The 72089-nt window shown below is 37.3% G+C and overlaps 1 protein-coding gene and 1 pseudogene across 1 annotated transcript; both read right to left on the reverse strand.

The window, feature by feature from the left end:
* Positions 1 to 26195: 26195 nt before the first annotated feature.
* Positions 26196 to 28533, reverse strand: LOC149266459 (heat shock cognate 70 kDa protein-like). Its single transcript, XM_089396525.1, has one exon. The coding sequence runs from the start codon at positions 28331 to 28333 to the stop codon at positions 26489 to 26491; it is 1845 nt and encodes a 614-aa protein (XP_089252651.1). The 5' UTR covers positions 28334 to 28533; the 3' UTR covers positions 26196 to 26488.
* Positions 28534 to 36379: 7846 nt separating this feature from the next.
* On the reverse strand, positions 36380 to 44334 carry LOC149266460 (heat shock cognate 70 kDa protein-like; annotated as a pseudogene).
* Between the last annotated feature and the right edge of the window lie 27755 nt (positions 44335 to 72089).

Below are 72089 nucleotides of genomic sequence, written 5' to 3' on the forward strand. Positions count from 1 at the left end.
TGATGATTCCTATTTGGACTTCATTAGATTTTATTGGAAGTACTTTGATCAAAGCGATGGTATATATGTGGTATCGTAGATTGCAGCCAATTTAATATTTGTAAAAAAGGATTCAATTACTTGGTTGGTGGAAAAAGGAATTTCGGATACTCAAGAGTTAAGGGCCATTGAAGGGGAACTCAATACTATTTTAGAGAAAGCGATAAAAGCTTTTGAAACTAAGGATGCTAAGGCCTAGTTAGTAAGGCTGAAAGGTTGTAAAAATAGTTTGTTAAATGCTAAAGAAGCTACCTAATGCCTCAAGGGTTTTTCTATCTAGCTAGAGGCTGGTGATGAAAATTCCAAGTTTTAAAAAAAAATTACAAAGGGAAGGAAAATGAGTAATACTATATGGTAATTAAAGGATTAGGATGGGAACAAAGTCACGTCCTTTGAAGATATGGAAAATCTAGGATGCTATCAGTTTTGGGGGCTATTCAAGGTCCCTCATGTGCCCCTATCACTGAGGTGGTTCAGTCTACATTGTTGTTTCCAAGATTTTCATATGAAGCAGAAAATTATCATCTGATGGTTGTGGTTATCAATGAGGAACTTATGGCGATTTTATCTAGCTTTCAAAACAAAAAGAATCCGGGATCAAACAGATGGTCAGATGAATTCTTCATTGGTATTTTTAATATCATTGGTGCTGACCTTCTCAAAGTAGTTGAGGAGTCACGAGCTACTGGTAGGAGTCACATGCCTTTCAATACTCAACCTCCATTGAACTTATACCAAATACAAACTCTCCTACTACCCTTGATGACTACAAACCCATTTCCCTGTGCAATTGCATTTATAAGATCATTACAAAGGCCATTTCCCACAAATTAAAGCTTATTCTATCCAACACAATCTATGGGGAGCAAGTTTATTTTTTCCAAGGGAGATAGATACATGATACCATATGTGTGGCTCAAGAGGGGCTTCATATTCTTAAACAATGTGGATTGAAAGGGGAATTTTTGAGAATTTATTTATCAAAGGCACTTGATAGGGAAAATTGGCTATACATCTGGTTACTCCTCACTCATTTGGGTTTTGACCTAGCCTTCATCAACTAGAACATGACTTGTATATCATCAAATACTTTCTTGGTGCTTATCAATGGGTCAGCCTCCCCAGTCTTCTTGGCTTAGTGTGGCCTCTATTAGGGGTGTCTATTGTCCCTTCTTCTCTTTCTATTGATTGTTGAAGGTCTCAATCGATCACTGGTTGAATATAAAAGAAGGGGTAATTTTTTTGTATCTATATGGCTCCAAACCTCAACATGACTCACTTATTGTTTGTGGATAACATTCTTATTTTCTATTATGGTTACCATAGACACATCTATGCAATAAAGGAATCCCTCTCTCTATCTGAAGTGGGTACATGCATGATTATAAACCATTTGAATTTTACTCTTACCTCTTTCAACCTAAATGAGGATGAGCTTGTTTTGATACAAAATCTATTCCCTTTTGAACTACCTATTGTGGATGAAGGCCTTAAGTACCTCGGGTTCGGACTCAAACCATATTCATATTTGAAGGTTGACTAATACTAGATACTTGTAAGGCTACATAAGAGTTTAAATGTATGGTGCCTTGAGTAGTTATCAAGAGTGGAAAAATTCGTTTTAATCAAATCATTCCTTGATGCCATACAAGTTTATTGGATGGCATTATATTGGATTCGTAGGTGCATTTTAAAAAATATGAAAAGAATGCTACAAATTACTTTGGGTTGGGTCTATGAAAAAATATGATTTTCCTTAGGCTAAATGGGTTTGCATTTTCCTCCCAAAGGAGTGGTGTGGCTAGGGGTTGAGGCATGTTCCCTTGTTTTCAAGTACATTAACAACAAACATGTGTTGGAGACTTATTTCATCTTCAAGCCTATTGTCGACAGTTGTCTATAGGAAATATGTCCATACACTTTCCATTGAGGATTGGATTAGATCCCCAAATAAAATTTCTCGCAATAGTTGTATCATATGGGAAGTTGTTATCTCTTCTTTCCCTATCATTGAGAATGGATTGGTGTGGAATATTGGCAATGCTCAAAGTTTTAGATTAGTAGTGATCCATAATATGGTTGCAATGGTCTTTATATATTACCAAAGGAGTTTTTTCAATATTTACATGAGAGGGGCATATATAAGCTAGCTCAAATTGTTGGGCAAGGTGTTAATCTGTTGTGCCCCCAAAGGTGGTTCTTGGGCCATCATATTTTTCTTCTAGCTATTTTCAAAGAATACCAAACTATTTACATAAGGACATTCGCTGAGAGCCATATCTACCTAATTGAGACAAAGGATGAATTAGTTTGGCGACATTCAATGGATGATAATTACACTCCAAAAAATGGATATGTGTACCTTATTATAGATCATACTAGTAGGAACCAAGTTGGCTGGTGAGAAGCTCTTTGGCGATTAAAATGCTTGGCTAAATCTAGGCTTTGTATGTGGTGTATATTAGATAACAAGCTTCCCACATGGGACTTCCTACAAAAGTGAAAAAAGTTGATTTGATTTGGTGTTATCTTTGCAAATCACATGTGGAGTTTTTCCTTCACATATTTCTCTCTTGTTCTTACACAAACAATTTGGTTGATTTTTACTACAAAATTGGGGTCGACATGTTGATGGTTTGGAAATTCAATCATAGAAACATGGGAGAAATGGCTTTATAATTAAGATGTGAAGGATTTCAAATTTCCTCCTTTATTAGTTTGCAGGGGCATTTGGCTGGCTAAGAATATATCCATCTTCAACCACTAGTGCACTCCTCCCCTAATCATTACTGGAAAGGCTTTGGCAATCATTGATGTTCTCCCCAAGCCAAAGACTTCACATCAGCGTAGAGATATTAGATGGGTTTCCATTAATAAATTTGTGCCTTGGGCATTTTTTACGGAGCCACTAAGGAACTCCCTGTGCATGTGGAGGCAAGGCCCTTCTTCGTTATAGTGAGTCTCATCATTGTAGACTAAAAATGGGTCTTCGTGCATGTACTAACAACTATGTAGAGTTGATGGCTCCAAAGTTGCTTCTTATATATGCCCTAGAGCACGAGGTCTTTGTTGTTCATGTCTACTGGGACTCTTTGTTGGTGATAAAATGGGTCAAAGGCTTCCATCATTATCACAACCTATGTCTTATCCCTGTTGTGACTGGAGTAATTAGACTCGTTTCTCTTTTTAACATTTTCTCCATCACCCATATATACATGGAATTAAATGTTGATGCAGATGTCATATTAAAAAAAGGGCATTACAATGGAGATAGGTTCCTTGTAGATTTTGACGGAGCAAAATGACACTTTCAATGCATACTACCATTGACCTTTTATGGACACATATATGGATGCCTAAATAGATTGCTCACACAACTTTCTATTCATGAGTTTATTTCATAAATAGCATGAGATTATATAATTGCTACTATATGCTACTTTTCATGGAATTACAACTCTGTCTTTAAACAACTTTTAACACCTTATGAACAATAATATAAATATAAGTTACATTTCAAAATTATCAAAATTTTTGTTTTTCACAAAGATAATTATATATAGCATATAATATAGCATATATTGTTTTGTAAAAGCTCAACCACATACAAGAAAATTCCAACTATTTTAGACTATTTTAAATACATGCGTTGTCATATCTCTATAACATGTAATTTTGTATATTATCTATATATATATGAATGTATCCATTATACATGTTGTATATTATATATATATATATATAAAAGAATGTATCCATTGATTATGAAAACGAAATGTTTGCAATGTTTATTTTGTACTAGGAAAAGTATTTAAGTGTTTACTTTAGGTTAATAATGACATTACAATAAATATAAAAGATGATATTAGGGACAAAGAATAAAGGGCATGCATAATCCCTAATAATAATGTTGTTGCTTTATATCGAGTATTTATTATTAAATATTTATATATTTAAATTTAAATAACAAATTTAATATAATAAATATTATATATAATAAAATAAACTAAATTAAATTAATTTTTGCCTTAGGTTGATATTAAATATTTATATATATATTTTTTAAGAATTAAAAGAATAAATTAAACTAACAATACTTTAAACTTTTCTTTTAGGAAAGGTAAGTAGAAAATAAGTGATGTTTGCTCGACATTGATAGGAGCATCATAATAAAGGTGTTTCTTGATTTATAAGCATGGGATCATGAGAGCAAAGGTGGAAAGAGTGATCATTACAATAAAGATGGAAGACATAATTATTAAAATAAGAATATGAGTTGATAGGAGCATCATAATAAAGGTGTTGCTTGATCTCTAAGCATGGGATCATGAGAGCAAAGGTGGAAAGAGTGATCATTTCAATAAAGATGGAAGACATAATTATTAAAATAAGAATCCGAGTTAGGTTAATGAAATAAAAGTGATACTTGCCTTATCTTAATAGCTTTGGGTACGTAAGAAAGAATATGGTGAAAAAGGACGAATTAGTGAAATCAAAGTTTTATTAGAACTTTAAAAGAAGGTTGTACACATGTATTTAAAATTATTAAAGTAAAAATGGGAAAAAAAGTGAATATGGAGTAATACAAGTTTAATGTATAATTTTAATAAATACAATTTTAAGTATTTAATTTTATTAAATATTAACATTATTTTTTATTAAATTAATATTGAATATAAAATTTAAAAGTTACGAAGATTTTATATATTATTATTGAATATAAAATTTATTCCTCATGGAGATTTTATATAATTATTTTACTTTATAAATTATTTTTATTAGAATTATAATAATGTAGAATTACAAAATTAATTATTTCATCTATTTTAAGTTTGATATTTAATATTATTATATTTTACATGATGTCGAAATTCGATATTGCAAAATTTTTGTAATGGTATCATTATATTTCGATTCAAATTTTTAGGTTTAAAAAGATTTCTGATTAAAGATATTTTTCCAGAATTTTAATATTTCAATTGCAAAATTTTTGGAATGGTATCATTATCTTTCAATTCAAATTTTTGGGTTTAAAAAGATTTCCTATTAAAAAGATTTTTCCAGAATTTTATATTTCAATTTTTTTTTATGTTTTTGTCGTATATGTTTTTTTCATATATAGTGAATTAAATCTCTGAATAATATTAAATAGATTTAATATAAATTGCAACAATTCTTTCTAGAGAGGTGTTATATAAGCATAATAATAAAATAACCAATTCTTAGTATGATAATGAGTAAAATTATCAGAAAAGTCAATACTGATTTTTTAATGAATCCTTAATACTAAATAATACAAATATCTAATTAAAAGGATGAAAATGGACCATATCAAAGGAAAGTGACAGAAGCATTAAACTCTTGATAGAGTGGGCTCTCTACCTTATAAGTTCCTTAATACTATGGACAACATTCCAAATGTTTTTGCAAAGGATGAAGTAAATTTTTGGGTTAAATGGCTTGTAAAAGGGAAAGGTAGGGACATTGACTACTACGAGATGAAATCTTAAAAATTGGAGGGGCTACACATATAGACATTGAAGTTTTGAGTCTGTGTTTAGGAAATCCCTTTTGGTATTAAACTTAAGAACTTTGTATACGAGGGATGAGTATAGGCCCTCCAATTTTTAAGATTTCATCTTGGTTAGTGTGTATATAAGTGTGGATAATTTAAGGCACATTCTTATTAATATATTTTTTACACACAGGCATGCATAAGTATAAACAAGCACACAGACTTTTACAATCTATTATTCCATTATTATATACAGTTTTTAGTTTGTTATCAAATCCAATTTATTCTTAATTTAATAAGAGAGATTGTCATAATATCTCAACCATCACTAACAACTCACAAACTAATTTTTCATAATTAAACGCAACATAATCTGCTCGAAACTTAGGAAGTCATTATAACTAGTACAACCACATTAAAAATATTAATGTGGTTGATATAGTAGAAAGCTTCATAAATATAACCAAAAAACTATTGCAACACAAAGAATGCCTTACTAATGCACACATTTACCTAATTAACCATGTATAAAAAGGTTATGGGTCAACTTTAAATTAAGAAAAAAAAAAGAATTATAAATGAATGTTATAAATAATAATGAAGAACTTATCATGGAGGAACGTATTAGAATTGGAATAATCTCAAATCTCTAAGAAATTGGTGGGCGTGGACCCACAAATCTAATTTTTTAAATTTATTAAAAGTAATGGACCATTTTTCTACATAAAATTTTCTTATATAAATGAATGTTATAAATAATACTGAGGAACTTATTAGAATTGGAATAATCTCAAATCCTTAGGAAATTGGTGGGCAAGAAGCCACTTGACATGAATCTAATTTTTTAAATTTATTAAAAGTCAATGAAACCTAACAAACTCTTTAATACACTACAGTAGTTGATAAGCATTAAGACTAAGCATATTCCCTTGAGAATCAATTTAGACCTTCAATTAAAAAAAGAAAGAAAGGGTGAACATATCCTCATCCACCTTAAGCTTTTGGCAAACATAAAATGTCATTATAAACACCTCAAGAATTTATGGAAACAAGATATTTGTCATAAACAACGACATCAAATAATGATAGAAACCTCTCACACACCTTAAGTTGAAATAAGAAAGTTTCGACCAACATAAAACGTCATTATAAACACTTCAAGAATTTATGAAAACAAGTTACTCATTATAGACACCGAAATCAAATAATGATAGAAACCTCTCACACACGAGTCAAAACTTTAAACGGCAAGCCTCGGAGAAAAAAAACAAGTTACTCATTATAGACCCCGAAATCAAATAATGATAGAAACCTCTCACACACCGAGTCAAAACTTTAAACGGCAAGCCTCGAAGAAAAAGCGTTAAGTAACAACTTAATAGTAATTTTTTTTTAACAATTTTGTAACCTATAAATTTATTTTATTTATTTATTTTTATAATTCTTATATTATATAAATAAAATGTGATATTTCAAAATGTTTTGTAAATTATACAACTAAAATTTAGAAAGAGAAAATCAGTGAAAATAAATAAATAAACATCATAAAAATTTTGGTCAAAGTTCAAAAAAAATTAATTTAAAAAAAATACAGAAAAAAACCAGCTAATATGTTGGAAGATTAATCGTTATATACGGATAATCCATTCATGAGCATTGAAACTTTTTTCTTTAACAAACAAGGGAGCTACGAAGTAGCAAGTCTCTGTTCATGTCAATTGGGAAAGTAAAGGCCACTCTCCTGAATGCAATATCGAAAAAAGTAAAAGCAATTAAAGAAAGTAAAAGCCACTCTTAGGAAATTGAGGACTAGGACAAGATTTATAATTCTCTCATCAAGAAGATGAGAGTAGTTGTAGTGCTCTAAATTTATTGAAAATTAGTTTTGCAGGTCTCATCGAGCAGGCTGGAGAATCAACCAATCACTGGTTTGGCGGAGCATGGGATGATATCAGAAGCTATCTATGGCTCATCTGTAAGCGTACAAATCTAGAAAGCATGTCCCAGTTGGGTACTTGACATGGAAATGTCAACGAATGTTCTCAAGTAGATGGTAGCAAGTTTATATGCCATGGACTTTTATGTTTTGGCCCTTGATGACAGTTCCCATCATGGTATAGACATGGTTGTCAAATATATTGGAGACAAACATGAAAACTCTTCTATTTTTTTGCTTCTAACTAGACTAGAGTTTGCACTATACTTGGAACATGGCATTGGCAGAAAATGAGGTGCCAAAAGAATCAATACAATCCATTATACAAAAAATTTCCAGAGAAAACAAGCAAACAATATTAATCCCCAGTCCCCTTTGTTTCGCAATGAAACCAATTGGAAATTAGTTATTTTATACTAAAATAAACCAGCCCTACAGACATCTTCCAGTGAAAATCCAAATGGAATAACTGCAAAACAAAACAAGCTAGGTTTCAATAGATTATGTACAAATAAAAATACAAAAATTTGGTCAATTTGGCCAAGTTTTCAAAGAGATTTATAAGCACTAGTAGTTGAATCTTTATATGATATTAGAACATCACCATAATGGGATTAGAGCTTAATGATCTTAGCTTAGATTAAAAATAAGAGCTATATGGAAACCTTAACCATGTTAGTATTAAGAGCTATATGCAAATCTTGACCATGTTAGTATTATCCCTTGAAACAAAGCTAGTGATATCACTTCTGCATTTATTAAAGTAATGGCGTTTTCTCTTCGGTTAATCATAATGAAATAATTGACCTTTTCTTACTATTACATGTATACTCATGTTCATACCATTTTCCTATAAGGAGATCTATAAGCTTAATACGAGCTGAATATAACTACAGAGTCTATCATGGGTATAGCTTATCTGTAATTAGTCATGTAACTTCCTACGTGAATAAGGTAACTAGTACCAATTGTATCACTTAAGTAGTAGCTCTTACATATTTTCAGTTGTCACAGATCAGGACTTGGTTGATGTTACGCCAGGTGGAAGGCATCTTTAGCAAATTTCTCGGGTGTAGTCTTCTAAGGAAAGAGGGAATTTGTGGCATTATGTTGTAAGGGCTCAAACTCTTTTTGCTTCGTCTGATAGGAAGACATTTGGTTTTGTGCAAGTAGAAATCTATCATTCAGCGAGTGCTCCAAGGAAAGTATGTCAAAGTTTATCTATCATGTTGGGTGTGATGGGTCTTATCCTTGGAACAAGGAAGGTTATAGAGATATATATCCTAGGGTCCTAGATATCCTTGATAAGACGCATGATGTCATTGTATGCTTTGAAGGGAGTTATAAAGAGATTGGAGAATAATCCCCGAAGGGTTTAGGTCTCGAAGATAAGGGTTTCTATAATAAGGGTATTTCAGTGGACAATAGTCTTGAAGGGCTTCTTCCCAATGAAGAAGCCCATGTTGAGAAGGAATTTCAGTCAAATATCCTTCTCAAGGAAGACTGAATAGAAGCCCTTAAGCATATTAGAAGGTCATAGTCTCAATTAAGTAAGGTCGAAAAAAGATTTTGTTGTTGAAACAGGGATTTTGGAAGGGAGCAAAGTATTAGACAAGGACTTACCATCCTCTGTCAGGATCAAATCCCATATATCCTTGGAAAAATACCAGGCAAAGAGGGAAGGAAAACAATGAACAATAAGTGGGGTCCTTAGAGCAGGAAAGACCCAAAAAAGAGTGCCCAAATGATCATATTATGCTTTAATTCTAGAGGGGTTGGTAGTGACTTATTGAATTGGAAACGTAAAGTCTATAATCAAGAACTATATAAAGTAAGGTTCATACCATGTTAAGGTTATACATTAGCAGGATACAACAATACTTATGATCCTATGCATAGGAATAGTGAAATACACTCTGTACTAATTAGGGAAACAAAGTCCATGTTAAATAAACTTGCAAACTTTAAGGGTGACCTTAAGAAAGTATGGTTTTACAGGTAGGAGAAACATGCATAAGCATGCAAAAAGTTAAGTAACCTTAAAATGCAGGCATAATATGTTGTGAGTTCCTATTTCAAACTCAAATTCTTGCCCGAGAATATTTCTTTCAATCCTCAGAGAAAATTACAGATGCATTTTATATAGCATAAGAACTAGTAAGCAACAAGAAAATAGTGCCAAAAATTACCACAAAAAATATGCATGTTGGATTCAATCTTGAAAAATGTCTCAGATGGTCTTTTCCCAACACCGCAAATCCTTTGAAAACAATGGTTCCTTGCAAATATTTCAACAACTGTGTAACAAATCAAGTACGAATGGAAAAATATCTAGAGAAATTCTTTTTTAAATGGAAGGCAACATCATTCCCTTTGGCATCTCATGCAATTAGGATTCTTAGAACAAGTGAAATACTTGTACTATCCCTACATAATCAGTGGTACTTGGAATATGATGATTATCACAACTTGAACCACAGGGTAAGGGTAATCAAGCTTACTTACCTGATCTCTCCATAACTAGAGCTTATTGATTATGTCTATACTTACTGGTCACTAAGCTTAAGTAAGCCACAAGTAAGATATTGTATATCTGTAATTAATGATCACCTATCAAGGTTGTACTCATCTTTTACAATGGTAACAACTCATATCCAGTAAAGGTAATGGTTCGTATAAGCTTACAAGATCATGTAGAGTAACTGCTTAGTTAGAGTCATAGTGTTCATTGGTCACTACTTAGTTACAGTCCAAGCAATACAACATGGAATCTCTTCTTTCTATCAAATTGAAACCTCTACTAGCCCGTAATGATAATGATTTGATTAGGTAAATTAAGTAACACTTGTTTCTCTATAACTGCTTACTATTGGTTCCATTGATATGGTTTATATTATACTCAATACTCTATCTATATTATTCCCATGGTTAATAAGTACTAACTATATTAGTGAACAGAGAAGCTTTGATTATGTGAATTCAACACATTGGACATTACATGATATGTTTAAATAAAGATTACAAGGAGCAACAACTTTGAATAGACCAGATTAATACTAAGCAGCTTAGATATGATGAAGTTGGTAATCAAGCCATTAGTATAATGATATCAATATAGGTGATACATACCTTACATAGGTAATCCTAGTCATATATGTTACAATGGTGAGACTAATTACTACTCTTCCGTATAAGTATACATAAGCTTATATCTGTAATAAAGTAGAATCAATCGTAATATAATAGAATCCATAACAAGTTGTAATAGTATTCATTACTGTCATAGTAGCAATCAATGAATCCATTAATGTGGTAATAATTGTAAAAATGAACCTGATCCAAGCATAATTGTAACCAATACTTCACCTTTATTGATAAGAGAACATGTAGTACTTATCTATATGGATACATTTAAGCTACATGTCTCTAAAGGTAGCAATACTTGGTAAATGGTTGTTATATCTTTATTTATAATATGGTGCTTAATAGTTATGATGAAATCCCATATGTGTAATCACTAATCACTAGTGTTAGCAACATGATATGGAGCTATACTTGTCATTCTCATTGATTTTTTGTTCCAGCGTCCAATTCTGTGGCACCCGGTTGAGAGCCTCTTAGTGGTTGCCTTTAAAATAAACTTCACCTTCCCTAGAAGGTGGGGTCACCTAAGCACGACACCATAGTAGGTAAAGATCTGTCTAAGTCAATGCATTAACATTTAGATGTTTTCCACTATTATGCTAGGATCCATCACTCATGATCCAGAATGCTAGTCCAAACACAATGCTATCTCATTTTTCTACCAAATCTCAAATGAATGTAACGCTTATTTTGAACCCTACAACATGGATGGACCAAGATCACAAAAGCATGAAACTGACTTGTAAAAATGAAGGATAATTTTGACACCAAAAAAATATGAGTTTACTCAGCAATCGATGAAGTAACATCCTAACTAGGATCCTAGCAAGCTTTGGACATTATTCTATAGGGAGCACAAAATTTGACACAAAAGGCTGAGATTTAAAAAGATTGGGAAAAAAATTACCTTTGTTGAAACTCTCTCCTCTCCAAGCCATGGTGAGAAGGAATTTTGCTATAATAAGAGTATCCTGGCTCCTTCCCTCTCTGAAAATTGAAGATGTGGGGATAGTAAATCAAATTACCTCCACTGGAACACTCTCCTCTACAAGCCATGTTGGGAAGGAATTCTATTGGAATAGGAGTATTCTCGTCCCTTCACTCTATGGCAATTGAAGATCTAGGGATAGTAAATCGCGAGGTTCTTATGGTGAAGTATGAGAAACCTACAAGTAGTGCATTGCAGATGATCCAACTGGCATCACACACCCAAACACAGTAGCAATAGTGGAGCATGATCCCTTGCATGGTCCCAAGCTCATTAGTGAGATATCACCATCTACTTTGATGGGTTGAAAATTGCAACAAGAAATTTTGAAAATGGCATCAAGAAATATTTTAATTTAATTTTTTACTTGAATTAATTTAGGAATGAAATTGCAATTCTACATCGCATGACAACTTGTGTTAGTTAACTAAGCTTATTTGACTTAGTTGGCTGAGTTAATTCGATTTGAGGTTCTAACTTCAGTCATGTAAAGTGTCTACTAGATTATAGGAGCCCTGGTTGAGTTGATTTTGAGTTGTAATTAACTAATTCAGTTTAGCTTAGTTAAAGTCAGTTAAACTAATTCCAACTCTTGGAGGAACTAGTGGGAGGTCTTTTAGTGTGGTGATGCGTGTAGTGATCAACTAGTTAAATTATGATTCACTCATAAATAACTCATGTATGTCAGATTTGAGAGTTACCTAGTTGAGATTGGAATTCAAGGACAATGTACTATCAATTGTATAATCATCTGAATTGTATAGGAGGTGCATGAAGGTAGAGGAAGGTCTATGATGGATTGCGCAATTCCTTTGAGGAGTTTCCCTAATTAATAGGGGGCTAATTCCCAAGGAAACAACGCAAGGAAATAAACAACTGGGAAAGCAGAAAATTTGTTAAGTATTTGCCTGGGCTTGTCTAGGAAGATGTGAGACAGATAGAGATAGTGCAGAGGTTGCTCGGGCTTGAGAAAAGCATTGTAATCTTCTCATATTTTCTCAGTAATGAAATATATATATATATATATATATATATATATATATATATATATATATATATATATATATATATATATATATATAGATATATAGCAGGGGTTTTTAGCTATGGATTTCCCTACGAAATCATTGTGTAATGTGTTGGTTGAATTATTTCTCTTGTATTCTTCTTGATTTTTTTATCGTTTAATTATTTTCACTAATTAGTAGAGTAGATTCAAGTCTATTTCTTTAGTAAATTACAATTAGCAGTTTGAACCTACAAGGAATTTCTACATGGTATCAAAGAAGAAATCACTCTAGAAGAGGAGAATACTAGTTTTTCTTTTGCAAGTGAAATCGAATTTGCATTATCAGACTCAAGAAAATCAAGCTTAAGAAAATCAAGATGGAGATGGGCGACACAATACCAAAGTACTTGACCAAGTTCAACCAATGTGGGGATGAGCTTGGAAGTTTTGGTGTTATAGTTTCTGAAGATGACCTGTTAATCCTAGCACTTCTAGGCCTTCCCAAGAGCTAGCCTAGATACCAAGACTTGGTAAATGGGATGGAGAAGATACCAGAGGGAGCCTTTGTGGTCTGACTTGGTGCAAGAAGAGATTCGGCGAAACACTTGAGATGGGACCTGATCCAAAGAAGTGGAAGAGGACTTTGCATTAGTCAGCAAAGAAAAGAAATCCAAGGGAAAGCAGACACAAGGTGAGGAGGGCAAGAAGAAATACTTGTCCAACATCAAGTGTTTTCACTCTCATGAGTTCTGGCACCATGCCACAAAATGTGCACAAAAGAAGGCAAGCAAGAAGGAGTCTAGAGTAGCAGCAATAAGTGAACCTCTAGCTTCACAATTCAAGCTTTATTTTACTCTCATTACATGCATGGAAAGCACCGTAATGGGAAGCATGTGGTATCTCTACAGTGGTGCCTCATTCCATATGACAAGGAATGGAGTTATCTTTAGTGACTTGGAGAAGAAAGACCTCAAGCAGAACATAGAGTTTGGAGATGATGGGAGGTATAGTGCGACTGGTATCAATACAATTATTCTTTAGAGGGAGTCTGGCTCCCCTCTCATACTCACAGATATGTTGTTTGTTCCAAGACTAAACAAAAATATTTTTTTCGTTGTGGTACTGGAAGACTGTGGCTACGATGTGGTATTTAGCAAAGAGAAGGTTTTCCTTAGACACATCATCATGGGAAAGGTGAAACGTATCAGCGTGTGATTCAAGAACCTATATGGACTTGAGGTACAAGATCCATGCAAATCCTTGAGCAAGGCAAAGGTTAGAGACTTGGTAGTTGACAGGGAGTATGAATTACCTCTCAACATGTAGCCTCAAAAGCAGCCTCCACAATTTGTGGAGCAAACACAACTGGAGAAGCAGAGAGGAGACCGAGTGGAGACATCCACTCAAGAAGAGACCTCTAGTAGGGGGAAATTTCAAGCCAAGTGAGTAGAGGGAGCACATGCAGCTTACCTCCAGTTGAGATGTGGGGTGATGTGAAGCAATAGTTCCAAGAGTGTAGAAATTTGGGTAGGGTCCATTGAGGTGTTTTTTGTCTCATGAATCATTACCTTGCTACAGGGGCCGAGAGTATTCAATAGCAGGAGGATCAGTGTCAGTCAGATACTGAGGAGTGTAGATCAGTGTTGACAGCAGATCAGGAGGCTCAGTAGCAAAGTCAACAACAACACAATTTTTCCTAGCAGACAGTTGGAGACACAGTTGATTTAGTTTATTTTGTTTGGATTCCTTTAGTTGCATATATTGCAGTAGAAGCAACAACAATGAAAAGAGTTACATGTAGTACATTCCAAAGGAGATGGATGTAACAACTCTGGGTTAAATTTCATGTAATAAAAGTTAAAAAAGGCCAAATAAGACCACGGGCAAGGGACACTTTTTACAAGCTGAATGTTGGGAAAAATATCCTAGTGGGCATCATGTGTTGTTTTTTATGGCTAAGGGGAAATTGGAAAAGGAATTGGCTAAGGCTTTGGAAAGGAAAAAAAGTATTTTTGGCATATTACTTATGAAAATAATGTAAATTAGGAGAGAGGGAAGGTAAAAGGTCACAGGGTGCATATGGGGAGGAAAATGAAGGAAAATAATGGAAAATTGAATAAAATAGAGGCATCAATGATAAAAAGGATTATGAGGATCAATTCATGGCCTTTTGTCAGTTTAGTGTTAGAATTTGTCTCAAAGAGGAGAAAGCACCAAGAGGAGAAAGAAAGTAAGAAAGCAAGGAAACAAAAGGAAAAGAAAGGAAAGGAAATGAAAAGCAAGGAAAGCAAAGGAGGCAAGGATCAAGAAACGCTAGTAGGAATACGTGCAGGTAACATATTGTATGTGTGATTTCCTAGTTGGTTTTGACATGCATGGTATGTGCATATTCGTATATGGTTTTTTTGTTGTCATTGGCATGGATTTTGTCGGGATTCGACAGTGGATTTTAGCCTAGCCTTGCCATTTCCAGATAGCCATGGTGCAATGGGATTGTTCTCGATTTTAGCTTTGGGTTGCGGGATGGTTTTTGAATCTGGGATGAGGTGGTCTCAGGAAAATTCCCAAAGGCCTAGGAATCCCTTGACCAATAATGGTAAGATACATAGTAAAGCCTGAGGGTGGAGAGAGGAAAATTCCTCAATGGTGGTGAAGAAATTCTTAGGCATCCAAGCATGGTTCAGTTTTGTGATCTCGACACTGGTTTAGGTGTGATCACGGTATGGAGAGCCTGGAGGTGGTTTAACCTCAGGATTCTCTTGTTTTTCTTTGGATTGGTTTATCCCATGAGATCCCACATTCATGCTTGGAATATGTACGAGGGTGATTCGATGAAGATAATTTTTTCTCAGCCAATCTATGGTCCAGTGGAATGTGGAAGTCTCGAACCCGGTCGATATTTTCCTATGTTTAATAAAAGATAAGTTTCTCTTTCTTTTGGTAGGTAAATGTACTAGTTACTATGTGGCTTTAATGGTTTTTCCTTTATTGTTATTTACCTAATTATATGTTGGTTATAAGCATGGTTATATGATAGTTCTCAGTCATGGATCTATTCATGTTTTCACTTGTAACTAAATAAATAATGAATGCAAGACCTAATTAATTATATGACAGTTAATGTGAGAAGGTAGAGACCCTTCTTGTTAAACCTCAATTAATTTTTTCAGTCCCTTATGTTCAGACTTGCATTCATGACCTGTAGGTTGCATATCTACCAAGTGTTTGACAAAATGTCAGTTGTAGTTAGAGATGGTTTGGTCAAGTCCTGGTACCAGTTTTGGTTTGTAAGCATTGTCCTCATGTATTTTATGAGTCCTAGAAGTTTCATGGATTTTTGGGCAGGGGCTTAGCCCTAGCCCTGGAAAGTAGCCTTAATTCTCGCAGTCGCTAGCACAACAATGAAAACAAAAAGGCCATACTCACACTAATGCAGGACTATGGGAATATTTGGTAATCCATAGTCACATGGAGGCCTTGGAAAGAGAGCGACTGGGGCTCAAGGTCAGGCAAAAAGGAAGTTGTCTTAGGGGTTGGACACCTGAAGGTGTTGGGTTACTCCCAGAGGTCCTGTGGCACCTAAGGGAGGTCTACAAAATCTTGCTTTGTCGACTCTATTTCCTTAAGGTCATATAGAAGTTTTATTCATATCATAGTAACCCCTCATCTCATGTTTACCCTGGGTAAGCTGATGAAAGTGGGTAGATGTGAGAGAAAGAGGTTACAGGGTGGTATCAGAGCATGGTTCAAATACTTGGACCGAATGGGCTGAATGCATGTTGTTATGTATGCATTTTCATGGTTAAGGTTATCATGGATGAGGTTATGGTATGAATGATATGTCATTGTGATGCTATTGGTATGTTATGAGGCTAGCATTTTTCTGAGATAGAGCATGAGATGCAGATCATAAGAGTGAGGTTGCAACACTAGAATTTGGGGTAAGAGAAGACATAGATACATGTATTGTATGTTTGACATGTAGGTATGTTGGTTAATAGTTTTTATAAGAATTAGGCTTATTTACATGTTTTTCATTCTATCGTTGCTATGGTTACCTACATGATGGATGCTAGTTGATCAGTGTGGTCATATGCATATGCATCAGATAGTCATGAAGGATAGTAACTTCTTGTTATATGTCTTGTGGTAGTATGCAAGATGATTATGATCATTGTACTTAGGATCTTGATGTTGTATCATGTTAATTTCAATTGGCGTATGTGGATGGTTAGGGTTATGACGTTAAGGTATGATTCGATACACTTGTGATATTGTGTCATAATAATCTATACCCACTGTGCATATGTGATGTTATGCATGAATGATAATTTTTATGATTTTATGATGTTAACATGTTAGCTAGTTACTGTTATGGATATCATGACCTTAATTATGTTTGGGTTGATATGTTGTGAACTTATATCATGCTAATCTAGATTGATTGTGCAGACAAGATAGCCTCTCTTGAGATACATTGAGGTATGAGTTTGATTAAGTCATCTATTTGGTGTTTGAGTGTTTGATTATGTTTTCTATTTGATATGAATTTGTATCTATAAGATTGCATGAAGGAATGTTTTTGTTTGAGATGTTTTCACTAACACATGTGTTGAGAACAACTAATATCTACTTGAGTGTAAGTAGGTGATAGTTGTAGCATTATTATGATTGATGAATGTGAGTTGATTGTTGATTATGACATGGTTGTTAGACTTGGTAAAGGTTGATTTCAAATTAATAGATATGATATCTTGATCTTTGGAACATGTGGCTGACATGTGTCTTCAATTATCAGGCAGTGTGCTTGGCACAACAATGTAAGATAATTGATATATTGTTATATTTATTTATATACTAACAATTATGTGTTTATGGAAGTATGATACATGGAATTACATGGCAAAGAGACTGCCATGAAATATTAGAGAAGAATCAGGTTGAGATTTCCCTTGGAAGCATTGGGAACCCATGGGGATTGAGTCGTGGTGTTTGTTGCTAGTTTTGTGCTTTTGGTCATTGTGATTTGTTTGTGTTTGACTTGCAGTTTTTATTATGTCTGGTGCATGGACATGCCACTTTGTTTATGGTGTCAATATTGATATTGGTTTTCGTGGTCTTCTTCTTCTTTGTTTCTTGTTCTTGCGTTTTATGTTTGAGGGTCTTGGGAATTAGTTGGGAAAGGAAGTTGATGGAGCTCGGGGAGAGCTGTGTGGTATCTAATGGGTAATATAAGACCTAGATGAAATTGGTGTATGTTTAACGGAATTTGAAGGCAAGAGTATGACAATCAGTTGGAATGGTGGGGTCCATTGAGGTAAATGGAAAGTGGCAGGACAGTTGTGAGAAAGGTAACATGAAATGTAAGGTAAATGGATTTGAGGTGTCAAATGCCTTGACTATGTTGGGAACTATTGTTCTCAATGTTGTGAATGTGTTGCACGAATAAAGGGAGTTCTCTTAACCTAGACCTTATGATATCAGGTAATTATGTGGTGATTATGATTATGCTAATGTCTATGTATGTATGTTGTTGTCTGATAGGATCGTCATGAATCATGATTGATTTATGCTAATGAATAAATATATGTATGTATGTATGCGATTTTTCTGACAGGGTCATCAAAGATCATGATTTTTTTATGTTGATGTTTATGTGTGTATATAAATGTATGTATGTTGTTGTCTGAAAAGGTCGTCAAGGATCATTCTTGTGGATGAATGATTGTTTATGCAAGTGAATGACATGAAGAGGTTCCTTGTTTATAAGGAATCAAGTGGGAAGAGTAGCCTTGACATATATATGAGGTTAGTATCATGTGGATATGATTTGGTATTATGTGCTTGTACTATGTCTATGTTTATGTTATGGACAGATAATGCTGAGAGATACATCAACATAATGAAAGCAGTGTGATCTGTGGCATGCTGGGACAAACATGGATAATACACTAGAAGCAAGGTTGATTGGTGAGGACAATGTAGTCTTAAGATGTGTAGTATTGGTGTTGTGTACATATAGCATATGTAATAATGTACATATGATGTTGTGTGAATGTTGCATATACAGTGTTGTGTACATGATTGCATTTGTGGTACTGGATACCGATGGTGCTAAATACATGTCGTATATGTAGTGTTATGTATAGATGGCGTTATGTACATGTTGTGAATGCAGTGCTATGTACATTTAGTGCAGTGTACATGTTGTATATGCAGTGCTATGTACATATGGTGTAGTGTACATGTTGTACATGCAGTGTTGTGTACATATATTGTTATATGCATGTGGTGCTATATACATGTGGTACATGTGGTGTTGTATGCATGTGGTGTTGTGTACAAGTTGTGCAGATGGTGCGGTGTACATGTGGTGTTGTATGCATGTGGAGTTGTGTACAAGTTGTGCAGACGGTGCGGTGTACATGTGGTGCTATGTACACGTTGTACACTTGGTTTTGTGTACACGTGGTGTTGTGTACACGTTGTGTAGGTGGCGTGGTGTACATGTGGTGTTGTGAACGCGTGGTGCATGTGGTGTTGTGTATGTGCGGTCACTGTGTACAAGTGGTATTGTGTACATGTACATGTGGTATTGTGTACACGTCGTACATGTTGTGTTGTGTATATTTGGTCTGGTGTTACAGGTATTGTGTATTTGTTGTATCGCAACATGTGTATTCATGATATTGTATGGTGTGTACGTATATGTGTTTTGTTGTACACTAGATGTAGGTTTATGTGTGGTGTCGTACACCGGGTGTAGGTGTATGTGTTGTGTCGTACACTATGTATGTGTCATACAATGTGATGGGATATGCAGGTATGGGATTATCTGGGCCCTTGTTTTGCTATTGAGGGTTGAGGCAGTTTAATCTTTGGATGCCCTTGTTGTTGTTATTGAGAGTTGAGACGGTCTAGTCTCAAGATACCCTTATTGCTAAGGGTTGAGGCGGTCTAGTCTTGAGATATCCTTGTTGCTGATATTGAGGGAGGACGAAGCTTAGTCTCCACATTCCCTTGTTTCTTAAAGGCACTGGGTGCTTTCCGGGTTTGGAAACTGGTTCAATGTGTATAAAAGGAGAAAGAAAAAAGGTAGAAGCAAAGAGACATTAAAAGATAAATATCAGTATTTTATTTCAGTTTTAATTATACATGTGATCTATAATTATGATTTATGATGGCTACATGTGATATATTATTTTATTTATGATGGTTGTGATTTAGGCTAACCAAATGAGATATGTTTATACGCGATGATTGGTTTAGAGAGCTAATTTGACTTGTTGTGACAGGAAGTATACAAAATTGAAAGTGTGCCTTATTGACGAGCTGCCAATGTGGTATGACTTGAATTAGTTTTAATTAATTTTAGTCTAATGGAAATTATGTGCTTGGTATAGGAAGCAGGGTAAATCTTGGTTTGGGTGGTTGAAACTACCTACAAGAATCAGCAACAACAACAAAAAATAATTGGAATAGGAAGCAATATTATGGTAAATCACTTCAGGAGCAGGGCCACTATGGAACACTGGTACCCAATAGTGTCCATTTATTTTCATGAGCATGCTATGACTGGCATGATGGTTTTGAGGCAGGGATATGCCTTGGTTTTTGGACCTTCCAATGAGAGGAAACATTGTTAAGGGATGGGTCGCCTAGGATAGGGGATGCCAGAGAACTTGGAAGGTGAATCACTGCATAGAAGGGGGTGGCCGAATTTCCCGAGTGACTGTGTAGCAAATAAGGGAAGGTCGGGGATGGATTTGTTTCGGTCATTAGCATTTCTAGATGGAATAATATGCACATTGGGAGAGTTACCTGGAATAATGAGTCGATAACTATTCACTGAGAGGACATGTGGCACAAGATCATAGCGTTATACATTGTATGCAGGGTGAATTTGGCAGTGGATTTTGGACTTCCTGGGAAGGAGGTGAATCCTCGTATTACTTTGAGGGTGGAGGTGTAAGCTTCTAGACTCCCTTGTTGCATATGAAGGCATTGTATCCTTTTATTTGTTGGTTGAGAAAATGTGCATATGTGTATATTATTGTAAATATTGTATCGAGCTGAATTTATAAAGCTCCATAAACAGTATGGTTATTTTCTAGATAAAGCCAATGTGCATAAGTATATGTGGTTGTTATTGTAAATACCACAATGTGTTGTGTTATAAAGCTCCAATAAGTGGTATGGTTGTCATGTTGTCATGCTTATCATGATGGTTTGGCTTTTAAGCAGGGATGTTATTGTAAATACTGCAACGAGTTGGGTTATAAAGCTCCATAGGCAGTGTGTTTCTGTTTTTCAGCGATTTTGCGGGGTATAGGTGTGGTTTAACACTGATGATGGTGTTCCCCTAAGGGGAAGGGGTTTGTAACAACCTCAGGTTAAAAGTTCATGTAAAAAAAGTTAAAAAAGGAAAAATAAGACCATGGGCAAGGAACACTTATTCCAAGCTGAATGTTGGGCAAAATATCTTAGTGTGCATCACTTGTTGTGTTTTATGGCTAAGGGGAAATTGACAAAGGCAATGGATAAGGCTTTGGAAAGGGAAAAAGGTATTTCGACGCATTATTTGTGAAAACAATGGAAATTAGGAGAAAGGGAAAGTGAAAGGTCACAGTTTGCATGTGAGGAGGAAAATTAAGGAAATAATGGAAAATTGAAGAAAATAGAGGCATCAATGATAAAAAAATGTTCTAAGGATCAGTTCATAGCTTTTTTTTCAGTTTCAGTGTTAGAATTTGTCTCAAAAAGGAGAAATCACTAAGAGGAGAAAGAAACTAAGCAAACAAGGAAAGGAAAGGAAAAACAAGGAAATCAAAGGAAGGCAAGGATCAAGCAACTTTAGTGGGAATACTTGTAGGTAACATATTGCATGTGTGATTTCCTCGCTGGTTTTGACATGCATGGTATGTGCATGTTGGTATATGGTTCTTTTGTTGTCATTGGCATGGATTTTTTTCGAGATTCAACAATGGATTTTAGCCTAGCCTTGTCATTTCTAGATAGACATGGTGTGATGGGATTGTTCTCAGTTTGAGCTTTGGATTTTCAGATGGTTTTGGAATCTGGGATGAGGTGGTCTTAGGAAAATTACCAAAGGCCTAGGAATCTCTTGACTTGTAATGGCGGGATACATGGTAAAGCTTGAGGGTGGAGATAGGAAAATTCCTCAAGGATGGTGAAAAAATTATGAGGCATCCAAGGTTGGTTCGGTTTTGTCATCTTGACATTGGTTTAGGTGTGATCACGGTATGGAGAGGGTGGAGATGGTTTAACCTCTAGATTCCCTTGTGATTGTCTTTGGATTGGTTTATCCATGAGATCCCACATTCATGTTTGGAATATGACACAGGGGAGATTGTATTAAAAGATATTTGGCTCAGCCAATCTATGGTCGGGTGGAACGGGGAAGTCCTGAACCCAGTTGATATTTTCCTATCTTTAATAAAAACTAAGTTTCTCTTGCTTTTTGTAAGGAAATGTACTAGTTATTATGTGGCTTTAATGGTTTTTTCCTTATTGTTATTTATCTGATTATATGTTGGTTATAAGCATGGTTATATGGCAGTTCTCAGTCATGTCTCTATTCATGTTTTTACTTGTAATTGAATAAATAATGAATGCAAGACCCAATTGAGGATATGAAATCTAACGTGAGAACATAGAGACCCTTCTTGTTAAACCTCAGTTAAGTTTTCAGTCCTTTATGTTCGGACTTGTATTCATGACCTATAGGTTGCATATTTACAAAGTGTTTGAAAAAATGCCAGTCTCGATTGGGGATGGTTGGGTCAAGTCTTGGTACTAGTTTTGGTTTGTAAGCATTGTGTTCATGTCTTTTATGAGTTCTAGAAGTTTCATGGATTTCTATGTAGAGGCTTAGCCCCTAGAAAGTAGCCTTAATTCTCGTATTCAATGGCATAACATTGACAGAAAAAAGCCACAGTCGCACTAATGCGGGCCTATGGGAGCGACTAGAAACCCATGGTCGCATGGAGGCCTTGGCAAGGGAGAACCCGAGGCTCAAGGTCAGGGAAAAAGTGAGTTGTCTCAAGGGTTGGACACCTAGACAGGTTGGGTGACTCCTAAAGGTCTTGTGGCACCTGAGGGAGGTATGTAAGGTTTTGTTTTGTTGACTCCATTTCCTTAAGATCATGTAGGAGGTTGATTCATATCATAGTAACCCCTCATCTCATGTTTACCCCGGATAAGCCTGTAAAAGTGGGTAGATGTGAGAGGAGGTTGTTACACTAGATTGAGGTAAATGTGAATCCCTTTCTTGTTGAGAGAGAGTGTTGAAAATGGCATCAAGAAAAAATCTACTTCATTTTTTTCCTTGAATTAAACTAGGAATAAAATTATAATTCCACATCACATGACAACTTGTATTAGTTAACTAAGCTAATTTGACTTAGATGCCTCAGTTAATTCGAGTTGAGGGTCGAACTTGAGTCATGTAGAATGTCTCTTACATTGTAGGAGCCCTAGTTGAGTTTATTTCTAGTTGTAATTAATTAATTCAGTTTAAATGAGTTAAAGTCAGTGAAACTAGTTCCAACTGTTGGAGTAACCAGTGGGAGGTCTAGTAGTGTGGTGTTGCCTATAGTGATCAACTAGTTAACTCGTGATTCACTCATAAATAACTCATGCATGTTAGATCTGAGGGTTACCTAGTTGAGATTGGAGTTCAGGGATAGTGTATTAGCAGTTGTATAATCCTCTAAATTGTACAGGTGGTGCATGCAGTCAGAGGAAGGCCTATCATGCATTGCGCAATTCCTTTGAGGAATTTTCCTAATTAATAGGGGGTTAATCCCCAAGGAAACAACACAAGGAAATAGGGACTTGGGCAAGTAGAAAATTTATTAGCTTGTCTAGGATGCTGTAAGACAAATAGAGATAGTGCATAGGTTGTTCGGGCTTGAGCAAAGCATTATAATCTTCTCATATTTTGTCACTAATGCAATATACAAACAACAAGGGTTTTTGGTTGTGGCTTTCCCCAAGAAATCATTGTGTAATGTCCCGATTGAATTCTTTCTCTTGTATACTTCGTGATTTCCCGACCGTTTAATTGTTTCCGCTAATGAATAGAGTAGATTCAATTCTATTGTTTTAGTAAATTACAATTAGTAATTTGAATCTACAAGGAATTTCTACATGATGAACTATGATGCATCTGTAGCAACATTTTCTACAGGGGATTTCATGTTCTATGTCAACTGTGGAGGACCCCCAAGATCTCCTTTTGATTTTGTGAGGAGGATGATGCTTGCATCACATTCTTTTTAGGGCATGTCTCCATGCAAAGAAGACACTAAATTTTTTACCCGCATCTTCTCTGTCAACAAATCAACCTATAAGTACAAAACCCAAATTACATAATAGCATAAACAGAAGCAAGGTAGTTAACATGTGAGAAGCAAAGTGGTCAACATGGGAGCCAACTTATGGCAATCTTTAATGCATAGAATAATGTTATTTTCCACATCTAATAATAATGAAAAATATAAAATAAACATTAAATAAAGTCTAATAAAAATATGAAAGTTGTATGATTACAGTACTTAATGTATAGGATAATGTTATTTGCCACATATAATAATAATGAAAAATATAAAATAAACATTAAATAAAGTCTAATAAAAATACGAAAGTTGTAAAGTAAGCCTAAGAGGCTTGCATGTAGCCCACGTGCTTCCAAAAACTAAAATGAATCTGTCGCTTGCAGATCCAGAATGCGAGGGTTTCAGTGAATCTATTACCCACTGCTGCTCCAATGAATCTATTATTCACCCAGTGCAATGAGCAACAAGACCCAAACAAGACAGATGAGAGAAAGGGTTATGCTCTACTCTTGGTTACATAGAATTTTCAAGTTGGAAATTGCATTGTTTTTGGCAATAGCTATGGCACCAGATTCAATTTCAGATTTCATGCCAATTACCCGAGTCTTGCCAGAAGCAAATTGAATTCTCAGTGATACCGATTCAATTAACTGAGATTCATATCTCGTTATGGAGATAGCAAATGCATAATCTCTCGCTGAAACTGGTCTCCTCTCAACACGTTCATTCATAAATCATCCCTCCCAGCAGCTAGGCAGCAAAAGGACATTGAATCCATTAGATCGAGGCACTAGTTCCAGAGCAACACATATTTGGAAGTGAAGGAGTGGGAACCAATTTTTAATTTGAATAGGAAGTTGGTGACCACACAAGCATTGTGAGTTAAGTTACCATGCCTACTAATCGAGCTCTGGCAATAACAACATTCTATGGCTCAATTAGAAAATTTTGGGAGCACAGATGTGTGTAGATATGGATTCAAGGAAGGGCCTGTAAGACATCTTGGCCCTGATATTTTATGAAGGATGGAATTTGTCATAAATTGGTTATGTTTTACCATTTCGTTTTCACTTGTGTCTATAGTATGGAAATCAGGATTCAACGCAAATCGGGGTTCAAACCCGGAAATGGAATCTAGACTCTACCTGACCAAAAGAATAAACTGACTCTCGACTCTAGTTGCCCAAAAGAATAAACTACATGCCTATACAAAGAAAAGAAAGGTATCACTTGTTTCTTTACGTTTTTGTTTTAACAAATCCTTTTAGAATGTTTTTTCGTTGTATTTAAGCGCCAACCACAGGGATTTCAAAGAAATTACGATACCTTTGGAAATTTTTGGAGTGGAATGTCTATCCACAGGCATAGCAGAGACATGCAATGCAGGGGGCTTGGGAAACGATGATTCGTTCTTTTCTTGAGAGCTTTGTTCAACTTCTTCTCTTTGGCATGAAGAGTTGCCATGGCGGTCCCCCTCTTTAACTGAAGATAATGCTTCTCGCAGAGAGTCTTCATCAGCATAGTCATGGAGTGGCACCGCCATTATTTTCCATTTTCCATGTTGTGCAAAAGCCCGAATTTGTGCAAGAATTTGAAGACGGTGAAGAGTTTGATGCAGAGACCTCCCAGTCCTCTATAGGGCATGCAAGTGGAAACATGTAGTTTATCTTCCAAGCCAGTCCAGGTTCGATTCCTGCGAAAGCCTGCGAGGGTTTGAAAACTGCCGATATCTCCAATAGCATAATAAATAACACTTCCAAGCCTTGTGTGTCTATCCAAAGGTCTTACCCCATGCTGCCATGGAACATGGGGCTCTACCTCGAATGGATTTGGAACTACGTGAAGGGATGTTGCCTTTGCTACAAGCTCTTGAAGAAGCTATAAAAGTTAAAACTAAAAGGGGTGTTGCAGATTTGGGCCAAAAATGTGAGTGCGTAGCCATTTGAACAAACCACTGTGTGAGAAATTGAACGAAGCCATACTTTGGTAGGCTCTGATACAAGATTTGGTAGGAAAGATAATGTGAAGTAAAGACAAGTGGAGAATGGTGTCTACACATGTGTGAGTCATGCGTAAACCCTAGGCAACCTTTTAAAGGTGAAGATTTGTGTTTAAAAAATAGTTAACAGAAACTGAAAACTCTTGCGACATAAAACCTCCAAGTTGCTTATTCGTTGAAATAACCACTAGATGAAGCTCATAGGTAGATGAAAAAGTGCTTTATTAAATATACGAAAACATCAAATTAAATTGAGTTGGCTAACTTTGGTTTTCCTGGAGAAAATAATGCAACCGATTACAATAGTCAATAGTCCCTGCCGCTATTACAATAGTACCTGCCAACCCCGAAGTGGCAAGGACTCATAACACAGCCTGTAAAAATTTGAGACCAAAATAACTACATATGGTGGCAGGCACCGAGAAACATATTATCCGAGTACTTAAACTATTGATATATTCTGGATACCATTATCTAAAATTGAAGAAGCCCAGGGTTTCAAAGTTCAGTAAATCGTCCTTTCTTTTTCAATCGTCTGCATTTCAATTTGAGGGCTTTCAATTTCTCTTCTAATTCTTCAACCTCTGCAGAATCATTTTCATCCAACCATTCTTCTACGCCATCTAACATTTGCTCCATATTTTCTGAATTTGTGATGCTTCCCTTGATTCTGGCTTCTTTGACTCTGCTTCTCACGTTGTAAACACAAGTGGCCAAATTTTCTCTGGCAATATGCCTCTTCTTGGCCTCTTCATCCTCCCGTCGGAATCTCTCTGCATCATCCAACATTCTCTCAATCTCATCTTTTTTCAGCCGACCACCGTCGTTAGCAATTGTAATCTGATTACTTACCCCGCTTCTTTCGTCCTCGGCAGACACTTTCAGGATTCCATCCACATCCACTTCAAACACAGCTTTAAGTTGTGGCCTTTCAAATGGAGCTGCCTGAATTCCCAATAAAAGAAATTGACCCAGCAAATTGTTGTCGACAACCATAGCTCTCTCACCTTCATAAACTTTAAATGACACGTCGACTAACTCACTGTCACGCACGGTAGTGAAATGATCCTCCCTCCGAGTGGGAATGGGAGTATTCCTGGGAACGACTACAGACATAACATCTCCATAAACTTCGATTCCAAGACTCAAAGGTGTTACGTCCATCAGTACTAGGTGGACGCTTTCGTCGTTCAGGGTTGCAGCCTGAAGTGCAGCACCATGTGCAACAGCTTCATCAGGATTTAAACTTTTGCAGAGTTGTTTTCCATCAAAGAAGTGTTGAAGGAGTTCCTGGAGCTTTGGAATGCGGGTGGAGCCGCCTACCAGTACAACTTCGTCAATTTGCTCTTTGCTCAGCTTGGCGTCTTCCAGACATTGCTTCACGATTTCCATACACTTTTCGAACAACTCAGCGTTGAGTGCTTCAAACTTTGCCCTTGCAATCTTTATGTGAAAGTCTAATCCTTCGTAGAGAGAATCAATGTCAATCACAGTTTCCACAGCAGAAGACAGACTTCTTTTTGCTCTCTCGCATTCTGAGCGCAGTCTCCGAAGAGCTTTTGCATTTGTACTCAACTCCTTTTTGTTTCTTCTCTGGAATTGCTGAACACAGTAATTGAGCATCCTGTTATCAAAATCCTCCCCTCCCAAATGCATGTCCCCTCCAACAACCTTCACCTCAAATTTACCACTCTCAACAGTAAGGATGGAAACGTCGAAAGTTCCTCCACCCAGGTCAAAAATCAGGATTGTCTTCTTTTCAGTGCACTGTGTAGAAAACCCATAAGCTATAGCTGCTGCTGTGGGTTCATTAATAATCCTCATCACATTAAGACCCGCAATGACAGCAGCATCTTTAGTGGCCTTCCTCTGAGAATCGCTAAAATAGGCCGGCACTGTGACCACGGCATTTTTGACATCAGATTTGAGATAAGCTTCGGCTATCATCTTCATCTTCGATAAGACCATAGAAGATATCTCCTCTGCTGCGAACTCCTTCCTCTGGCCTTTGTACTCAACTTGGATGAGTGGCTTTTCATTGTCCCCGGAAACTACAGTGAAGGGCCATAGTTTCATGTCACTCTGTACATCGAGGTCGCTGAATCGCCTTCCAATGAGTCTTTTCACATCGAACACGGTGTCGTGGGGATTGGTTGCGACCTGATATTTTGCACCATCGCCAACCAGCCTCTCAGAGGCTGTGAAAGCAACAACGGAAGGCGTGACTCTGTTCCCCTGATCATTAACAATAGTTTCAATTCTATCGTGCTGCCACACTGCGACGCAGCTGTAAGTTGTTCCCAAGTCAATGCCAATAGCTCTCTCTTTACCGTTGGCATCCATATCTCATATTTGTGATCTCAATGTTCCTATGTTCCTCAACCAATTACTATGAAATAAGATAACTCCTAGCTTGAAAGTATGACAATGCAGTGGAGTAATTATAAGATGCAATTTACAGACAGAAGAGTCAGATGCAAGGAAATTAAAAGCTCATGACTCTTCCCAGACCGCGATCCGACCCCCGAACCTTAAGGTCGGTGAGATAGTGAGGTGGGTTTCACCACGATGACAATGGAAGGTGGCTTCATTGTTGGAAAGTGAACTGATTTCGAATCTCTGTTAAAGGGGCTATATTTCTTCTTTGTCTTAATCCATAGAACCAAACTTTTGTACGGGTTATTTCAGTCTTTGGGAATGGAATAATTTTATAACTAAGAACGTTGAACAAACATTTTCCAGGACAAGAATCTGTGAATCCAAACCCCTTGGAACTTTCATTTGTGCCATTTATTGTGAAGTTATCACACGTTAGGAAAAGAAGGAGAAATGATGCGTTGTATAACTTTTTTCGTAAATAGTGGTCATATTTAAAAAAACATCCACTCAGAAAAGTGCCTCCAAAAATACTCTCACAGAATCCAGCGATCTCCTTTCTAGCGTATGAAACGCATGCTCGACAAGCAGTAGCATTGAGGTCTCCCCTGCATTAAGGAAAACCATATATTTTTTCTTCATTCTCTCCAAGCCGTGAAATATTGTATAGCCCGTCTCCTTAACATTCTCAACCACAGTCACATTCGAGCTTTTTTTCAAACCACTGTCGTTCTTAATACCAGCATAGATTTATTTTTTTAAATAGGGATCCCATATTAGTTTAGAGGAATTTAAATTCTTTATTTATATTTTTTTATAAATAGATATTATTTAAATGTTTTGTATAATTATTTTATTTATTTATTTATAGATTTTTTAAAAATGCTATTATGATGAACATTGTAAAATTTTAACTTTGATGAGAGATGAACAAAATAACCCATCATATTGTGACTTTCAATCCAACGGATGAGTTATCTGGATTAGCTCCGTAACAAAATGAACATCTTTGTTGTATAATTCTGCAGTCATAAGTTTGACTTCTTGGTGCAATTCTGTAAGAGGGTTTTCTTTGAACTTGGTTTTCCGAATCTCTTCAATGTGCTCTCTTCGTGTTGGCATCCAGTGAAAGGCAGTGAAAGTCTAATTCCAAGGGCCAGAAAACAATACAAACGCTGAAGACAAAAGCAAGGAAATTAAAAGCTCATGACTCTTCCCACATAAAATACCCTGAGCTCGACCCAGACCCCGCACCTTAAGTTAGGTGAGATAGCGAGGTGGGTTTCACCACGATGACAATGGAGGGTGCCTTCATCGTTGCAAAGTGAATTGATCTAGAATCTCTGTTAATGGGATGCCTTTCCTTTTTTGAATTTCAATCCATTGAACCAAACATTTGTACGGTTTATTTCAGTCTTTGGGAAAGGAATACTTTTTCCAAGTTGCATTATAATGTATTATTTTTTGAAAGAAAAGTTATATGGTGTTAATGTTATTGTTTTTGTTGTATTTTTGCAAATAGGACGATGTAGTTTTTGTTTATTATGTAATAATGATATGAATTTTTGTGTGAAAATGATATTTTTAAAAAATAAAAAAAAATGGTATTATTTAAAAAAATAATAATGTTTTTAATTTTTTAATATAAAATTGATATATAATATGTATATATTAAAGACAAATATAAATTTGTATTTATTATAAATAATTAATTTTGTATTTATTATAAATATTTAAAAATAAAAATTTTGAAAGAAAAATTTGTATTTAGAAAAATATATTTTTATAAGTTAAAATGAATATATATTAGTGCTAATAATAATAATTTCAATTTAAGAAAAAAACTTGATATATAAACTACAATAGATACAAAAGACACAATGTTCATTTGTTAAGCGTGACTAAGCTAGATACAAGATACACAATGTTCATTTATTGGAAAAGAAATGACTAATACATGCAGAAACCCTTGGAGAAACATAACAAATATACACCTTAATGACCGAGAAAAGAAATATCCACACACATATATTGTTGGAAGAATCACTGCACCTCTATGGAATCCGTAATTTCCACCCTGGGATCCTAGTCACTGGTTTGGAACGTTTACCAACACATGCGGGTTTTAGTGTAACGGAAAACCTCCACATGGTATCAGAGCTTGGACCTAGGTTCGATTCCCCCGAGTTGCGTTTGAGGGGGGGTGTTGGAAGAATCACTGCACCTTTACGGAATTCGTAATTTCCACCCTGGGGGTCCTAGTTACTGGTTTGGAACGTTTACCAACACCTGCGGGTTTTGGTGTAACGGAAAACCTCCACATGGTATCAAATCCTGGACCTAGGTTCGATTCCCCCGAGTTGCGTTTGAGGGGGGGTGTTGGAAGAATCACCGCACCTCTATGGAATCCGTAAATCTCCACATGGTATCAAAGCCTGGACCCATGTTCGATTCCCCCAAGTTGCGTTTGAGGGGGGGTGTTGGAAGAATCAGTGCACCTCTATGGAATCTGTAATTTCCACCCTGGGAATCCTATCTACTCTACTTTGCACATTACGCGCACTCTCGAGCTTCCGCACCAAAGCACGCACAGCGGTGATAAACCACAAATGCATGCAGAACCACCAACCAATAAGTGAGTACATGTGGTTAGTTAGGAGTTGAATGGTGAGCTAGTACAATATTTGAGGTCGCTTTACTTGCTCTCATTATCCCCGCACCCTTTCTTCGCTTCGAAATGATCGAACTTACCTGAAATAGATACATTTGAGGAGTAACTAAACGAAACAAGGGCTAGGAAAGGAAGTAATGGGCTACGTTTTCCACATGGTATGAAAGCCTAGACCTAGGTTTGATTCCCCCGAGTTGCGTTTGAGAGGGGGTGTTGGAAGAATCACCGCACCTCTATGGAATTCTAAAACTTCCACATGGTATCAGAGCCTGGACCCATGTTCGATTCCCCCGAGTTGTGTTTAAGGGGGGGTGTTGGAAGAATCACCACACCTCTATGGAATCTGTAATTTCCACCTGGGGATCCTAGTTACTGGTTTGGAACGTTTACCAACACCTGCAGGTTTTGGTGTAACGGAAAACCTCCACATGGTATCAGAACCTGGACCCAGGTTCAATTCCCCAAGTTGCGTTTGAGGGGGGGTGTTGGAAGAATCATCGCACCTCTATGGAATCCGTAAACCTCCACATGGTATCAGAGCTTGGACCCATGTTCGATTCCCCCAAGTTGCATTTGAGGAGGGGTGTTGGAAGAATCACTGCACCTCTATAGAATCCGTAATTTCCACCTTGGGGATCCTAGTTACTGGTTTGGAACGTTTACCAACACCTACCGATTTTGGTGTAACGGAAAACCTCCACATATATAAGTAACTAAAAATGTTGAGCAAACATTTTCCAGGAAACGATTATTGTAAATAACAAGAATCTGTGAATCCAAACACCTTGAACTTTCATTTGTGCCATTTATTGTGAAGTTATCACACACTGTGAAAAAAGGGAGAAATGATGTGCTGGATAAAAAAATTTGTAAACAGTTGCGAGTGTCATATTTAAAAAATGTTCAGAAAATTGACTCTAGAAGTACTCTCATATAATCCACCGATCTGCTTTCTAGTTTACGAAACACATGCCTAACAAGCAGTGGCATTGAGGCCATGAAATATTGTAGCTAGTCTTGTTAACATTCTCAACCAATGAATTCAGAAGCACATTCAAGTTCTTTTCCAAAGGACTCATTCTTGATATGATTTCCATAGCACTGGCGCGGGAGATCCCCCGGCATCCAATTGCACTAATGCTAATGGTAGTTTACATTTTGCAACAAAGTCACCAAACATGATAGTATAAATACTAAACAAAGAATGTATGCATGGTTGGCACTTTCAATCCAACTGATGAGTTGCCTGGATTAGCTCCATAACAAAATGAACATCTTTGATGTATAATTCCACAGACAAAAGTTTGACTACTTGGTGCAATTCTTCTATAAGAGGGTTCTCTTTGAACTTGAACTTGGTTTTCTGAATCTCTTCAACGTGCTCTCTTGGTGTTGCCATCCATGCAAAGGAAGTGAAGTCCAATTCCAAGGGCAAGAAAATAATACAAACGTTGAAGTCAGTCCCTCTGACAACAAACAAACTGGAGATCTATCCCTAACTTCAGATTTACATAATCAAACCAGTGATTTAAAATTACAATATTAGAATTTGTGAAGCCAACTTAGAACCAATGAATTTGGACCATTGGATGCCTTAAATAATCAGATATTGTTGTTGGTGAATGTACAAAGGACGATTGGCCGGACTTAGAATTAGATTTGGGAATACTAAAAATATTTGATTGTGTACAAATATGATCTTTCCTCTGTATTCTTCATATTATGACCACTCGACAACTCCATGTGAGATGAACTGTGCACTGTATCTCTAATTTCCAAGTCCCATGGCCGAAGAAACAATTGAGAAAAAAATTAGAAAGCAGGTGGGATTGTTGTCCAGTAGAAATAATGATGGTTCGATTATCATTTTGGATCTTGAAATAAATAGGGGATTGACGCCATTACTTGTGTGCCCTCCTGTCCACCTCTGTTGTCGATGTGGAGACACGTGACGAGTAGTTCTTGCCAAGTGTTGTGTCGTGGTGAGTGGGGCATTTAAATTTGTATCTACTTTACAATTTAGGGTTTCATTCAGTTTGTTTTGTGGTATGTACTGTCCCCGGTGTTATTTTGTTTGGGTCCAGTGTGTGGGCGATGCACTCCGTAGTGGCTTGGGACGACTCCAATACTGGTTTTCCTTGTCTGCCATTCTTGAGAAGCTCATCCAATGAGGTTTCTTGCAGTGGTGGTTTGTTAGCCATTTAAGGTTTATGGTGTGGTTGCTTAATTGCGCCTGGCATTATTGTTTGCACACATTCTTTTCTAGTTCAAGGTTTAGGGTTTTGTTGCTTTACCTGTTTTAAGGGGGTTTAACTCTGTTGTTGTTGTTGTTCGTTCTACATCCTCGGGGATTTACAAATGGGGTTGTTGTTGTTGGTTGTTGTATTTAAGCCCCAATTGCAAGGATTTCAAAGAAATTGCAATGCCTCTGGAAATTTTTGGAGTGGAATGTGTATCCATAGGCATAGCAGAGGCATGCAATGCAGGGGCTTGGAAAGCGATGATTCCTTCTTCTCCTTGATAGATTTGTTCAACTTCTTCTCTTTGGCATGAAGAGTTGCCTTGATGGTCCTCTTTTTTAACTGAAGATAATGCTTCTCGCATAGTGTCTTGGTTGGCATAGCCTTGGAGTGGCATCGCCATTGTATTCCATCCTACCTTTACACCGCAAGTAATCCTTGTCCATGTTGTGCAAAAGCCTAAATTTGTGCAATAATTTGAAGAGAGTAAAGAGTTCGATGAGGAGACTGTTGGAAATATTTGGTGAATTTGATTTTCGTTTTCACGGACGGGAGAGGCAGAGAGTTAACCCTTTCGCGAAGCTATTTTACGCGAAACTACGTTCGCGCACCGCGAGGCCGATTTCGCAGAGCTACCTTCGCGCACCACAAGACTATTTTCCAGGGTTGAATATCGCACAATCGCACAGCTATTTCAGAGACTTATGAATAATATTTGCTCATGACAGAATGAGGAAGTAGGTTTTGGAGCAATACAATAAACTTAGTACTGAATTCTAAAACATGAAATACATTTACATGAGACTGTCACTCATTCATCAAGTAAAATAAAAATTACAGTGATTTAAACTTACGCGCAACACTACACAATAAAACACAATAACTTCTGTTTTACGCACCCACCAAAAATTGCTCCACAATTTTCTCCACAGAGACTTGCGCTCTTTTTCTACTTGCTCTCTAACCTATCCACACCATCTTACTCTTCTACGCTCTATCTAACCTATTACAAAATGACTTTTACATTCATATATAACTTAACAAACAATTTTTACATTTAATTCATGACAGAGTGAAATTAATTTTGATGTTGTTATTGAGTGTGATCAGAGTCGTGCAGGTGTTCCTGGAGTGTGGACAAGGTTGTTGCATTAATGCTTGCCCATATCTGTTTATTTAAGTACATAAATTCTTTAAATGCCTTTTCTGAGTTTCTGAGTGGTTCGCGTCTGCCTTCGGTCCTTCTATCTTCACGCTGAGACGCAACCTGCGAAAATGTCTTCAAGCAGAGACGCAACCTGCAAAAAGTACGTCTGACATGTATGGCTGCTGTCCGACTGTTTATTGCGGTGGTTGGGATTATTATTTCCAACAGAGACCCCCGAGTCCTATATAGGGCATGCAAGTGGAAACATGTAGTTCAACTTCCAAGCCAGTGCCTGCGAAGGCCTACGAGGGTTTGAAAGGTGCAGATATCTCCGATAGCGTGATAAATAACACTTCCAAGCCTTGTGTGTCTCTATCCAAAGGTCCTACCCCATGCTACCTTGGAACATGGAGCTCTACCTCAAATCGATTTAGAACTACGTAAAGGGATGTTGCCTTTGCTACAAGCTCTTGAACAAGATATAAAACTAAAAGGGATGCTGCAGATTTGGGCCAGAAATGTGAGTGCGTAGCCATCTCAACAAACAACTATGTGGGAAATTGAATGAAGCCATACTTTGGTACATAGTTACCAAGTTCGCCCGAATCAGGCTAAAAAATTTGAAAATTCACCAATTCGATACAAATATCATATTATTCGATGAAATTCGATTCAGTTTTCAAATATAAGTGGTTGGATAAGCGGTTACATGATAAATTAAATGCCTCAAAATCCACGATTAGTGGTTTACGTAAACATAACAGATTGTTCATTTAAGAGCGAATGTTAATGGCAGAAAAAATAGTGGTAGGATGGTATCCGCGCAGAAGGAAAGAAACTGGAGAAATTGGAAAATCATAGTGGAATAGGAAAGTTTATAATTTTCCAACTTCATTATTGTTTTTATGGATTAAAAAGTTAGTAAAATAGGAAAAGGAAGAATCTGTTACACTGAATTCGTAATAGTTTGTAAATTTGTAATACATGTTTATTTTGCAATCACTGATTTTATGGAATTTTAGATATTTTTAAAAATGTTTATATTTATTAAGAAGAATTATAGATAAATCATTTTTAAAATTAAAAAAATATTTTAGATTTAAATTAAGAAATAAAGAAGTATTGAAGGGAAGGGAAGTTTTTTTGGTGAATTGTATTTGTCAAATTATTATATTATCTAGTTTATTGCATGTTATTCAAAATTCAAAATAAATTTAGAAAAGATTGGGCAGAAAATATCCCGGACACAACAAAAAATAAATTAAAATGATAATTTTCAAGATGTACAGTGTCGAAATTTTTCGAATTAAAAATTTCTTATTCGAATTTTTATCGTATCATATTGAATTCGAATCCGAATTCGAATTCGAACTTGGTAACTATGCTTTGGTAGGCTCATATACAAGATTTGGTAGGAAAGAGTGTGAAGTGAAGACGAGTGGAGAATGGTGTCCAAAGATGTGTGAGTCATGCGTAAACCATAGGCGACCATTGGTATTTAAAAAATATGTGTTTAAAGATATACTCGTAATTGGTAAACATAAAAATCTTTGCTAACATTATAGTTAGCAGAAACTAAAAACTCTTGAGACATAAGACCTACAAGTTGCTTATTCGTTGAAATAACCACTAGATGAAGTTCATAGGTAGAAGAAAAAGTGCTTTATAAATTATAAGATAACATTAAATTAAATTGAGTTGGCCAACTTTAGTTTTCGTCGAGAGAATAATGAGCTGAGAACCGATTACAATAGTCCCTAGTCCCTACGACTATTGCAATAGTCCCTGCCAGCCCCGAATCGGTAGGGACTCATAACACAACCTGTAAAAGTTTTGAGGCCAAAATAACTACATATGGTGGCAACTTGTTCGCACCAGAGAAACATATTATCCTAGTACATAAATTATTGATATATTCTGGATACCATTATCTAAAATTGAAGAAGCCTGGGGTTTCAAAGTTTTGTAAATCGTCCTTTCTTTTTCAATCTTCTGCATTTCAATTTGAGGCCTTTCAATTTCTCTTCCAATTCTTCAACATTTGCAGAGTCATTTTCATCCAACCATTCTTCTACGCCATTTAAAATTTGCTCCATATCTTCTGAATTTGTGATGCTTCCCTTGATTCTGGCTTCTTTGACACTGCTTCTCATGTTGTAAACACAAGTGGCCAAATTTTCTCTGGCAATATGCCTCTTTTTGGCCTCTTCATCCTCCCGTTGGAATCTCTCTGCATCACCCAACATTCTCTCAATCTCCTCTTTTTTCAGTCGACCACCGTCATTAGCAATTGTAATCTGATTACTTACCCCGCTTCTTTCGTCCTCGGCTAACACTTTCAGGATTCCATCCACATCCAATTCAAACACAGCTTTAAGTTGTGGCATTTCACATGGAGTTGCCTGAATTCCCCATAAAATAAATTGACCCAGAAAATTGTTGTTGCCAACCATATCTCTCTCACCTTCATAAACATTAAATGACACATTAAGTAACCCACTGTCGCTCACTGTAGTGAAATGACCCTCCCTCCGAGTGGGAATGGGAGTATTCCCTGGTAACGACTACAGCCATAACATCTCCACGAACTTCGATTCCTAGACTCAAAGGTGTTACGTCCATCAGTACTAGGTGGACGCTTTCCTCGTTCAGGGTTGCAGCCTGAAGTGCAGCACCATGTGCAATAACTTCATCAGGATTTAAACTTTTGCAGAGTTGTTTTCCATCAAAGAAGTGTTGAAGGAGTTTCTGGAGCTTTGGAATGCGGGTGGAGCCGCCTACCAATACAACTTCGTCAATTTTCTCTTTGCTCAGCTTAGCGTCTTCCAGACATTGCTTCACGATTTCCACACTTTTCGAGCAACTCAGCGTTGAGTGCTTCAAACTTGGCCCTTGCCCTTGTAATCTTTATGTGAAAGTCTAATCCTTTATAGAGAAAATCAATATCAATCATAGTTTCCACAGCAAAACACAAACTTTTTTTTGCTCTCTCGCATTCTGATCAGAGTCTCCAAAGAGCTTTTGCATTTGTACTTAACTCCTTTTTGTTTCTTCTCTGGAATTGCTGAACACAATAATTGAGCATCCTATTATCAAAATCCTCCCCTCCCAAATGCATGTCCCCTCCAACAACTTTCACCTCAAATTTACCACTCTCAACAGTAATGACGGAAACGTCAAAAGTTCCTCCACCCAGGTCAAAAATCAGGATTGTCTTCTGTTCAGTGCAATGTGTAGAAAACCCATAAGCTATAGTTGTTGTTGTGGGTTCATTAATAAACCTCATCACATTAAGACCCGCAATGACGGCAGTGGCCTTCCTCTGGGAATCGCTAAAATAGGTCGGCACTATGACCACGACATTTTTGACATCAGATTTGAGATATGCTTCGGCTTGATGGGAATTTCTGATAATTCCAAAACAAAAATGACTGAACAGAACAGAGGATAATACTCTATTTTTAACACAGGGAAGCTAAAATTGTTTTTGCTGAAGACAGAGTTTCAGCAACACACATAAAAACTTGTATTCATTAACAAAAGATTGTTGTTACAAAGTCCTTCATCTCACAGAGGGATTCTACCAAATAAAACAATAAAAAATTTGAACCAACAAGTGAAACCCAAAATCCTTTGAGCTCACGGAAGCGGGAGATCAAAAAAAAAAAACTTCAGAGTTCTCTGCCGATGCACTGCTGTGCATTAAAAAACAATACTTTGTCTCCTTGAAAATATTTACATTGCTGTGTGTGTAAATATTTTCATTTGCTTCATAAATTCGCGCACTGTTGCGTATTTTCCGTCTTTCATATATTCAACAACAACGAAAAAACATAACATAACCCCTTTTGTTTGACTTGTGCCGTGTAAAAAAAAATTACATCCGTGAATTTAAAACAAAATAAATGCTTTACCTACTATTTACAACCACAGTACATTTCATTAAAATTACTTTACTGACAAAAATGTCGGTCAACGAAACTTTCACTTCACATTAAGCAATTTATGGTGCAGGCTTGTACACAACCGTTGATTTAATCAGACGGTTGACGACAATTCCCCGGAGGTCCCTTTCAACCTAACTTTAAGCACCAGGGAATGGTTGTTTTGGAACAGTTGCTGTGGCCACGTGTCGACTGATCCGTATGCTCGCTGCCCCCTTGAGGAAAACCAGCGTTCGTGAAAGGCGGTGCGGGGAGGCAGACTGGCGGTTTTCTGAAATAATAACGTGGCAGGGGAAATTAACATTTCAACACTCCCCTTTAATTTCAACTGTTGGGTTATCAGTCATACCCAGACATTTCCTCAAAAATTCAAAACTTTTCTACCCCAATGGTTTGCTCAGAATATCTGCAACCTGCTCCTGAGTTCTGCAGTGTTTTAAAACAATTTCTCCATTGTTTACCAATTCCCTGTTGTAATGAAACTTTGTGTCAATGTGTTTCGTTCTCTTATGAAACACAACATTCTTGGATAATGCAATCGCTGAACTATTGTCACAAAAAATCATAGTTCCTTTTGCTTGTTCTTGGCATAAACTCCTTAACATCCTTCTCATCCAAATTGCTTGACACGTTGCTGCTGTCGCTGCCACATATTCTGCTTCTGCTGTAGACAACGCTACAATAGGTTGTATTTCAGAAGCCCATGAAATGGCTCCTGAACCCATGTGAAAAAATAACCGGATGTGCTTTTCCGATCATCTACACTTCCAACCCAATCACTATCAGTGTATCCAATTAAATCTGAACATTCTGAAACAATATATAAAATTTCAAACCTTTTAGTACATTTAATATACCTCAAAATCCTTTTTGCTGCCTGCCAATGTGCTTCTTTTGGCCTCTCCATGAATCTAGAAATTAAACTAACAGCATGCATTATATCCGGCCTAGTTGCAGTCAAATACATAAGGCTGCCAACTATGCTCTTGTACAAACTAGGATCAAAAATCCTTGTTGTTGTCCTCTTTGCTAAGTTTTAATCCCATCACTATGGGAGTGATTGGTGCTTTGCTCTCCTGCATATTAAATCTTTCCAATACTTCATTAACATATTTCCCTTGTGAGATAAAAATCCCATTTCCATTTTATTCTACTTCTATTCCTAAGAAGTATCTTAGCAAACCCATGTCAGTCATTTCAAATTCTTCTTTCATGACTGTTTTGAAATTTTCAATAAGATAATCATCATTACCTGTGAAAATAACATCAACAACATATAACACAACAATTAGTATTTTACTATCCTTTTCTTTGATGTAGAGGGTGGGTTCTCCCTCACACTTTTCAAATCCATTTTCCAGTAGATAGGAGTCTATCCTACTGTACCACGCTCTTGGTGCTTGCTTCAACCCATAAAGAGCTTTCTTCAATCTGCACACTTTGTGCTCTTGACCTTTCTTTTCATAGCCTAGAGGTTGTTCAATGTAAACCTCTTCCATTAACACTCCATTTAGAAATGTTGACTTCACGTCCATTTGGTAAACTTTCCACTTGTTTTGTGCTGCTATGGACAGCACTTCTCTCACGGTTTCCATTCTAGCAACCGGTGAAAACGTTTCTTCATAGTCTCTCCCATACTGCTGCTTATATCCTTTGACAACAAGTCTTGCCTTGTGTCTTTCTATTTTGCCTTCAGCATTACTCTTGGTCTTGTAGACCCATTTAACTCCAATGACTTCTTTTCCTTTTGGTAGTTCAACTAGATCCCATGTCTTGTTTCTTTCTATGGCATTGATCTCCTCATCCATAGCTTCTATCCATTTCCTATCCTTAATTGCTTCTTCGAAATGAACAGGGTTATCAACATGACAATTTAAAGCAAACAAAGAGTTCATACCTTCATTTGCTGCCTCTTGTTCATAAATGTCACTTAAATTTCTGAGCTTCTTACCTCTTTCATTTGGTGTACAAGTGCTTGAAGAAGCACTTGAATTTCCTCCTTGTGGTGTGCTTGGAGAAGCATTTTCATTTCTCCTCAAGGGTGTCTCTTGCTGCCCTTGTGTTGGTGCTGCTGTTTGGGGATGTACTTCAGCCATCTCCTCATCATCTTCATCATGTGACAAAGACTTTTTAACATTCACTGTCTTCTCTATGCTTCCATCCCAAGCTTCCTCCTCAATGAACTGAACATCTCTACTCACAATAAGCTTCTTGGTGGATGGGTTATACAACCTATAAGCTTTGGATTCATCACTATATCCAATGAAAATACATTTCTTCCCTTTGCTGTCCAACTTCTTCCTTAGCTAATCTGGAATGTGTGCATAGGCCACACATCCAAAAACTTTCATGTGGGTGACTCCTTGCTTTGTCCCACTCCGTGCTTCTTCTGGCACTCTGTTCATGACTACTTTTGTAAGGCATCTATTCAAAATGTACGCTGCACAGTGTACAGCTTCAGCCCAATAATCATTTGCAAAATGCTTTGCCTTTAACATGCTCCTCGCTGTATCCATGATTGTCCTATTCTTCCTTTCGGAAACCCCATTTTGCTGCGGAGTGTACCTCGTGGTAAACTGCTTATGAATTCCATTTTCTCTACAAAAATGTAGAAATTCTTTGGAGATATACTCACCTCCTCTATCAGTTCTTAGAACTTTGATATGCAGCCCACTTTGATTTTCTACAAGTGCTTTGAAATTGCAAAATCTTTCAAACACTTCACTTTTGTTCTTCAAGAAATAAACCCAAGTTTTTCTAGTAAAATCATGAATAAATGTTAGTATATAGTGGTTGCCTGCAAGTGATGGAGTTTGAATCGGTCCACATAAATCTTAGTGAACAATCTCTAAGGGTGCTTTTGCCCTTATGCTTTTCCCAGATGGAAAACTTTCTCTGTGTTGTTTCCCCAAGATACAACCTTCACAAAGGCTGTCTGGTTTCTCTATCAATGGTAATCCTCTTACCATTCCTTTTCTATTCAACAAGTTAAGACCTCCAAAGTTGAGATGTCCAAATATCAAGTGCCACAACCAATTTTCATCTTTTGGTTCGCTTTGGAAAGCCTCTTGTGTCACTACTGCTATTTCTTCTCCATTTTTTAAATTTGCTTTCATTTTGAGAGGGAACATCTTGTTCCTTGTCATCTTCACTTCAACAATACACTGTTTGCTGGGTGTTTTATCCATGATGGTGCATACATCATCCACAAAGAAAACATTGTACCCCTTTTGAACAAGCTATCCAATACTTAAGAGGTTACATTTCATTCCAGGAACATAATAAACATCTGCTATGGTTTTCTTTTCACCTTTCTTTGTTAAGACATTTACCTCTCCTTTTCCCATAACAGAAACTTTATTATCAGTCCCAAGTGTGACTTGTGACTTCACACTCTGATCTAACATAGAAAATAGGGCTATGTTTCATGTCATATGGTTACTGCAACCGGAGTCTAGAAACCATACATCTTCACTCTTTTCTTCAGCTATATTATAGGCTAAGAACAAATTATCTTGGCTGATATTTTCTCTAGTGAAATTTGCACTAGTTGTATTATTCATATCATGCTGCTTCTTCCTACATTCATTTTCATAATGCCCATATTTTTTACAATAGTGACATTGGACATTGGATTTATCATACCTTTGTCCTTGAGCATGATGTTGTCCACTTTGTTGGCTGCTACCTTAGCCTTGGTTCTGATTTGGATTGCTGCCTCTTCCTTGAGAATTTGCTGGACTGTTTCTTCCACCTCTATTTTGGCTTCTGCCTCTTCCTCTCTTGTTTCCTCTGCCTTGACCTCTTCCTCTTCCAAAGAACATCTGGGTCTTAAAGGCATGTTCTAGAGATGAGTTTTCATTTCTACTCAATCTCTCCTCATGTGTTATCAGTGATGCATGTAGTTCATCAACTGAGAAGTTTGTGAGATCCTTTGTCTCTTCTAGGTGGTGACAATCGCATCAAACCTTGAGGGTAAGATCCTCAATAGTTTCCCCACAATCCTCCTTTCTTCAAGAATCTCTCCATGAGACCTTATCTGTGTGACCAGACCAATCACATGTGTGAAGAATGAGTCAATATTATCTGACTCCTTCATGCAGAGAGTCTCAAAATCTCTCCTCAGCAACTGTATTTTTGTTGTCTTCACTTTCTCCATGCCTTGATAGGCTATCTTGAGAGTCTGCCATGCTTCTTTGGATCTCTTGGCTGCTGCGATCCTTGGAAACACACTCTAATGCACTGCTTGATACAAGAAGTAGAGGGCTTTAGAATCCTTCTTCTTATTGCTCTTCTACAGATCTTCTCTGCCTGAGTTAAGTTATTAAACTCATTTTCATCTGTTGGTTCTTCAAAACCATCCTCAACAAATTCCCATAAGTCTTGGGAAGCAAGCAAAGCTCTCATAGTTATTTCCCAATAGTCATAGTTTTTCCCATTAAATTGTGGGAGATGAGTATTAAATATACCCATGCTACTTCTGGCTCCAGCCATTCTTTCACTCTTAACTATGCTTCAGAATACTTGACTGTGTATTTTAAAATAACTGACTGTCTTCAACAGTAATACAAAAAACTAGAGAAATACCTTGGATTCTTTCTTGACTGAGTCTTCACTCTGCTGGAGAAGCTGCTGCAGCAAGAAATCCTTCCTTCAGCTTCTTTGAACCCTTCAAAGATCCTGGAAAAGCTCTGATACCATGATGGGAATTTCTAATAATTCCAAAACAAAAATGACCGAACAGAATAGAGGATAATACCCTGTTTTTAACACATGGAAGCTAAAATTGTTTTTGCTGAAGACAGAGTTTCAGCAACACACATAAAAACTTGTATTCATTAACAAAAGATTGTTGTTACAAAGTCCTTCCTCTCACAGAGGGATTCTACCAAATAAAACAAAAAAAACTTTGAACCAACAAGTGAAACCCAAAATCCTTTGAGCTCACGGAAGCGAGAGATTAAAAAAAAAAACTTCAGAGTTCTCTGCCTATGCACTGTTGTGCATTACAAAACAATACTTTGTCTCCTTGAAAATATTTACACTGTTGTGTGTGTAAAGATTTTCATTTGCTTCATACATTCGCGCACTGCTGCATATTTGCCCTCTTTCATATATTCAACAACAACAAAAAAACATAACATAACCCCTTTTGTTTGACTTGTGCCGTGTAAAAAAAAAATTACATCCATGAATTTAAAACAAAATAAATGCTTTACCTATGATTTATGACCACAGTACATTTCATTAAAATTACTTTACTGAAAAAAACGGCGGTCAACGAAACTTCCACTTCACATTAAGCAATTTATGGTGCAAGCTTGTACACAATCGTTGATTTAATCAGACGGTTGACCGAAATTCCCCGGAGGTCCCTTTCAACCTAACTTTAAGCGCAGGGGAATGGTTGTTTTGGAACAGTTACTATGGCCACGTGTCGGCTGATCCGTATGCTCGCTGCCCCCTCGAGGAAAACCAGCGTTCGTGAAAGGCGGTGTGAGGAGGAAGACCAGTGGTTTTCTGAAATAATAACGCGGCAGGGGAAATTAACATTTCAACACGGCTATCATCTTCATCTTTGATAAGACCATAGAAGATATCTCCTCTGCAGAGAACTCCTTCCTCTAGCATTTGTACTCAACTTGGATGAATGGCTTGTCATTGTCCCCGGAAACTACAGTGAAGGGCCATAGTTTCATGTCACTCTATACATCGGGGTCGCTGAATCGCCTTCCAATGAGTCTTTTAACATCGAACACGGTGTTGTGGGGATTGGTTGCGACCTGATATTTTTCACCATCGCCAACCAGCCTCTCAGAGGCTGTGAACGCAACAATGGAAGGAGTGACTCTATTCCCCTGATCATTAACAATAATTTCAATTCTATCGTGCTGCCACACTGCGACGCAGCTGTAAGTTGTTCCAAAGTCAATGCCAATAGCTCTCTCTTTACCGTTGGCATCCATATCTCATATGTGTGATCTCAATGTTCCTATGTTCCTCAACCAATTACTATGAAATAAGATAACTCCTAGCTTGAAAGTATGGCAATGCAGTGGAGTAACCAATTACTATGAAATAAGATAACTCCTAGCTTGAAAGTATGGCAATGCAATGGAGTAATTATAAGATGCAATTTACAATGCAGTAGAGTAATTATAAGATGCAATTTACAGATAGAATCACATTCAAGCTTTTTTCAACCTTTCTCAACCAGAATCACATTCAAGCTTTTTTCAAACTAGTGTCATTTTTAATAGATTTAAACTTTTTTCAAACCAGTGTCATTTTTAATAGATTTATTTTAAATAGGATCGAAAATGAGATTAGAGATTTTATAAGTAAAAATTATTTAAATATTTTATAAAGTTATTTATTTAATTTTTTAATTTTTTTAAAATATTATTTTGATATGTAGATTAGATTACAGGTTCTCTCAAGTAAATAATATGATAATATAATAGATTGGATTATAAGTTCTCTCAAGTAGATAATGTATTTACCTAGGCAAGTTATAATAGATTGATTATGAATACTAAGATCTAGAGCGTTTTGGATTATCATTTTATTAGACAAGTAGTCTACCAAGGCACAGATTTAGGAGCACTTTTCTCATCTACACTAAATACTAATAATAACAACTCAATCAATATATTAGCACAAGCATTGTTATAAAATGTAATTGTGATATTTTACTATAATTTTTTTAAATGTAATGTTAATATAAAATTAAATTTTAATATTTTATTCTAGGATTTAATTAATTAATTAAAATTAAATTTAGTTTTAATAATAATAAAAAATTTGTAATATTTTATTTTATTATCAATTTAATATAAGACACTCAACAATAATTTAAAATAAAATGATTAGTTTTAATAATTTTTTTCTTTGTAATATTTTATTTTATTATCGTTTTAATATAAAACATCAATATAACACTAAATCGTAAAATTTAAACATTGAAAAAATATTTAAAGAAATGCCTTCTATGGTTGTTGCCTCTCATTTCCTCCAATGAAAGCCCATAAAACACAAAGTAGTTGTAAAATGAACATTGCTTATGGAATTCATCTTTATCCATATGCGGATATTTTATAATGGTAACAAGATCAATAGTTATGATGAAACATAGCCCTTGCCTCTACCACTAATTAATTGATTCTCTTTCTCTCTGCACAATGTTTTCTGCACAGTGTAAGCTTTCCACATAACTACCTTCACACAACTTCATCTACATAATCAACTTCTTCACACATCGTTTAAAAAAAAAAATAACCTCGATATTAATTATAGAAAATCCTTTACTGGGAAATTCAACACTAGCTTGCAACATATCATTTAACACATTTTCTTATGATTAATGTCGTTGTAATGTTTTTCCCCAATCAAGGTGTGTGGCGATAGAAAGGAGTCTTCAGGATTTGGGCCATGATTAATGTTAAATCAGAAAGGGTGGGAGGGCGACATACCACATCCCTCGCACATTTGGATGGCGTGGTAATGTGGCATCGTGCATGCAAAGAGTAAATGATGTAAGGACTAGTCGAAGAGACACCTTATCGTGGAATTTTGGTGGCGACAAACCTTCATTCCCAGGCGGAAGTTACATTGTTCCGTGTTCTGGTATCGGTTCAAGGATCTTGGTCAGCTCGAGGCAGTACGAGAGGGAGGCTGTCATGGTATGTCACCCTGGTGTAATTGGTTCCTCTCACCACATGACTAAAGTCAGTGGGTATGTTCTTTCTCTTCACCCCTCTCTTAGTCTGTTCCTTGAGACTTGTACTATTATGCAATCTGATGGGGAAGTATACATAATTTGGAGCCTGCAAGCAAATGGAAACTCTGCCATGAATACTGGAAGGAACACTCTAGGTTTTATTGTGAATTGTCTGCTTACTATCTAATTGTCTATGTTTTCTTCGGAATGTTACTATCTCGCATGGGAATGTATTAGAACTCTCTAGCATGGAGCTTTTTATATATATCATGTATGGATGTATGTGTTTATTATTTGGCTCATTCACTGTCTCTGAAGGTTGTTAAGGTTCAAGGTTTCTTGTGTATGGTTCCTCTCATTTTAATTCTATGTATGGTTTTAAGAGGGATCGAGGAGCCTGGGTTTGTTGTTTCCAACCCTTGGCGACAAAACCAAATCATTCTCGGGATAATTGTTCATTTTAGGCCTAATGTTAAATATTCTATGCCTTTATGTTATGGTACCCTTTCAGGTTTCCAATTACAGTGTGATCGTCGGGACCTCAAACTTTCTTGCTGCTTCAAGCTCAAGGTCTAGGTTGCCTGTCACAGGGTTTTCTATTTCCATATAGGTTGTTCGAATGGTAAGATGGTTCGTCCTTCTTCCGGTTCAGGCTCCTCAACGAGAGGCGGCCGAGGGCGTGGAAGAAGTGTGGGGAAGCAAGATGAAAATAGTCAAGCCCATCCTCGCCATGCAAGGAGCAGGAGACACAAATCTTCCTTGAGGCTTATCTGTGACTTTGCCTCGTCATAACAGATAGACACTCCAACGCAAGCCTATCAGCGTATTTCTAATTGGGAGGAAAAACTAAACCATCAAGTAGATGTCTATATACAATTGGAAGAATGGAGAGACTTGGTTCTAGACCCTAGCCACTCCAGAGGTCAAACTTCTCAATATAAGCAGAACACACACCTCTACTGGTTAATGAAGAATAATGTGGCCAAGGCCATAATTAACTCGATGGTTGGATCTTCCAATTATAATCTCAGTCTTCAAGAAATTCATAAGGAATTTCAACTTATTCAGCTTCAAATCCAATAGTAGAATGTTTGTCTCAAGCGCATCGAGAAACACATTCCTTGTCTTCCCTAGTCTAAATTACCAGGTTCGAGTGCGAAAGATCCAGCTCACGTGGACTCCTCTGATGAATAGTAGTATGCTTGGCTCAGTTTTGTTTTCAATTTTGTTTAAGCTATATGTAAAATATGAACGATATGATATTTTGTTTTAAGTGCCTAGGTCTTAGAAGGCTTCAGGACATTCAGTCATATAAGGCATTGTTAGAAAGACTTAAACTTGTATGTTTTTGGATGCCTTATAATATTGTTCGGTGGCCAACAAACCTGGTTTCTCTCTAGGCAGGCTTAGGCCACATAACCACTTTAATTATGGTTTTAACCTTATTTTCTAAGAAAATGAATGAAAAGGTCCTACCAATCTTACAAAAAAATGTTGTTGTAATGTTTTACGATTTAGAAGCAGGTGGGTATCTAATGACTGAACTCTGACCTATATGTTGGACAACTAATCCTCGAGATTAACCTTGGTTCAGTTTGGGTAGTTATTGGAGTCCAAGAACTCCCGGGAACTAATTCAATTGTTTCCTATATGTATTAATATACATTTGATTTAGTTTCCAGTCTCGTGTGTTTTACGGTGGTATCAGAGCGGGTAGTTCATCTGCCTGTTAATTAAATTGTGCCACTAGTTTTGTGACCATCTAAAGCATCAGGCAGGAAATCTTGGAGGAGATTCTCGACCAACATATTGTGCCAGAACAGGATCCATGGAGGTGGTAATTTTGATATAATCCTGCGTATAAAAGTAAAAGTTGTTCCTAAAGTATGAAGGGCAAGGAAATCTCTCCTTTGAATCATGTTGGTTTGGATACTACATCTCATTTATAGATCTTAACCATTTTTGGATATGGATTTATTGGCAAATTATATTTGTGTGTAAAATTGTAGTTTTGAATGTGTTAAGAAGAGATTTTAGAGATTTGATGAGAATTTTGTGTAAAGATAATTACGCCAGACTATTGGACTATGGTCTTACCTTTCAATTCTAGATTTCATGATCATGATTGATTTTCTGGCTCATGTTTTCTCTCTATGTTTGCAATTTTGTATGTATGAGGTTAATGTTGAAGGTTGAATGGTTTAACTTGTAAAAATCAATCACTGATCTATTCTAAAATTTGATCAGATCTTCTGTGATGAATCTGATTTTTAGAATATTGTTTTGGCAGTGATCTTTTGTGCTTTTTAAAACTTTGACCGATATTCAATCGGTGTGCGATGCGAGAGTTTGAACAAGAAGAGACAGGTTCAATATCAAATTGTTCTTCAGAGGAATGTGACTATGAATTTAGTAGATTCCAGCAAAATTTTGCAGTATTGAAGTCATTTGAAGTTGTTGAAGCCGAATAGCAGCCCAAACTTTCATTATTGAAATTTTTGTTTTGAAGCAGAGTTGTTTTAAGTCGTCAGGGCCTATTTTCAGAGTGTCTCTTGTCTGTTTTGAAACAACGATATAATTGTGTTAATCATATACAACTCCTTCAATGGTGAAAAACAATGACAATAGTGAAGAATTGGAAGGTGAGCGAGGTCTGTTTAAAAGGGCTTCCATGTAAAAGTGAGGGAGAAATAGTTCGATACAAATTTTCAAGCAGAATAATGTGGAAGAAGTTGGTAAGCATCGAAGAAATGGAATTCACATTAAATTGTGTTGGAATTTGAAAATTATTTAAATAACAATTTCAAATGTGAATGCTAATTTTTGAGACAACTGTGAAAGTTTTCTTTAAATTGAGAAAGGAATAAAAAATACCCAGGAGTAAGGAGTAACTCTCAGGATGTCACCATAATGTTCACATGTAAAATTAACCATTAAAAAGATTGAAGTCAACGAGAAAACTTTACTTTTCAAAGTTAAAAGGAGCCAAGATAAAAGTAAATTTTACATGAACTAAAAAAAAACCAAGTTTTTTTAAGCATTTTAAGAATTAATTGGTGGCATATATTTTGGGAAAGTTTTGAGAAGTGTTTTATAAGGAAATAAGTAGTGCCCTTTTTCTCTTATTTTCATTAAATGGAGTAGTTTTGATTGGAAGTGGAGAAAAATAGCTAGTGGGGCTTTGTTGCACTACACAAGAATGACATGACATCAAGTTTTGAAGAATGGCATGACATCAAGTTTTGAAGAATGGCATGACATCAAGTTTTGATTTTGTTGAAGTTTAAATTATAGCATTTATGAATGTAAATATGAGGGAAAATGACATTGTGGTTAGCCAAGCTCATATAGTTACATGGTGTGGTAGAGGTCATTAGTTCAAAACCTTGTAAAGATAATTTTGGGAGATATATTTTTTTAAAGCTAATTTTGGGAGATATTTTTGGAGGTTGTGAACATGATTTTGGTATTTTGGAGGTTGTGAACATGATTTTGGTTTCCATGGGTTGGCAACCCTGAGCATGTCACTATTTGATAAATTTTCAACTCATGCATATTGGATATAACTCACAACAAACTTGATTTTTCATGGTGTTCATTGTATGGAGCAAAGATAAAAGTTCCTAATTGTGTAGTTGCAACTATATAGCATTATTCATCTCTTTATTCTTGAATTTTCTTTGTAAATGGGTGAATTTTTGGTTGAACCCGACACCCAGTTAATTCATCGTAAATTTGTTTATATTGGGTGCATTTTTGGTGGTAACTGACACCCCTTTTTTCAAAGTTGATTGTTGGAGAAAATGGCCAAAGTCGATGATTTGTTGTAGTTATTATGCAATTTAATGTCATCCACTATTCATAGCAGTGTCCAAGTTAGCAAGGACACGCTCTTTGAAAACCAAAGATATTTTCAAAATGCGAAAAGCACAATTGAATTCCTGGAGCTAGAGTCCCAGTTTCAGTGAGATGAACTACATGAATTACAAAAGAAGGATTTTGAACTTGTTTTTGTCCATAATAATAGTTTGTTTGAACCTGATCATCAGTAAGAGAATGATCAGAGTAATGAAGTGGTTTTAGGAGAAAATATGGGTGCAGCGGAAAGTCGTGTTCAGGAAAGTGTATGTGAGAGTCATTAGCATACATATGTGAAGCATGTCATTACCAAAACATGTATAAGACCGTGGGAAGAGATTACACACAATAAACACAGAACTGGTTTGGGTTACAACAAGGATATTCTGGATGTATCTTTTCACATCCCAGATTTTTCTAAACCAATATAATTATGAAGTGTTGGATTTCTGGATGGTGTTGTTCTAGAATAGGTTGATAGACGCCAACATTGTAACAGAGTTGGACATGTGAAAGATCGGTGTTTTGATCTTCACCCGTGTGAGAATTGTGGAAAGTGAAATCATCATACAAATAGATGTTCCAAAAATAAGGCTACTGCAAGAGTGCAGCTAAATTTCGGATAGATTGCTTCTTGGGATTGGACGAAAACATCCAAGAAGATTTACAGGTCATATCGAATAATATGGTCGAGAGTGATGACCAGCATTGTAGTGATGAAGGATACTTCTCACCTTGTGTTTGATAAGGGGGGAACTGTTAATGGTCCTCTATAGGTTCGAGTTTGAGATGTCAAGTGAGTCCGAGTCAGATTTGAGTTGATTTAGCACTTTCATGTTTGGAATTGTTCAAGGAACTATTGTGATAGTTTTAGAGTTTTTGGTTATTTTAAAACCACATTTTTGGTTGTTTTGAGAACCACTATGAAGGTTCCAAAGTTGGTGTTGGTTGAGACCTTGAGTTCTCCCATCTTGGTTTGTGGTCATCCTTAAAAATCATTTTCTATGAGACATTCAGCTCTTGGTTGAGATGCATTTTTTTCACTTTGAGCTCTCATTCTTGGACTTTGGTACAACCCTTTGGATTAAGGGGGATGTTGGACAACTAATCCTCAAGATTAACCTTGGGTCAATTTGGGTAGTTATTGGAGTCCAAGAAATCCCAGGAATTAATTCAAATGTTTCCTATAAGTATTTATATGTACATCATGTACATAATTCTTTGATATTGATTAATATACATTTGATTTGGTTTCCAGTCTTGTGTGTTTTACATTGTACACATACATGTATACGTATACATATATAAGTATTGATTTAATGCATGTAAAACAAAACCCAGAGTGTGGAGAAGTTGAGTGTGCGAGATTTTGGAACCTTAACTAGACTTTTGTAGAGCTTTCACTGTGCTAAATTCTCTGCACAAGCATGGTGCAACCCTTGATTAATATATCTATGTTTATTGCCTGAGAAGAGATAAATTAGTTGCGTACTAGACTATAGACTATGATGAGAATGGAGATGTTTAGGAAGCATATTGAGATCTATGAAGAAATAGAAATCAGAAATCTGGTTTTGCAAAATAACATATCCAAGTCGTTCAGTTTGAGAAATGAGTATTGCCACAACTCGCATGATGGTTTGGCGGCCCACCACACTAATCATGATGGAAACAAAGATATCTAGTGCTCTTCGTCCATAATAACGCTAAAAATTGACGAGCCCACAGTGTGGTTGGTTATTCAAATTTTGATAAACCTGTAACATACAAGCCCTTCATCAAGAAGTGCTCGATCAAAGGGGATGATTATGGACAAGGGGAAGCACATTATTAGTTTGAGAGTGTTGGGAAGAGAGCACTACCTTCATAATTATTAGTCTGTCACCACATTGAATGAATTTGTCAAAGACGAAAGGGCCTGGACTATCGTTGTGGGATATTAAAGTCTTAGGCTACATCTAAAGGAAAATGGAATAAAGGGCCACTTCTTGCCAGTTAATATCGATAAAATATCAATCGATAAGAATAATATATGTAAGGAAAATTACTAGTAAGAATATCTGTAATAAGAATATTATGAGGTCTAAGCAAATGTACCTGAATTGTAATTGCTTGATATCATAAATATTCCACATGTAAAACTATTCAACATGTTTTACAAAGGAGGAGTGTGGAGATAATGATTTTGCATAGCTCCACACTCCTGCACAATGAACTTGATCATTGTGCCATGGTGCGGAGCTCTGCACCACAGACTATTTCTGCACTTCCCTCCATACTATTAATTTTTATTTTGGTCGGCCGAACAATTTTAACGGGAAAGAGTAGAACTTCGTACAAGATCAGCTCTACAATTCAATGATGGTTGAGACGATCAATCTTCCATATAAGAAATCAAAGTGATCAATTCCATGAGCCTAATGAAGGGCTTAGAGAAAAATAAACCACACTACCACTATTAACAACTACTGCAATATCTTCATCCTCCTTAGCAGAATGACAAATCTCGCCTTAAAAGATCTTTAATATCGAGCTTGATGAAGAAATTATGGAAGCTAGTACTGAGATAAACACCGACATGTAGGCTCATCTTATTTCATAGTCTTTAGAAAGCAGAGGGAGGGACATTTTAGTAGTAAACTAGGAAAACCATGACTCAACCATAGAGGATTCGATCTTTGTACTATGGCAAGGCTTGGGTTAATGGTGAAAAAGATCAATGTCCTTACCATCACCTCTAGTCACAAGATGAACATAAGTAGTGTATTCGTTACATGACACTCAAAGCGTGAGGCAGTAGCAATACCTTTAAACTCGTAGGGTCATTGTGAAAAAACTATTTCCTCTTCTATCATTGTAGAAGGTGGGTTATCTAGGGTAGTTATGTCAGCTCAAGGAGGGTATCTATAGGTTTGGGCTTCAGATTGGGCATGCTAAAATTAATTGTCTAGGTAGTTAATGTTGTGTTGGGTTTTTTGTATGACTTAGGGGCGTGGTTCTATTCTCCCAAAGCATTGCCAGCTAAAAAAAACTTTCTTATGGCTCTAATAAAGAAAGATGATTCTTTCCTGAGAGTAGTTTGTGGAAAAGAATGGAGTCCACCAAAGAAGCAGTCTTGATTGATAGAGTGGATAGTTGGTTCATAAGGTGTACAAAATGCATTAGCCAACCGAGGATTGACTTTAGTGAAAGCCTATTGGGTTGTGGTTCCTTTGCGGATCTTGAACCTCAAACAAACTCATAAAAGAAGACTACTATCATATCAGTTTCATCACTCTACACTAAAACATGAATCAAAGAAGAATGATCAAAGAAGCAAGTAAAATAAGCCCCACAATTAGGCATAGTCAGATCCAAAATGGTAAGTGGTTAATAAGTCTTGCCTTAAGATCACTAAGAAATTTATATTTAGTGGAAGGATAGATACATTAAGTGCATTGACCGTTATGAGAAAGGATGAAATAATAGAAAATTAATCCATTTCGTAAAGCCTTGTGTAGAGGAGAAGGTATGTGTGGGAGAACAAGCACCTTCCGCATCTCCGCACAACTTACAAACTAGAATAATTTTCTATTGTTTCATCGAGGTAAGAGATGGATCCAAGCACATTGTGTCACCTCCAAGAAATAGCTATTATGATCCAATTGAATGTCTCACTCGGAGATCATTAGATGTGGTTACGTGGAATCTTAGGAAATTTATATTGCATTCAAGTGTTAAAATCAAATAAAATTCCATCTCTGCACTCACCAGTGGTTGATAGAGAGCCTAACTATAGAAATATAAAAATTATTCCCTACTTCTAATTATAGTTATAGGGTTCTCGACTATATGTAGTCTGGTTTGCCCGACTATGACTAAACATGTGTCCAAATGGCATATAAAATTGAACAAGCCTATATCCATATCATAAGTGGTTGATGACAACCATCATACATGGTAGATGAGAACCTCTACGACGTTTGGGCTTATGCTCTTATTTCAACCCAACTAGGGTGGTAATCAAGCCAACATACCACGAGTGAGACCACCATGTGGGGGGTTTTCATCTGTGGTTGACCATATTGGAATCTGGTCGTGATGTTATCTATGTTGGTGTCTCATCGAACCTCCTCTTCTTGGTGCGATGAGCACTTTCTATTAGTGCAAAATCAATCTTATATAGGATCAAAATTTCTAGAACCTATACATCATAGGGGTTCATCGTTTCTTTCCATATATATCCATCCTCAAAGGATTGCCTGCAATGATGGCTCAATGGTCCCAACCCAAAGATTTTGGTTGGTGGTGTGGTTGGAGGCCCTGACAACAATTATCACTTCTCTGATGAGCACAATTACTATAGATATGCTGGCAAAAAAATTGACATTAATTCTCCTATTAAATGCCCTTAATTGATTACAATTATTTCTTCCAAGCAGTTGCAATGGCAATGCACTTGCCCAGGTAAATTTCTAGGAATGCCACTTTTAGGAGGAGGCATTTTTTTTTTCCAATAATACGTTGACAATACCGCTATCAGCGCAACTCCCTGAAAAGAACAACCTACAGTGCAATTTAGGATTGATATCAATGTAATCCTGGATTGCGAATAGAATAAATAAAATCAATTCACTGTAGGGTTAAAGCAGAGAAACAAGATGGGAAGAAATCATAAATTTACCTATTAGAATGGCAAAGTTGTAATTTCCATGACCTGTAACAAGGACACAACACATAGTTATGATAAGTAACAAAAATTATTCACATATACATATAATAAGATCTTGTATTAAATATTTTGAGTTCAGTACACCCACTAATATTGGAAGCTTCAAATGAGAGCGACAAAGATAAGAAACATACTATTTCCTATAATACCCTAATTACTTGGGCTCACTGAGTAAATTCGTTACATCTTATTTGTGCTTATAGTTCCAAATACTTTTGCAAAAGGTTATTCTGAAACTTTTGTTGGAATCAATCATGGGTACACCTCTTTTGTCATACTTGGATGAAGGGCTCATGGAATTGATGACTTTGATTTCTTATATGGCGACCGGATTGTTGTTTCCATTATTGGCCATTGTTGTAAACTTGTGACCATTGAGAAATTGCAAAAAAACAAATATGTTGGGTGTGGAGCTTGATTATCTTCTTTACTCAGAGGTATCACTGCATTGGACCCCATTTCGTAATGTGGCAGCAACGTCGCCCATTTAGGTGCATCATGAGGGGGGCCTGGGGGGGCGACGACCTTGTAAAATTTCCTTGTAAAATGTTGTAATTCGTAGTCAATCTGGGCCGCTCATCAGGCGGAAATCTGAGAGTAGAAGTTATGTTTAATTTAGGGTTTTTTTCCCTAGAAGGAAACCCCTCGCTATATATGGTGGGATTGTATTGCGGCTATGTAGATGTGTATTTTGAGTGAGAAAGAGAGGAGATTGTGTGAGAGCGAAGAGAGAATTACAGTGGCTCTGTAAAAGGTTTTAATCTCTTCATTTTGCTGGATAATATAAAAGGAAGGACTTGTTGTTTTTTCATGGACATAGGCAAAATTGAGTGAACCACATATATCTATGTCTCTCTTGTTTTTATGTGTTTATATATCTACAATATTTTATGTGTTCCATTGCTCTATAATATATAATTTTCTAACAATTGATATCAGAGCCGAAGGTCTATTTGGCTGATAAACTCGCAAGAGAGAAGGGTTCCTAGTTCGAGTGGGAGAAATGGCAGAAGATGGTAGGGTTAGGGTCAAAAATTTTAACGTCCAAAACTACTAGATGTGGAAGATGCAAATAGAAGATTATATGTATCAGAAAGACATGTACCTAACATTGAGCGGAAAGACAAAGAAGCCGACGAGTATGATAGACACAGAATGGGATATTCTCGACAGAAAGGCACTTGAAACAATACGAACATGCCTAGCAGTGTCGATATCCTTTAATATATCAAAAGAAACGACAACAGAGGGGTTAATGGCGACATTGGCCAAACTATATGAAAAACCCTCAGCCTCAAATAAGGTATTCCTTATGAAGTGTTTATTTAATATGAAGATGTCAGAAGGTGGACCTGTTACTAATCATTTAAATGAATTTAATATAGTTACAAGTTAGTTAAGTTTTGTAGGGGTAATTTTTTATGATGAAGTTAGGGCTTTGTTATTTATATTCTCATTGTCAGAAAGTTGGAATGGTTTAGTTATGGCCATTAGTAACTCTGTCTTTGGATCTACTACTTTAAATTTTTATGATGTTGTTCGTGTAATCCTTAGTGAGGAAATGCGACGGAAAAGCTCTGGCGAGACATTAATTCTTTGACTGTAGAGACTAGGGGAAGAAAAATGGAAAGAGGAAAGAGCCCAAGATATCGCAGTAAGTCAAGGAAAAGTAGATACAAGTCCAGATCGGGGATAATGTGTTGGAAATGCAGGAAGAAAGGACACCTGAAGCAAGGCTAAAAGTCTCAGAAGGGAAAAGAAGGAGACGCGCAAAAAGACAACAATCATGAAGCAAATGTGACAGGTGATGTGTTGCAAAATGATTTGATTATTTCATTAGAAAATATTATTGATGCTTGGGTGGTAGATTCAGGGGCCTCATTCCATGCCACACCTGATAGGAAACATTTTCATGATTATGTTCATGGATATTTTGTACAGGTTCGATTGGGTGATGATAAATCTTGTAAAATCATTGGAATGGGTATAATTTTCATAAAACAAGAGAATGGAAATCAATGGTTGTTGAAGGAGGTAAGGCATGTTCTAGACCTAAAGAAAAATCTAATTTCAATAGGGCATTTGGGAGGTGAAGGTTTTGTAACCACTTTTACAGATAAAACCTGGAAGGTCACTAAAGGAGCCTCGGTAATAACAAAAGGAGAAAATGTTGGTACATTGTATTTATGCAATGGTATTTCTAATTCTATTAATTCTTTAACCTCTACATGAGCAGATACGACATTGTGGCATCATATGCTTGGGCACATAAGTGAGAAGGGGATGCAGATTCTTCACTAAAGAAATTTATTGCCAGGTTTGAAGCATGTTGATTTGGAATTATGTGAGAATTGTGTTTATGGAAAACAGAAGAGAGTCATATTCCTCAGTGTTGGGAAAGGAAAGAAGAGCGGAAAATTAGAGCTTGTGCATACAGATGTATCGGGACCTGCTCAAGTATCATCTATCGATGGCTCTCGTTATTATGTTACTTTTACTAATAATGAAACTAGACAAACCTAGATTTATTGTATTCAAAATAAATCTGATGTATTTTATACTTTCAAGAAATGGAAGGCTTTGGTTGAAAATGAGGTAGAAAAAGGTTGAAGTGTCTCAGATCAGACAATGGAGGTGAATATTGAATAGGGAAAATTTTAAGAACCCCTCCTAAATTTATAAATATAATAAATGGGCGAATCTCCATGGTATATAGGAAAAATGGAAGGCGATTTTATCAATAATATAATATGTATATATAATTTTTTGGTGAATCTCTCACCAGGCATGGCCAATATTTTACTCAATTATAAAATCTTGTAAGATCTTGGCGAGTCTTTCACTAAATAATAAAACTTTGTAAAGTCCTAGTGAATCTTAGCATAGGCTACATGTTGGTTTAATTCCCCCATTTAAATAGGCTACATTCCAGGTGAATACCATGGGTCAATACCATGTGCCATTTTGGTGAATACCATGGGTCAATACCATGTGCCATTTTTATTTTTATTAATTCTAATATTAGGGTTAATAATGGTTTTTTGCATGGTATTAATAACAATCTAGTCCATGGTATTTGTCCCATAGTATTTTGGCCATAGGTTTCACCTAAATATAACCCATTTTTCGAGTGTTCCTAAATATAAGGTGACTTATGGAGTAAATATAAAAAAATGTTTTATTTGTTTACCATACCTCTCATTTATTTATATTTTTATTAATTTACCATACCTCTTTTACAAATATGGTATTTGGCCCATAGGATTCACTTAAATAAAACCTCTTTCTTGAGCCTTCATAAATAGAACGAGGGTTATGGACTAAATATAAGAAGAGGTTTCATTTATTTACGATACGTCTAGTTTATTTATATTTTTATTTATTTACCATACCGTTTGAGTAAGTATAAAAAGACGTTTTATTTATTTACCATCCCTCCATTTTACTTATATTTTTATTTGTTTACACCGTTACATGTATATAAGGTGACTTATGGAGTAAATATAAAAAATGTTTTATTTATTTACCATACCTCTCATCTATTTATATATTTATTAATTTACCATACCTCTTTTATAAATATGGTATTTGGCCCATAGGATTCACTTAAATAAAACCTATTCTTGAAAATGGGCGAATGGATTCACTTAAATAAAATCTATTCTTGAAAATGGGCGAATGGAAGGTTGTAAGTCCTAATTTCAAGGGCTAAATTTACCTTTTTTACCCTCTCCCTTAAAATAAGGTGGGCTATTTGAGGTGATTTGTAAAAATGTACTATGATACAAAATATTCGCCCACTAAAAATTTAAAACCCCTTAATTTCGCCAAAGGGCGAACATTCGCCCCTAAAATTATCCTTGATATTGAAGCAAAGAGTTTGATAAATGTTGTTCAGAGAATAAAATTCACAGAGAGAAGATAGTTCCAGGAACACCACAAGAAAATGGTGTGTCAGAAAGAATGAACGGGACAATCATGGAGCGTGGATGAACATGAAAGTTCCTTTCCAAGGTGCATGGGATTGCATGTAGGATTGCCTTTACAATTTTGGGCAGATGTTGTACATATTTCTATTTATCTAATAAAAGAGGGTCTTCAAGTTCCTTGGATGGTGGTATTCCAGAGGACACATGGGTAGGGAAAAAGGTAAACTAATTTTTAAAGGCATTTGGTTGTGAAGCCTTTGTCCACATTAATAAAGAAAATAGAACAAAGCTTGAGGAAAAATAAAAGAAATGTACCTTTATTGGATATGTTGTTAATGATTTTGGTTATCGCTTTTATGATTACGAAAAAAACAAAATCATTAGGAGGAGAGATTTCATATTCAATGAAAAGGTTTTGTATAAAGATCAGATGGAGGAAAAGAAACAGGAAAAATAAAATAGAGAATACACAGTGCTTGATGAGATCACAGAAAAACTGAAGATGCCTGAAAATCATAATGATCAACAGTCAAAACAACAACAATAAGCACCTCAAACACCTGAAAGTAGTGTTAGGAGAGATACCAGGATAAATAGACCCCCTGAACGATATTCTCCTTCATTATATTATGTATTGTTGACTGATTCTGGTGAACCAGAATGTTATGGAGAAGCAGTGCAGGTAGGAACCAGGAAGAAATGGGACCAAGCCATGAAAGAAGAGGTGGACTCCTTAGTACATAACAAGACTTGGGACTTAGTCAGGTTGCCCGCAGGTAAAACAACATTGCAGAATAGATGGGTTTACAGGTTGAAGGAAGAAGATGGAGGTAGAAAAAGGTATAAAGCTATACTTTGGTGAAGGGGTTTGCACACAAAAAGGGTATGGACTTTGATGAGATATTTTCTCCTGTTGTGAAAATGACTTCAATCGGAACTATTTTAAGTCTTGTAGTAGCTGAAGATTTGCATCTTGAGAAGTTAGATGGAAAGACAACCTTTCTCCATGGGGATTTGGAGGAAGAAATATATATGCAGCAACCATAAGGATATGAAGTAAAAGGGAAGGAGAAACTAGTGTGCAGGTTGAAGAAGAGCTTGTATGGCTTAAAACAGACTCCAAGGCAATGGTATCTAAAATTTGACAGGTTTATGTTTGAACAAGGTTATACTAGATGTAACTCTGATAATTGTGTTTATCTCAAAAGGAAAAATGATGGCATTTATATTATATTTTTATTGTATATAGATGACATTCTTTTTGCAGGTTCTAACATGCAGGAAATAAATGTGGTCAAAATAAAATTGGTAAACTCATTTGCAATGAAGGATTTGTTGGGTTGTGTTATATTCTTTCCACGACTAGGCACCCTAATTAACCGGGGGTTAGAGGAGGGGCGGAGCCCCCCCTTTGTTGCACCGATTGCATACCAAGGGGGTCACAAGGGGTTTGAGGGGGGCGGTGTTGGCTTGTTTTGGCCTGACCCAGGTTTGGATGAGTTATTCAGCTAACAAATCCCATAGCTACCGGCCCTTTCGGCAACAACCCGCAGATCGCAGACTGAGGTCTCACCCGAGGTAGCAGGGGAGGGTGCTAGAACCAGGTTTCCACACCCTAGGGATGTCTAGATGTGTACTGGAGGGTTTGCGCACTGTTCTATAACTCCACGCTGCTTGACCTTCGCACTGATCCAGGGTGATTATAATTTTCTTATTCATGCGCTATTCTACTTGAAGGAAGTAGTTATGATTCAGAACTATTCAACAGGGTCTTTAAGCAAACATTTAACCAACATAATTTATTTGCGCACAAAATGAACCCAGATTTGCATACATTCATCACATTTTCATTAACCAGATATAGAAAGGTAAACCATAAAAACAGATGCGCGATAATACATAATTACAGAAGCAAACTTATATTTATTATTATTCTTCACCAATACATCAATACATCCAAATCTACCCTGTGCACCTAGCTATAGGGGTCCGTGCACACAGCTGTGGACTTCCTAAGTCTCTGTGCACATAGCTGCAGAGCCTGTACCTCCTACCTAACCCTCGACTCAGACTTACAGATGCTTTCGATATTTCTACTTCAAGTACCCGTTACATTTCATGCCAAAAGAACTGCCTTTCCCTCATAAAACCACACTCTATTTATACCCTTCCCTGGCCCGCGCTACTTGCATGGGCCGACTCTATTTACATTAATTTTTATTATTTTCAGGCGCACTACCCTTTGACTCAATCTATTACAATTTGCGCTCCGTGCATTCAGCGGAGTCTTTATCCTAACTTTACCCAAAATTTCCAGCTTCGCGCCCTGTAACCATTGCGCAGGGCTTCCGCTACCCAACAGTCCCCTAACACAATCATCGTGACTCGTCCCGAGTCACTCGTTGACGCAACTAGACACTGTGCCTTGGCTTCGCGGTTTGCCTCACTGTGAGTGACGGTCGTCGTCCTAGTACTCCTTCCTTGTCTCTTGCCACGCTTCATCCGTCTCCTACTTCAGTGTTTCTACCAGATCTCGCACCCAATAATGCTCATTCTACTATGCTCGGTTAACACAGAACACCCCCTCCAAGGATTCTAGCGCGAGAAGGGGAGCCACCTCCTGGTACCACCGTAGCTTCTTCTGACCTTCATACCTGCCCTTCACATCGTTTGCTGCAGCTTGTGTTGCAATTTTGCAAGACCCTGGCTGCTGGCCATAAGATCCCAATCTTCGAGGGACATTAGAGGTGACTTACTAACTGCATATCTACCCATGGTCGCCATCTGTCGCCATCTGTTCATCCTTTCGGTGTCTGGTTGTAGTGTGCCGACCTACCTCTGGGCGAGGCGACGGCCTTCGAACCAATTCTGCTTCGTGTTCCCTCTTTTCCGGTACATCTCCTACTAGTGATGTTGTAGCCTGTGGGATGCCCGCAGCTATCATCTACATACTCATTATAGAGTCTTGCCTCTTCATCGACTAGATTACTACCTTCGGGCGCATGTCGTGTGCATAGATAATGAACAGCTCCATCGGGGTTTTCGAATTGTAGGGCACCGAGTGGACTCCCTTTGGTCATTTATAAGCCAGGAAAAGTTCAAATGCAGTGATTTCCGCTCGTCCCTGCTCGTGTAACCTTCTCGTGTGGAATCTGTGGCCATTCGTTCCATATCTGGCTCGTACTGTATCTCTTAATGTCCCGTCGCCCACTCCGTTTTGCCATGTTGCCGACATCGTGTCATGAATAGTGATATCAACAGTCATCATTGTGATCGGAGCATCCACGTGAGCTTCCTCGCACCACCGTGACCCTTGTGTTTGGTCAAATGCTCACGCACTATGGTACTCGCGTATTTGTCCCCCACGTTGTTTTATCATCCCCGCTCTCTTTCAACTGGTTGGAGCGGTGAGACTATCTTCTCCTTGGCTAGTCAGGCGGTCGACCCACCCATGTAGAGCTTTAGGCGACTGCCATTCACTCTTCCTGGAAATGGGTCTCCATTGAGTTTAGCCAGTTGAACCACGCCTCCATCGGTAACTTCTTTGATGACATAGGGTCCCAACCAGTGCATGCGGAGTTTTCCTGGGAATTTTTCGAACTTACTGTCATACAGCAAGACTAGATCATTCTCCTTGAAGGTGCGCACCTTGATATGGTGATCATGCCATGCTTTCTCGCACTGTTTCTATACCTGCTGATGGAATCCAGCCAAAAACCATTCCTCCTCCAATTCTTCTAGCTGTGCGAGCCTCTCTTCTAATGCCCCACGGTCTGCCATACCTGTAATTGCTGCAATCCGCAGATTAGGCACAATATATTCCATAGGCATAATGGCCTCCTGGCCATAAACTAACCGAAACGACGTTTGGCCTATCAGATTCTTGCATGTGGTTCTATATGCCCATAGCATAACAGGAATTTGCAAATCCCAGTCATTTTGTTGCGCATTGCAAACTTTCGTCAACGCAGTTTCCAAAATTTTGTTGAAGGCCTCAACGGTCCCATTCACTTGCAGATGGTAGGGCGTACTCTGTTGGTGATAGATTTGGAATTCCTTAGTGAGTGCGCTGATCATTTCATTCAAAAAATGTGTTCCCCTATCGCTCATGAGAATTTTGGGGCAGCCGAACCTAGTTAGTATGTTTTCGAACAAGAATTTTGCCGTTGTCGTCGCCGTGCAATCTTTAACTGGCTATGCCTCGACCCATCGGGTCAAATATTCAGTCGCAGTGATGATATAGCACACGCCTGTCTTTCCTCGCGGTTTAATAGGCTTGACGAAGTCAATCGCCCATTTCTCAAACGACTGTAGTGTCATCTGTGGTTGAAGTGGCATTTCGTCCCTTCGCGACAGCTTGCCCCTTCATTGACATACATCGGAGGCCTGACAATATGCCTTCGAATCTTGAAATAGAGTGGGACACCATAATCTGGTGCAAAGAATCTTCTGGGCTATGGCGTGGCCCACATAATGTCCGCCAGCAACCCCTCCATGTGCTTTGGCCAAGATCTGTCTGTGCTCGATTTCGGGTACGTGTCTGCGCAATATTTCATTTTTACCCAGCTTGTAGAGGTGCCCTGCAATTACGGTAAAATATGTTGCGCATATCACCAATTCCTTCTTTTGCTAGACAGAATACCCCTGTGGCGCAGTGCCCGTAGTTAAAAAGTGGATTATATCTTTAAAGTGACCATCTGCAATATGCACAACATATAATTAAGCGTTTGGAAGTCCTTCTTCTAGATTTGTTGGTTCTTCACTAGTCTCAATTCGGGACAGATGATCCAGACCTGCATTCAGACGTCCCGGCTTTACAACAACCTCAAAATCATATTCTTGAAACAACAGCAACCATCGACAAATGCACCCCCCCAACACAGGCTTATTCACTAGGTACTTGAGCGTAGAGTGATCCGTGTACATCTTAAAATGTCCTCTGAGTAGATAGTGACGGAACTTCTGGAGCACGTATACCATCGCTAATCCCTCTCGCTCAGTAGTGGAGTAATTCTTCTCTGCCTTGGACAACCTGCGACTTGCGAATGCAATCAGATGGTCCAGCCCCTCCGCTCCTGGTTGAGTGAGTACCGCTCCCAGTGTGATACAAGATGCGTCCACATGCACATGAAACTCGACGTCCCATTTCGGAAAGACCAATATAGGAGCGAAAGCCATTTTCTCCTTAAGCGTCTCTAGGCTTCTGTTGCATTCCTCATTCCAGCAATAAGTAGCATCCTTTTTTAGCAATTGCTCCATCAGAGCCGTAATCTGGGCATAGCTTTTGATGAAATTCCAATAGTAGCTCGTGTGTCCTAACGTAGCACGTAGCTGCTTTACACTGCGTGGCGCTTGTAGATTCAATATGACAACGATTTTTTCCAGATCCACCATCAGTCCTTGCTTACAAACCACATGGCCCAGCAAGTTCCCGAAAGGGACAAGAAAAGTACACTTCTTTAAGTTGAGCGCAATCTGGTGTCGTCGGCAGGTATCCAACATTAATCGTAAGCTCACGACATGCTTCTTGACCAGGCCAAAGACGGTCCAGTCATCTAGGTAGACTTCTAAGAACTTGTGGATAAACTCCTTGAATGCAGCTACCACAATACGGGAAAATATCGTGGGCGCATTCTTCAATCCAAAGGGCATTATTGTATATTGAAAACAAACCCATTCAGTAGCAAACATTGTCTTGCTCCGATCTTCGGGTGCGATCTTGATCTGATGGTACCCAGAGAACCGGTAAGTGAAGGAGTATGCTTCCTACCCGCCCACATTTTCTAGTACCTCATCTGTAAAGGGTGTTGGGAATGGATCGTTAACACACGCATCATTGACCTTTCGTAGATGCACAGATGTGGATCTCCCCTTTCTGTTTCTTCTCCTGTACGACCATAGGGCTTACCCAATCAAACTCCTCAACCGGTTCAATAATTCCTGCTGCCAACATCTTATCCAATTCCTCGCGGAATTTTTCTTTGTATTTTGGATTCAATCGATAGGGTCGCTGCTTCACTGGCTTCACATCTGGCTTCAAAGTTATCTTCATCATCCCTAGGTCTCCTAGAATCCCTTTTAACTCCATCATTTTTGTAGGAAATAAATCGCGGTATTCGCAGAGTAGTTTGACGACCTTTTCCACCGTGGCGTCGTCCCAGTAGTCCCCAAGCGTGGCATACTTCGGCTCTTCCTCTGTTCCGATATTTACTTGCCTTGTTTTCAATGACGCTGTGATGTCTGGATCTTCTATCTCAGGGCCGCGCACCTCACGATTCCCTTCAGATTCTGGTATATTGATGTTACGCGGGTCATCCTCATCATCTTCTGCTTGTACATTATAACATGCTAAGGCCTGGTTCAACTGTCGCGACCAGTCTGATGGCCTGACTTCTTCTGGTTCCGGCGGTGTTCTGAATATCGCGGCCTTTACTAGCTGTAATGTGTCATCCATAGTATCCATCCATTGGTCTTCAAAGAGAAAAGTCGACAAAAACCCTTCGCGTAGGATATCCCATTTGCCTGTGCCATGCCGGAGCTTTGTTTCCGTATACCAGTTTCTTGGAATGACATCCAGGGTATGATAAAAATAAGTCCACCCATTCCAGTTGAGGCTCCACACCATAAGCTTGGGTCCAATTGGTGAGGTGTATGCGCGGATCATCTCGTCCATTATATTTCACCATTATTCGTAGCTCGGGCTTCCCAAATCTTATCTGCATCATGCGCCTGTAGCTTTTCTAATCTTCGAAGGTTCCTACATGGGTATCCCACCATCGCGTCGGTGTCGTGCGCAATGCCCATTTTAGTGCATCGAACCGTTGGTACTCTGGTACTGTGCTTTCGAACTTATCCAAGAAGTCCTCTACTACTGTTAGCCCGTCATACGTTGCTAGTTCGCGGTTCTGAACTTTAATGCAATACAGGGATTTCGTCATCATATTATAGTGTAATGTGGTTGTCTCATTCACCCTGTTGCACCATCGTTCGTCCTCCACATATGAATCACTGGCGTAACCCTGTGAGAATCTCCGCTCCTCTGTTGCAGCAAGTTTGTAGATACTATCTAATACATTGTCCCTCTCTTCACTACATGCCAGTTCTGTGTAGTGCGTTCCGTCTGTTGGGTCTAGCGGAACAACGACCCAGAGCAACTTCTTCTCGAATATCATCTTCCTCTTTTTGAGATTAATAACCCCATTCATATCAATGGCCCAGTCTATCCCTAGAAATGCAGGATACAGACTATGTTCATCCATAATTTCAATAACTTCAAAATCCATCTGGGTACTTACGCCATCAATGTCTACTGTAACCCCTTGCAGCCTTCCCATGGGCAAGATCTTCTGTTGGTTGGCCAGCCGCAACTGGATAGGAGACCATTGTAGTGTAGGCTTACCCATGCGCTCCCAAGTCTGTTTAGGCAATACGTTTGCATCAGAACCTAGGTCCAGAATGACCTGATCCATCTCGTAGTCACCAATTTTCACTATTAGCCACATTTCCCGACTCGTCCGTGATGCATGTCTTCCTATTTTCCGGACTATGCGAGGTTCACCCCACCCTGCGCATCTATTAATCACTTCCTGTAACCCTCTAACTGCCCGGTTGTCGCGAAGCAGTTTTAGGCATGTCTCTAAGAAGGTAGTCATCATCGAGGGATCCCGAGTTGGCTCAGGCGGATCCCTACTACCTTGGGTAGAGACGTCCATGAAGCTTTCCCTAGCTTCCATATTAGTCTTCCCATCGACCTTTCTTGTAGTTGCACCATGTCACAATATCCTGTTGACTGTGGGTTCATAGTCGTGGGGTTCGGATCTCATCATCTGCACATTTTGCATTGTTGTAGGAGGCGCTGCCTTCTTTTCACAAATTTTTGCTATCAGCATGGGGAAATCTAGCAGCTCGTGATCGAATTGCTCATAATACGGACATGATATTCGGGTTGGATTGGTACAATCTCACGCATAATGTCCCGGTCCTCCACAGTTGTAACAGATTAGCTGCCCGCGACCCCTTCCTAGTCCCATTACGCCCCATCCTTGACCCCATCCTAGAAACCTACCATGCCCAATTGCTGCGGCTGGATCCTAACCTCGCCCCTTAGTCTGCATTCTGTAGGCAGGTGCCTGGTCCATCAACATTCAATAACTACGACAATCCCTTTCTTCGTGACCCACTGATCTACAAAAGTTGCAAAAGAGCTGCTGGGGGGTCTGGTTGTATTTTGGTAATAGATGACAATTATCCATGTTGTGCTTTCCTCCTACTTGACAGATTGCGCACCAGAGCGGGGCGACCGCGCTCGGCCCTATTTGTGCCTCTGGTCGCAATGGTGTCGGTCCCCCTGTGACCACAAAATTCACCGACACTGGACAATGATCCTTATCGTGTCCCTGGCCTCTGCACTTGATGCACCATACTTCCTCCTAGATTTTTGAACGCGGCATCTGGTCGTGTTTTAACTTTTGTATCTCCAAACACAAATTTTGGACCTGCGCTTGGATTTGCTGAACTCCCAACCCTGGGTCCTGTACCAGGGTTTCGTGCAGCCGCATTGCCGCTTCCAATGCTTCCGCTTGGGTTGAGATCTTTTGTTGTGACAAAGCCGTCTTTAGATATGGTATTAACGATGCGACGAACCAAGCGCAATGTTGTGCATCCGTCAGGGTCATGTTGGCCTCGCAAATGGTGCTTTTCAACCTCTGATCCAGATCCCATGGAGTCTCGCCAGGCATCATCGTGATCTCTTTGAATCCTACGACTGACTGTGCTTCTGTCTTTGGCTAGCTAAACTCCTTTTTCAATTTAGTATGGATATCTGCTATCCCCGCCGTTGGGTTGGTGCTTGAATACTTCATGTACCATGTTAGTGCCCGGTCCTGCAGCGCGCTGACTAAGATGGCTTTCTTGATGTTATCATCCGCGACTTGCTGCGTGTTCCATACTGATGTTAGCACAAACCAAAATTGTTTCGGGTCTTCGCCTCCGGCTCCCTTAAATACAGGTAACTAAATTGCATTCGCCATTGCTACTCTTAATATATCACCATCCCTGGTTTTCTTGAATTTTTCGACGTTCTTTCTCTATTGGGTCCTCGCGTTCCACACCTAAACACCCTTTAGGTAGATCCCGATCCTAGCAACGGAACCATTTGTTGGCTTGTTTTGGCCTGACCTAAGTTCGGAAGAGTTATTTAGCCAAACAAATCCCGCAGTTACCGGCCCTTTCGGCAACAACTCGCGGAGCGTGGACTGAGGTCTCACCCGAGGTAGTAGGGGAGGGTGTTGGAACCAGGTTTCCGCACCCTAGGGATGTCTAGATGTGTACTGGAGGGTTCGTGCACTGTTCTATAACTTCGCGCTGATATAGGGTGATTATCATTTTCTTATTCATGCGCTACTCTACTTGAAGGAAGCAGTTATGATTCAAAACTATTCAACAGGGTATTTAAGCAAACATTTAACCAACATAATTTATTTGCGCACAAAATGAACCCAGATTTGCATACATTCATCACATTTGAATTAACCAGATATAGAAAGGTAAACCATAAAAAAAGATGCACGATAATACAAAATTACAGAAGCAAACTTATCTTTATTATTATTCGTCACCAATACATATATACATCCAGATCTACCCTGCGCACTCAGCTGCAGGGGTCCGCGCACACAGCTGCAGAGCCTCTACCTCCTACCTAACCCTCAACTCAGACTTACAGATGCTTTCGATCTTTCTACTTCAAGTACGCATTACATTTCATGCCAAAAGAACTGTCTTTCCCTCATAGATCCGCGCTCTATTTATACCCTTCCCTGGCTCGCGCTCCTTGCGCGGGCTGACTCTATTTACATTACTTTTTATTATTTTCAAGCAGATTACCCTTTGACTCAATCTATTACAATTTGCGCCCCGTGCGTTCAGTGAAGTCTTTATGCTAACTTTACCCAAAATGTCCAGCTTCGCACCTTGTAACCGTTGCACGGGGCTTCCGCTACCCAATAGGCAGTTAGTCCCCCTCTATGGGGTGCAAGGCAGTGCCCAGGGGAAATTTTTTTGGGACCCTATATTAGGTGGGAGAACCTACCTATGGTTTTGTGCATGGTTTTCGCACATGGTTTTGGGTGTGATGGCTTTCGGTCCATGGTATTGGATGCTTCGACATGTATATATATGTATTGTAACATTGAAAGGAACATAATGAAAAATCAAACTGGTAGTCACGGTTTTGGGATCCAGGGGAAAATCTTTGTGTTTATTTGTTTTATGTGTTATGCTCTCGCCTTTGTTTATTTTCTATTTTTAGAATTCGTATGCAGGTAATTTCTGTACGGGGTTAAAACCTACAGGATTTGGGTGATGCAAAACAAAAACCTTAGTATGAGAATAACTAGAGACAGGATGAATTGAAAATTAACATTGTCATAGAGTGAGTACATACAATTGGTGTTGAAAATATTTAATATGCAGAATGCAAAACTAGTTAGTATACCTTTGGCTAGCCATTTCAAACTAAGTAAGGAGGTTTGTCCCAAGACTCAAGAAGAAATGGCGTATATGTATAAAGTTCCATATGCATCAGCAGTTGGAAGCTTAATGTATGCAATGGTCTGCACAAGGCCTGATATTGCACATGGAGTGGGAGTTGTAAGCAGGTACAAACAATCTAGGAAAATAAAATTGTATGGCGGTGAAGTCGATTCTTAGGTATTTGAGAGGTACCACAAATCAAGCATTATGATTTGGTGGTTCAAACATTGCCATATAGGGATACGTTGATGCAGATATGGCAGGTGATAGAGATAATAGGAGGAGCACCATAGGGTATGTGTTTATTGTAGGTGGAACAACTGTCAGTTGGGTTTCAAAACTGCAAAGTGTTGTTGCACTCTCAATGATGGAAGCAGAGTATGTTGCTGCTACAGAGGCTAGTAAAGAAATCATTTGGTTACAAAGGTTTCTGGATGAATTGGGTAAGAAGCAAGAGTTGGGTAGGTTATACAGTGACAGCTAGAGTGCCATACATCTTGCAAAGAACTCTACATTTCATTCCAAGGTTAAACATATACAACTCAAGTACCATTTCATATGGTCAGTGTTGGAAGATGGACAATTGAAGCTGGAAAAGATACACACTAGCCAAAATCCTGCAGATATGTTAACAAAAGTTGTAACCAAGGAGAAACTGAGATTTTGCTCAGTTTCAATTAGTCTTCAAGTATGATGATGAAGATGAGAAACAACCAAGTCCAAAGTGGAGTCATTGTCCAACAAATGAAGCAGTGGTGGAGTTGCTATAATCAGTCTCCAAGTGGGAGATTGTTGGGTGTGGAGCCTGATTATCTTCTTTATTCAGAGGTATCGCCGCATTGGACCCCATTTGGTAATGTAGTGGCAATGATGCCTGTTTATGTGTGCTGCCAAGGGGGTCCATGGGGGGGGAGACAACCATGTAAAATTTCCTTGTAAAATGTTGTCATTTCGTAGTCAATCTGGGTTGTTTATCAGGCAGAAATTTGACAGTAGAAGTTATGTTTAATTTAGGGTTCTTTGCCCTAGAAGGCAACCCCTCGCTATATATGAGGGAATTGTATTGTGGCTATGTAGATGCGTATTTTGAGTGAGAAAGAGAGAGGAGATTGTGTGAGAGTGAAGAGAGAATTACAAGGGATCTGTTGTAGGTTGTATCTCTTCATTTTGCTAGATAATATAAAAGGAAGGACTAGTTGTTTCTGCATGGACGTGGCCCAAATTGGGTGAACCACATAGATCTGTGTCTCTCTTGTTTTTATGTGTTTTTTGTGTTTATATTTCTACAATATTTTATATGTTCGATTGCTCTATAATATATATTTTTCTAACAAAATATGAAATTTTCCATTTGGGGGATCAGACTATTATTCCCTTTATTGGCAATTTGCCATTATTGTGAGCTTGTGACTTGTAAAAAAAAAAAAAAAACCAAAATTCGTACTTTACCTAGGGATCCTGAAATAATTACATCTCTGCATACAAAACCATATCAGTGATTGGTGTCTATGACACAATGTTTAATGTTAATTGAAATGGTTTCAACTCACAACCCCTATGCCACCGACCAACCTATGTCCTATACCAGGTGTGACTGAACTAATTAGACTCATTTCTCTTTTTAACATTTTCTCCATCACTCATATATACAGGGAATTAAATGTTGATGCAGATGGCATATTAAAAAGAGGGCATTACAATGGAGATAGGTTCCTAGTAGATTTTGACGAAGCAAAATGACACTTTCAATGCATACTACCATCGACCTTTTATGGACAGGTATATGGATGCCTAAATGCATTGCCCACAAACTTTCTATTCATAGTTTTCCTTCATGAATAGTACAAGATTATATACTTGCTCCTATATACTACTTTTCATGGAATTACAACTCTGTCTTTGGACAACTTTTAGCATCTTATGAACAATAATGTAAAAATAAGTTGCATTTCAAAATTGTCTAATTTTTTTTATTTTTTTTCACAAAAATAGTTATATATATAACATATGATATAACCTCTATTTTTTTTGTAAAATCTCAACTACATACAAGAAAATTCCAACTCTTTTAGACTATTCTAAAGACATGCGTTGTCATATCTCTACAACTGTAATTTTGTATCTTTTATATTATTATTATTATTATTAAGAATATAAATAAAAAATACATCTTTTGATCATGAAAACCCAATGTTTATTTTATACTATGAAAAGTATTTAGGTTTTTACTTTATGTTCATAATGACATTATGATAAATATAAAAGATGATTTATGTTCATAATGACATTATGATAAATATAAAAGATGATACTCTATCAGGGACAAAGAATAAAAGGCATGCTTTACCCTTGCATAATCCTTAGTAATAAGGTTTTGGCTTTATATTGAGTATTTATTATTAAATATTAATATATTTAAATTTAAAATAGTAAATATTATATATCATAAAATTAATTAATTTTTGCTTTGAGGTTGATATTAAATATTTATATATTTTTATCTAAAAATTAAAAGAATAAATTAAACTAATGATACTTAAAACTTTTCTTTTATGGAAGGTGTTGCTTGATTTATACGCATGGGATCATGAGAGCAAAGGTGGAAAGAGTGAGGATAGTGGAGTAAAGGAGATATTTTTTTTTTTATTTTTCTTTTTATTACAGTGCAGCATTACAATAAAGATGGAAGATATAATTATTAAAATAAGAAATAAAAGTGATACTTGCTTTATCTTTATCTTGATAGCTTTGCAGATCAGAAAGAATATGGTGAAAAAGGACGAATGAGTGAAATCAAAGTTTTATTTGAAATTAAAAAATTGATGTATACATGTATATAAAATTATTAAAAGTAAAAATGGAAAAAATTGAAAATTATTAAAAGTAAAAATGGAAAAAAAATGAATATGGAATAATAAAAATTTAATGTATAATTTTAATAAATAAAATTTTAAGTATTTAATTTTATTC

This window comes from Pinus tabuliformis, chromosome 6 (assembly GCF_031772625.1).
Source record: "Pinus tabuliformis cultivar Carrire ecotype Pingquan chromosome 6, CPIR1, whole genome shotgun sequence".
Lineage (NCBI taxonomy): Eukaryota > Viridiplantae > Streptophyta > Pinopsida > Pinales > Pinaceae > Pinus > Pinus tabuliformis.

Bases quoted from the DNA above. Each gene is read 5' to 3' on its own strand.
- LOC149266459 (XM_089396525.1), bottom strand. From the start codon at position 28,333: ATGGATGCCAACGGTAAAGAGAGAGCTATTGGCATTGACTTGGGAACA.